Below are 72,089 nucleotides of genomic sequence, written 5' to 3'. Positions count from 1 at the left end.
AGGGAAAATGAGCAGGGAACAGGGTGTGTCAAGACCCCACGACCCGGAGAATTCGGGTCTTTACCGGGAGAAGCAGTGCTTCACCCGGCAATCTCTGGGCAAACCCAGAGAGTTCCCAGGTATGGCTATTGTGTTTAAAATATTCTAGAAGCCCAATTGAAATGGGAGAAAGGAGAACGCCGAAACAGATACTAGGCGCTTAGGATTTGTCTTTCCATTTGTATATATGAATACCTAATGAATGAATTCTTTAAGCAGGACAATTGGCAATAATGTAGATGACAAACGGGTTAATGCAAGTGGAATACCCAATTAATAAATTAAGCATGACAATCAGCAATAATGCAGATGACAAACAGGGCTAAATACTAAAAAGTGGAATACCTAAACCATTCATATATATATATATATATATATATATATATATATATATATATATAGCAAAAACAACTTAAAACAGAAATTTAAAGCTATCCAGGAACAGCCATCCATGTCCCACCCCAAGTTGGAAGTCTTGCATGATGACCATACCTGGGAACTCTCCTGGTTTAACCCAGAGATTGCCGGGTGAAGCACCGCTTCTCCGGGTCAAGACCCGAATCTCTTCAGGTCGCAGGGTCTTGACATGCCCCACTCCCCGCCCATTTTCCCTTTAGATGGGGGTGTTTCCTACTGCCATCAGCGGGACCGCCCCCAACATCAGCGGGACCGGCCACGACGTCAGCGGGAACGCCCACTGATGTCAGTGGGATGATGACTTCCTTTATGAATGGATGCCTCGCGTGCACAATGAAAGCACAAAAAAGCATAGTACACTAGGTGACTGTATTTTTAGTGCATTTTTAGTGTTCAGGGATGGTCAGGGATGCATTGTGTTTGTTGGGGAGCAGAGAGAACATTGAGTGAATATACAGTTACTGTATCATGTTTTGTTCAGTTATTTTGTGTGGAATTGTGAATTTTTGGAGGGTGAATGTTGCTTCTATGTCTCCTTAAATAGGTTTATTTGTTAGAACAAAGTAATATACATACAGCACTAATTGAAGACATGGTGGTTGTAGGTACTATAGGCTCTGTATTCTTGACAAGATAGAGGAGAAAGAGACCTTGCCCTTCTAAGCATGAGTTTAGATACCCCTTTGCATTAACAGTTAGGGTAAGTTTTTACTGTATATGGGCAAAATGTGAATTTTAGGAATCCTATTGTACCACTCATATAATACACTGGCATTCCACAGAAGACCCTCTAATAGCTACGTCACGTGATTGAGAACACATGTTCCTGGCACTCAGGTTGCATTCAGGACTAGTGTGTATATGTATAGGAAAGAATAAAAACATAAAAATAATTTCTTACAGTGAATTCTTAGTGAATTGGTGTTCTTACGACCAATTGAAGGGACTCTTGGACGGCTCCATGACTACCTCTCCAGAAGTCATAATAATAATTGCCACATATTGTCTAACCCTATATGCCGCTGATCCTTTTGCACCTGATTTTTAAAGCCCCTAACAATTTAATAGGAACATGGAACCAGCAAACGTTGCCTTGGCATTGAAAAACTGGGTAAAGCACCAGGTCCAGATTGTCTTCGAGCTGAGCTCTATATAATTCTTAAAGACACCGTTCTGTCCCTGTTGACAGTGACATACAACCTCTCCTCCCAATCCATGACCCCCTACACTCATATTTAGCTAGAATAATTGTTCTGCATAAAGAGGGTAGCTATCCAGCATCCCCTACCTCCTACAGACCATTTTATTAAATACAGACTTCAAATGCTAAAATAAATATTGTCAGAAAGACTCCTTGGTCTCAATATGTTAAAGCCATATATGTTAACCCTAAAGCCTTCATCACAACTAACCATCTAAACTCTCCATTGTTCACTTTAGAAAAAGGCGGAAGACATGGCTGCCCAGTTTACCCTCTACTTTTCAATGTGGCATTAGATCTTCTCCTGCGCTCAGGAGATGAGGTTGACCAAGTTTGCACAGTATATGCTATTATTTGTGAGCAAGCCTTTGCCCCCTTAATCCTGTCCCAATTAGAAAAAAAATCAAGAAATATTGAGTTTTCATATAAACCTAGATAAACCAGAAACCTTATGGCTGTCGGCAGGGAGTTAGAGAGCTTGGCCCTTCCACTGGGCACAGCGCCATATCGAATACCTGGAAATAATGTCCCCGTCCACAATTTCCAAACTATATAAACTCAGTATAGACCCTACCACTTAAAAGCCTGGCACACTCTTCCAATTAAATTTATAGGCAGAATCCACCTAATCAATATAATGCCTTCAGTTTAAATTGAGTATGCTACCTCCACGAGTCACACCTGCTGGAAATTAAATAGGGCTTTTTCACACTTTATTTGGAAGGGAGGCAAATTTAAAATTAGTCTTGAAAAACTGTTGCAACACAAATCCAATCCAATCCGGACATAAAATTATAAAGCAAAGTGTGCTTATTACGCTTCCTTAAAGATTGGATATCACACTCAAATATATTTACAGATTGACAAAGGGAACATAACTTTTGCCCCAATGGGATTTCCGCTCTGTACTGCACACTCCCACGCGTGATATCCCCCCTACTCGTTGAACCCGCTATTGATGTCTATGATCTTGGCCCGGTGTACAGCCCGCACACATTTATTCGGTGACTACAAAAAACAAATGTTCGCCTGTTTTACCACTAACAAACAATATGGGCTTTCAGGGCATCACACTGGATAGCAGATTCAAAATCTGGAGGGAAAACACATAGCAATGTTGTTAGACTTATTAAACCCCAATACAGAGGAGATACTTTCATTTCGTACTCTTTACCTCCTTCACATATCTGGCCTTATATCCAAGTTGAGCACTCCCTGGGTCAGGTCATCCATCTTACATCGTACGTCTAATGAAATGGTCGCTTTCTCTTCTGGATGATTTCCACTCCCCAAAAACCCTTTTGGCGGCCTTTACTTGGAAGCTCAAAAACCTGCCAGCCTCTTGGTTTAAATACACTAACTTTATACTCTTACACTGGACCTATGGCACCCCAAAACTCTTGTCTAAGACAAAAACTTCGGGCACAGTCGTATGCAATAAATGGTCAGTGGAGGCAGACCAGAAGCACTGCATTGGTATGTGCTCCTTCATTACAGCTTTCTGGGCCAAGATATGTCCTCATATTGGAGACTTACTCTCCTTTGTCCATGTGCATAGAGGCCATACTAACATATATGACCGTTCTCGAATACAAGGTAAGGCAACAATACGCCTCACAGACCACCTCATAACCAGAGGAGTCAAGGTCATACTAGACCAGTGGCTGGCTCCCTGGGCCCCAACCTTAACACAATGGGAAAAAAAGTTACCCAGGTCATGTTTCAGGAATGGACTCTGATTCTTCAGCATAAGGGGGAAAGGGAGAAAAATCCCTAGACATCTTTGATCCCTATTTCTCCGTGCTACTAAATGATACTAAAAAACATATCCATTTGGCATTTCAGAATATTGCTTCCTTTTGTGCCCACAGTTCATCTGCATGACAATAGTACCAACTTATGCCCCTGGAAACGGGGGGATTGGCAGAAATCACTGGCTGTCTCGGGTCTGTCATCTCAAATTTTAAGGCAATTGGACATGATTCTAGCTGAGACCTTTACACTTTAATCAATGTTCTATTGATGTTTCTTTCTTGTTTTTGTTTCTTGGTTTATCGATCACTCAATATTTCTTTTACATTTCCACATTGTTTCTGCAAAGTTGTGGTCTTGCAAACCCTTGTGTTGAAATTGTTGTAATAATGTTATTTCACATCCCATATACACAACTTAATGGTCACAAGGGAGAACTGGGAGGCCTTCAAAAAATATCTTCAGACACATACCATACCAACCAGCTTCAACATTCTCAATACCCCTCTGCTCCAGCTGTTTCACAGACTTTGCTTGTTTGGGACAGGTCTTGCTACACTCAAAACAACACTCAAGCTTGAAACCTCGCAGTCATACCACACACACTGCATTCAATTGTGTATGTTTATAACAAGACTCAATTTGATTATTATGTATACATATTCTAAGTGTCCAAATGCACCGAATGAAATACCCTGGCTTGTCTGCTCTCCAAAAATATACTTTTTTATACATTTGTACCAAATGAGACATAGGTCTTACAAAATACAATTAAAAAATGTAAAAAGTTTGGAAAAAGGCATGTTCTATTTTGTGGCACTTAACTTCCAAAAAACATAACAAAGCTATGCATATTGTTTTTTTTACACTAATAAGTTGTATGGTATTTTGTCAACTAGACTGGTTTTAGGGTCATTTTCATAGTAAAATATTAGAAAAAAGGTGTTATTTTCCAACATTTTTCATTATTTTAGTGTATTATTCATATTGAATGACAATACACAGCAGTGCAACTATCACTTGTTCATCTCTCTCTATACTGCTTACCCGGTGAGAGGCAGGCACGTGACTTGTGGTTAAATTGATGCTGCCCGCACAAAAAACATGCATGTCTATGTATAAGTGTACGTGAGTATGGATGTCTATGTATAAGTGTATATGATCATGCATGTCTATGTATAAGAGTATGTGAACATGGATGTGTATGTATAAGTGTGTGTGAGCATAGTTGTGGATGTAAGTGTGTGTGTGAGCATACATGTTTATGTGTAAGTGTGTGAGCATGGGCTTAGGAGCCACACAAAAAAAATTCCCCCCCATCAGATACCCCCCTCTTTCTCCCCATCAGATACCGCTTTCCTCACTATCCCCTACCCCACTTCCTCCCCTTTTTATCTATAACTTGAAACACCGTCCTAAAATGTAGAACCATAGAATTTAAAGGTGTGCTTTCTTTTTCACATGACTGTATATTTCTGAAAACCCCAAGTTATTTCAAATGCTGGTATTAACGCTTTCCATGCTGTAATTTGTGAAGCCCTCTCCCTCCCGGTCATTTCCAGGTCATGCCAGGGAGACGCGGATGAAGATAGTAGAGAGAACATCAACGCGCCATCATTTTGGAGATGTGTTCGTGTGGGGTTACAGGAAACTATGTAGTATTAGAGTAAAGTAGTAGCACAGCAGCTCTACATTTTTGTGTCTGGCTCCTCAAGATTCAGGTAATTTGTTGAGATTCATTTTACCCCCTATGATAATGTGCCCTATTCTAAAATGGTCCATTTTTGGAGATGGAATGTGTCCAAAATCTGTGGATGCAAAGATGTTAGTGACAGGGGACAATCATGACTAAAGTCCTACATCAATGGCAATGTGGTATTTATCTGTGCTACTGTGCATGATTAATCATACCTGGAACTCTCCAAACTCATCCAGGGATCTCCAGGTAAATCACTACTTCCCGGGGGTTCTTGGACACCCTTTTCTGTGGCAGAGGTGTGACATATAGCCATAGAAGAGTGAAAGTTCCTGGTAGCCTGCCCTGGAAGTCCCCATGTATCACAATAAGATCACATCAAAATGTGCTATGAACACTCTTTTGTGACTTTTGTGGGGACAAAGCAGTATACATCTCAGGTTTTTTTGTTTTATACTTATACAAGGTTATCACTACTTTTTATACTTAAAATAATTAGCCATTTACTACGCTTTAAAAAAAACCATTACATAGTGTCCAATTTCTCGCTGCCGTAGCAGGATATATGATTTTTTCTAATGTAGCTTGCTGAAAGAATGTTATTTTTCTTTCAGGCTACCTCCATGACCACTTTGCCATGGGTGGATTATTCCGGCATCATTCCCCATCAGATCGATCACAAAATACAGGACTTTTTATGACAAACACTTTTCCTCGTCTCACGGCAGAGTATTCCCTCAATAATTATATACAAAACTACAAATTCACAACAAATTTCCCCTTAATATGTAATTTAGGGGAGAATATCAAGTATTATAAAAGTAATTTGCCCAATGGTTCCTAGTCTGCATTTCCTTATGGTATTTTTCCCTTGGAATATTTCTATGTAAAACCCATTTTATGGGTAGAGATCAAATCACAGACACGCATCATTGAAAAAAGTTTTTAATCCATAAAAAAACAGGGAAGGTTTTGGTAAAAGAGCTGCAAACATAAAAAAGTAAATATTTAAAAAGTTGCTATGCACAAGTTATTCTGCTGACAACATCTTGAAATACCTGCAGGGAAAAAAAGTAAAGAAAACTTGTATTAATACACTGTTAAATTTGTACTTTATTCTCTTATTATAGAAAATATATACCTTTTATCATACACATTCATAATTGGTAAAGCAAAAGCCCACAAGGAACAAAAATAAATAAATAAAAAGTCTATAAAATGTCTTTTTTTAGCTGAAAATAAAATACTCTTTTAGGAGTTTTTATTCTTACTACTTCATAATGTGTTGCATGTCAAAATGAATAAAAGCAACTTACACAAAAATCTGTAAACAGAAACGACATAGCTATATAGAGGACCTTCTCTTTTTCATCAAATCTCCAGCAGTGAATCACATGACCTATTAAAACAGTAACAGCATTAGATATAATGAAACGTAGACTGGCAATTTGCATAATTATATTGGTCCATAAGGCTTTGGAATGCAATGGTCTCAACTATAGGAAAAATGCCATTGAGTCATAGTGTGTTTATATATACAGCATATATAATGTATACAATTACAAACACACATTATATAATCACATACAAATACACACTTACATATGTGTCTGGAAAGTAGAAATATTTGTTCGGTCAAATCAAGTCACAAGCCATGAAATTCTATAATGTGGCATGTTTGGGCTTAAGGTGCGGCCAATGCTGTTAACTTGCTTATTTAAACTATGGGATGGCTCTAAAACCAAGTTTACAAAAGAACAGTCTTTTTCCAATGTAATGCATATTTCAGTCCAGTTTGCATGTATTCTTTTGTTATTGCAGTAAGAAAATGAAAATTGTGTCTAATTTCCCTCAGACTACCTTCACTGAAACCGGAGAGTGTAATCATACTTAAGTACAGTGGGGCAAAAAAGTATTTAGTCAGCCGCCAATTGTGCAAGTTCTCCCACTTACAAAGATGAGAGAGACCTGTAATTTTCGCCATAGGTACACTTCAACTATGAGAGACAGAATGAGACAACAAAGTCCATAAATCACATTGGACTTTGCAAATTATGGTGGAAAATAAGTATTAGGTCAATAACAAAAGTTCATATCAATACTTTGTTATATACCCTTTGTTGGCAATGACAGAGGTCAAACGTTTTCTGTAAGTCTTCACAAGGTTTTCACACACTGTTGCTGGTATTTTGGACCATTCCTCTATGCAGATCTCCTCTAGAGCAGTGATGTTTTGGGGCTGTCGCTGGGCAACACGGACTTTCAACTCCCTCCAAAGGTTTTCACTCAAAATCTCACGATACATGGCCCCATTCATTCTTTCCTTTACACGGATCGGTCGTCCTGGTCCCTTTGCAGAAAAACAGCCCCAAAGTATGATGTTTCCACCCCCATGCTTCACCGTAGGTATGGTGTTCTTTGGATGCAACAACTCAGCATTCTTTCTTTCTCCTCCAAACACGACGAGTTGAGTTTCTACCAAGAAGTTCTACCTTGGTTTCATCTGACCATATGACATTCGCCCAATCCTCTTCTGGATCATTCAAATGCTCTCTAGCAAACTTCAGACGGACCCGGATATGTACTGGCTTAAGCAGGGGGACACGTCTGGCACTGCATGATTTGATTCCCTGGCAGCATAGTGTGTTACTGATGGTAGCCTTTGTTACTTTGGTCCCAGCTTGTGATAATTTTGACACCACGGGGTGAGATCTTGCGTGGAGCCCCAGATCGAGGAAGATTATCAGTGGTCCTGTATAGGGCTGCAACTAACGATTATTTTAATAATCGATTAGTTGGCCGATTATTTTTTCGATTAATCGATTAATCGGATAATAAAAAAACAATATGCAAATTTTTCGTTTATTTAAAATAATTTAATGAACTGGATGTTAAAAAACAACTTAAAATTTACATTAACATTCTTATTTTGTTATGATGTAATAAAAAACAATATTTTCAAAGTACAAGAACCCAAACACAATATTTATGAAACAAAATAACCCCAAACATTCTGAAAAGAGGTGGACTATTACTGTTCAAGAAACTTTGCCCCAGCCCTGGCACTTTGCACCCAGCACTTTGCACCCAGCACTTTGCACTTTCCACCCAGCACTTTGCCCCCAGCACTTTGCACCCAGCCCTGGCACTTTGCACCCAGCACTTTGCACCAGCCCTGGCACTTTGCATCCAGCACTTTGCACCCAGCACTTTGCACCAGCACTTTGCACCCAGCCCTGGCACTTTGCACCCAGCACTTTGTACTCAGCACTTTGCACCCAGCACTTTGCCCCAGCCCTGGCACTTTGCACCCAGCCCTGGCACTTTGCAGCCAGCCCTGGCACTTTGCACCCAGCACTGGCACTTTGCACTGTGCCCCTGCACCCAGTCTCCAACTCTGCCCTGCACCCAGCCCTGCCCCCACATTCTGCCCTGCCCCCACACTCTGCCCTGCACCCACTCTGCCCTGCACCCACACTCACACCCTGCCCTGCATCCCCACCCCCACTCTGCCCTGCACCCAGTCTCCCACTCTGCCCTGCACCCACACTCACACCCTGCCCTGCATCCCCACCCCCACTCTGCCCTGCACCCAGTCTCCCACTCTGCCCTGCACCCAGTCTCCTGCCCTGCACCCCCACTCACACCCTGCCCTGCACCCAGTCTCCTGCCCTGCACCCCCACTCACACCCTGCCCTGCATCCCCTGAAACCCCACCCCCACCCCGCCGTGGACCCCCACCCCCGCGAATCGCTCTGTGCGAATGGAGCCACTCGCACAGAGCGAACCGCTCTGTGCGAATGGAGCCACTCGCACAGAGCGAACCGCTCTGTGCGAATGGAGCCACTCGCACAGAGCGAACCGCTCTGTGCGAATGGAGCCACTCGCACAGAGCGAACCGCTCTGTGCGAATGGAGCCACTCGCACAGAGCGAACCGCTCTGTGCGAATGGAGCCACTCGCACAGAGCGAACCGCTCTGTGCGAATGGAGCCACTCGCACAGAGCGAACCGCTCTGTGCGATCTGTGCACATAGACATGAAGAATACTTACCTCCGGAACGCGTCACATCCGTCACGTAGTTAAAAGAAGGCGGAGACTGCAGAGCGTGTAGCAGAAGCGGGGAACGCTCGCGGAGGTAAGTAAAAGGAGCCGAGTGCTCCAACAACGAATCGATCACTCGATTAATCGATAACGGAAATCGTCGACAACGATTTCCGTTATCGATTATTATCGATTTTATCGATTCGTTGTTTCAGCCCTAGTCCTGTATGTCTTCCATTTTCGAATAATTGCTCCCACAGTTGATTTCTTCACACCAAGCTGCTTGCCTATTGCAGATTCAGTCTTCCCAGCCTGGTGCAAGTCTACAATTTTGTTTCTGGTGTCTTTCAACAGCTCTTTGGTCTTGGCCATAGTGGGGTTTGGAGTGTGACTGTTTGAGGTTGTGGACAGGTGTCTTTTATACTGATAACAAGTTCAAACAGGTGCCATTAATACAGGTAACAAGTGGAGGGCAGAGGAGACTCTTAAAGAAGATGTTACAGGTCTGTGAGAGCCAGATATCTTGCTTGTTTGTAGGTGACCAAATACGTATTTTACCGAGGAACTTACCAATGAATTCATTAGAAATCCTACAATATGATTTCCTGTATTCTTTCCCCCCATTCTGTCTCTCATAGTTGAAGTGTACCTATGGTGAAAATTACAGGCCTCTCTCGTCTTTGTAAGTGGGAGAACTTGCACAATTGGTGGCTGACTAAATACTTTTTTGCCCCACTGTATACACATGATCTGTAGGAACCCTGTGCAGTCACAACTGAAATTAATGAGAGAAGTGGCATGTGTGCTAGTTGATCGTCAATTCCCAGCAATTTTCAAGACAAATTAAGCAACAAAAAACAAAACAAATTACTAGTGCACACAACTCGTGCATTTTTCTTCACTGGACAAGGACTACAGGAAATGTTTATTTCTGTTTGTATGTGATGATTCACACGCAACATTTTAATACCTTGTTCTTTTTGCAAGCAGCCTCCAGATGAATCCCCAATGAAAAATAATCCTTCATCAAAACTGATCTGATCATATTTTTCAAAGTTTACTAGAAGGTGTGTGGATACTGGGTGATACAGTGTGCTTCCGTTGGGTTTCCACTTTTCAGATTGAAAGGTGCCTTTGTTAGGAACAATTTGCACAAAGCTGCTGGCTAAAAAAAAATAAATAAATAAAAAAAAAAAAAAAAAAAAAAAGTTTACAAAATAATGAATTCAACCAGAACATTTAGCAGACATTCATGAAAAGAATTGACATTTCTTATTTAATGTAATACAGTAAAATATTAAATGTATTATGTGTGCAAAGTAACACAAAAGCATTACATATGTTTTTATACATATACAAATGCAAACACGTGAGTTTTATAAATAAAATACAACCAGTCTTTCGTCTTTTGTACAAAGATTCTTGTTTGCCTCCTAAGCTCTTTTAAATCAGGTTTCCGCCGCCATATAGTATATGGTGGACGTTGACTCCACACAGAGCCCCTACTGCAGTTTTTGTTGTTGCTGAATACCTCAACAATGAAGCATTACAGCAACACTGTTTTAGGCTTAGATCTCCTTCTAAGCTTATTTAATTACATAAGTTATGGTGGGTAAACATGATGGAAAACCCTTCCACTAAAATTAAGGGGGTAGTAGAAGCATTATTAAACACTCATCTACAGACACCAGACAAAGCCAGAAGGCTTGTTTTTCCCTCAGAAATCTCATGGTGCTGACTCCGGGTAGGCGCATGCAAATAAGGTCAACAATAATCACCTATATATAGTGGATATAGAGGCAAAAGGTGAATCCCTTGTGGTTGTGGCAGCACCATGAGATTTCTGAGAGAAAAACAAGCCTTCTGGCTTGTCCGGTGTATGTAGATGAGTGTTAATTAATGCTTCTACTAAGCTTATTTAATGCCATAACGTGCCTGGCACATCATTGGTTGTTAAGGGGTTAATAAACCACTGGAAGAAGTGGTTCAGATACACATCTATTACATTTTAACTTACCAGGTGATCTAAGGCATACATCTCTGCCTCCGTTAGATTCAGCAAAACAGCTGCCATTATCATGACGTTTTCTTTTGTGTGTCGTGGAGTTAATCTGTAGATCACTGTGATAATCAGAGTGACTGAAGTTACTCACACCGTTGACATATACACTGTCACAATCCATCCCTTTTAGCACTAATCGCAAAATGTCTGCCTGTAACAAAAACAAGCGTCCCATCATTCCAAGTTCATAAATTACTTTATTTTGAAAACTATAATTATTCCATTGTTTGGGCAATTGGCTGAGACCCATTGAAGCAGCGTATGTTAACCACATGACATAGCTTAAAAATATATTGGAAATCCCAGAAATTTGTGAGGATGATATTAAAGCTACATGTGACGGGGACGCCATGTACCCCGACTGGGTACACCCATCGGTTCTGCGGTGCTTCCTGCCGGGACCGAAAAGGTTAACCGCTACCAGCGCTAGACGATACTAGGCAGTGTCCAGGAACTGGCACGGTGTCCTCCCGAACATAGCACTGCAGCTCGAAAAGGTGTAGCTGAAGTGCAGAGATTGTCCTGAAAAGGACAATAGGCGATGTCACGGAGCTGGCTAGTCCGACCGACTGCCTCCGCTGTCTTGTGCTCCCTTAGCCTGGGACAACACACTTTCCCCGGTTCCCCAGTCACTAGCCGAGACTCAGTGTAGGGTAAAACCAAACGAAGACTGATTTATTTCTCACACACAGCGCTGGATATATCCAGCAAAACACACATTTACATAAAACAAGATATTGGGACACAAACCGCCCCCTTAATCTGCCTCCCAGAGACAACAGAGGCAGTAACGGGATTAACAATACAATAGGTGGGGGAGACTGATTTATACATTAGACTAAAACAATGGTGGTCACTCCCTGGAGGCAGACCCTGGCTGTCTGCTGGAGATAATCCCCTCAGCTAGTGAGGAGATGATACTGCTGGGGTTAGCCACAGAAGTCTCTACAAACCCAGGGCCCATAGTCAATAGGGAGGAGGCTGGCAGTCAGGCCTCTCCAGTGGCCCCAGTGATGGAGGCTTCCGTCACAATTCTTCCCCCTTTGAATTGGACTGACATAGGAGGAGACCCCAAACGGGTTGACTCCGTAGTCAGTCAGTTTATTTGGCCCATTAATGCCCTCCCAAAATTGGTGCTCCTGCTGCTGTTGGGGAGATGGGCCGGCTGCGCCATCTCCCGTGTACCGCTGGGGAGGGATAACTCCTGCATCCCCTCCCGGGTGCTCCTGCTGCCGTTGAGGAGGGAGTTCAGGTTGATCCGGTCCCGGAATTAGGTTCTGCCACTGGGGAGATGGACCGGCTGTTCCACCTCCCTGCTTCAGCTGGGGATGCGGGTCGGCTGCTGGATCTCCCTGAATTCCTGCAGCTTTGGTAGGTGCTGGGCAGAGGCCAGCGATGCTCTGCCCGGTTGCCAGCACTTCAGCTGGGGTTAGGGAATCTTCTGGGTCGGCCTGCCGCTGGGGAGGGAGGACCGGTTCCTCCGCTCCCGGACATGTGATCTGCCGCTGGGGAGAAGGGCCGGCTGCCGCATCTCCCTGGTTCCCTGTAGCCATTGCAGGTGGGGGGCAGAAGCCAGCAGCGCTCTGCCCTGTTGCCAGCTCTTCAGCTGGAGCTAAGGGATCTGGGCAGATTGCCCAGCATTCTGAGGACCCAGGTGTGGAGACCGCAGTGTTATCCACCCCTCTTGGGTTAACATCCTCAGACAATAAATCAAATAAATCCCCAGTCTCTGGATCTGGTTGTGGAGCACAGTCGCACAGCTCCAGTATCGGATCTAGATTAGCTGCCCAGTATCCCTGTGACTCAGGGGTGGAGACCGCAGTCCCATCCACCCCGCCTGGGTCAACATCCTCAGCTGACCACTCAATCACATCCACAAAATCCACACAATCCCTGGACACTGGGGCATTCTGTTGAACGCGTTCGAACAGTTTTTTATATGCCTTCTCCAGTTCCCACTCCTGTGTAATTAAAAAGTCTAAATCACCTTTAAGTCCTAGTGCATATGGGAGGTCCCACTCCCTGAAATCCCGGATGTCCTCAATCCGCCACTCCGCTGTGCTGCCGAAGTCCGGATCCTCCTGAAGACTATCCCATAATAATCCGGGGCCACCAAAGTCATAGCCCTCTGGAGAACATTCTTTCGCAGTTCCCCAATACGCTTGTTCTGTATACCACTGCAGAGCCCTATAGTGATCTTCCAGCTCTACCTCCTGTTGGACCAGCTTGTCCAATTCGGATACCAATTGCTCCTGGGGTTTCTGTCCCAGGAATGACATCCGTAGTTCCCGCTGGTCTCTAATCTTTTGTTCGGAGCTTGGAAGACACTGACCCCGGCGTATAACAGCCCTCTGCCATACTGACCGTCGAACCACTTGCCTCAGATTCTGGTATTGTTCTGTAGGCAGAGCAGTGGTGTAGCAGGAGAGGATGACCCGCAGCAGCCCCTGGAATTCCGATACCACATCCATGTCCTCGTCAAGGCGACCGAAGTCTGCCGTCCTGTCGGTCAATCCCGGTAGAAAGTAAGTGTCCCTCAGACTAAGAAGCAATCCCACCGCTGCCACCAATGTCACGGAGCTGGCTAGTCCGACCGACTGCCTCCGCTGTCTTGTGCTCCCTTAGCCTGGGACAACACACTTTCCCCGGTTCCCCAGTCACTAGCCGAGACTCAGTGTAGGGTAAAACCAAACGAAGACTGATTTATTTCTCACACACAGCGCTGGATATATCCAGCAAAACACACATTTACATAAAACAAGATATTGGGACACAAACCGCCCCCTTAATCTGCCTCCCAGAGACAACAGAGGCAGTAACGGGATTAACAATACAATAGGTGGGGGAGACTGATTTATACATTAGACTAAAACAATGGTGGTCACTCCCTGGAGGCAGACCCTGGCTGTCTGCTGGAGATAATCCCCTCAGCTAGTGAGGAGATGATACTGCTGGGGGTAGCCACAGAAGTCTCTACAAACCCAGGGCCCATAGTCAATAGGGAGGAGGCTGGCAGTCAGGCCTCTCCAGTGGCCCCAGTGATGGAGGCTTCCGTCACAGGCGATATAGCGGGTCCCTGAAGTATTAGACGAGACTAATGTCCAACGCTTTAAAGAACGCTTTATTGGGGAAATACACAGGCTTATATACAGGTTAGGTGTGAGGAAGACCATAAATCATGTCCACATCTTCCCGCCCTGCGCCACTCACCGGTGGTTTCGGGGTGATCTCGAAGGAGCGGCAGCGATCCCAGGGTACCAATAGATAGCTTGGGGTCCTGAGGATATCCTGTCCAAAATGCGACACGATTGGTCAAAGGGACCCCGAGCGGCAGCAGTTCAAAGTTTCCTCGGGACGGATCACGAGATAGCCGGCGTGCGTGTGATAACCGTGCCGGACGATCTCCGCTCTCCTGGCAGCCCCAGCGGCCAGGAATCTATAGGAGGCTTCTTCCCCGAACCACCCCTGGTCCTTACCCCACCACCCCTGGTCCATCTCCGTGCAACCGTGCTGTGGTCGGGCCGATGTGGCACATGGATAGAGTAGGACATGAGGGAGAACAAAGTACACACACTTAAACACCACATATATGGGGAAAAAATACATAAATCAGTACATTTTTAACCCCGGATGGTCATGACAACTACTACAGACGTCACCCAGGGCTGTCACACTACATTTTTCATTAAGCTTAGCAAGCTAAGCTAAGTAAGCTTAAGCGGATGATACTTGATTGCCCGATTGCTGGAAGACAACATCGAAAGGCGTTGGGAGAAAGGACCGCAACTAGATTGAATCATTGCCTTTAGGTAATTTTAGTTTACCTTATTTACACTGCTGAACAGTCTCTGACCAATTAGCAGCACTCACTCCTTGTAAATGGAGTATCGTGTTCATTGTAAATGCGAATGGAAATCTCGGGTGATTATGCCATCGCACAAGACTTCCAGCCTGGGGAAGGTGAATGATGGTTGCCAAGGAAGTCCCTGGCACCAAGAATCAGCGCGTAGTGGCACGTAGTGGCTCTCTCTCCCGTAATAGATACCAAAAATTTTAAAATACATGGATTCCTGTATATTAGGTAAAATACTGTTTTACCATTCCACTTGTGTATTTTTTCTTCAAAAATAATGTTTTCTTTAAAATAGCACCAAACCTTTAGGGTGTGGCTTATTTTCAAGGCAATGCGGTATATATCCTCTAGAAACTAGTAAATAACAATTTGGTAATGTGTTATCCTGTCTTAGGGTTTGTGGATACCAATACTAGAGCCCATAGACACATTTGGTTGATTTTTTTAATAACAAAAAGACAGATGTTACACAGTGCCACAATTACAAAAAAACAAGACATACAAAAGAAAAAAACAAAACGGGCAAACCGTTTTAAAAACAATAAGACTTAACCACAGGACCCTCGCTCATCATTCATCCATTAGCAGGCCTGTGGAAACTCCTTAAATCCAGATGGTTCCTTTCGATGTTATTCCAAGGAGAGTAAAACGTGGACTTCTTTGAGGTAGCTGCATTGCCACTAAATCTGACTCTTTTGCAAAGAAAACACCCCTCTGGCCAAATGACCAATTATGACACCTTTTCCAAGAATTAATTCCCATCTCTAGTTTTAGAGAAAACTCATGGAATGGACTCTTATTTTGGCTGCTGAGTAACACAGGAAGTCTACAGAAATATTTAAAACATTAAATACCGTATTGGCTCAAATATAGGCCGCACTTTTTCCCCCCGCTTTAAGTCTTTAAAGTGGAGGTGCGGCCTATATTCGGGGTCTAGCGCCCGACGCCCGGGACAGGCAGGCAGCAGGTTTTGGATACAGATCCCCCGCAGCGGTGCAGGGGATCTGCATCCTACTCTGTGATACGCTCAGACAGCCTCCCCTGCCAGCACTTTCCACAGGGGGGGGGTGGTTGCCGGCGCGGGAGGTTGTCTAAGCGCATTGTGCGGACGGTCACCGGCTGCGGCGATGCGGGTAAACAGCCTCCGGCAGTGGAGGTAGTTTACCCGCATCGCCCAAGACTTACCAGAGCAGACTCCCGGGTGTCTTGCGGGGGACATCAACGCAATACGCGTATACAACTTCCTGTGCCGACACATCCGCTGAGTGCCGGCACCGGAATTTGTATACGCGTATTGCGTAGATGTCCCCCGCCGGCCCCGCAAGACACCCGGGAGTCTGCTCTGGTAAGTCGGGAGGGGGGGGCAGAGTGGCAGCATATCTCGGGGGGGGAGGAGGAGGACAGTGGCAGCATATCTCGGGGGGGACAGTGGCAGCATATCTCGGGGGGGGAGACAGAGTGGCAGCATGTTTTTTTGGTGCTTTTTTAAAGAAAAAAACTTTCTCTTTAAAAAAGCACCAAGCTTTTAGGGTGCGGCCTATATACAGGGGCGGCCTATATCCGAGCCAATACGGTATTTAAACAGAACGATCCAATGACCTTTTGCGTAATAAAGCTCCCATCACCCTCAGCCAAAATGATAAGAAGGGTGATTGTAGTTGTAGCCTGCTAAAATGGGCTTGTGCTCAAATTATTTATTTATTTTTATCTCTATATTGTGTGATCCGATGCATACTATGCCTTAGACTCGGTACCTATGAATAGCTGAACATGTCCCGAGTAAAAGAAAAAAAGCGTATAGGACTTCCTAGGTAAAATGTTTGTCACCTGGCTGTCACCTAAACCTAACTATAACACAACTTGGCTTGGTCTCGCAAGAGGAAAACTGCATTACTTATGTAGTTATGCAGGTTAAAAAGTTATATAGCTATAAAATAAATAAATCGTGCATTCTAAACGGTCTTTTATTAAGCAATTGTAGACAGTTCTGAAAACGTTAGAATATCCCACTGCACTCTTTATATTTAAACAGGTCATAATCACCCACTTCCCCTGGCAGCCCACAATCCTCATGCGCCTTGCATTCTGTTACTATGCGAGGAGGACTATCATATGTCTCAAGTGTCCCTGTTTTCACAGAACAGTCCTGGTTCCCAGGTGCTGTCCAGTGTAGCTGCTCCACGGGCCCTTGTCATGAATCTCCTGCATAGCTAGGTTAGACATCACTGGTATAAGGGGAGTTATGCAATTCATTGTCGCCCCATCTCCCCTGGTAACCCTCAAATTTGATGAAAACGTATTCAAACCTTGACTGACGTGTCCAGCCGCTGTTATACATACATAGTATACTTTGATGTGTCATAATGAATGAGCTTACCAATGTGATACTACACTATTGTTTCATTGAACATGTAGTGGGGAGGAGGTTGCCGGTAGTAACAAAAACAAAGGACATAACTCCCACAGGTATAGGGATACCCACACCTAGTGCAAAAATGCAATACACACTAATAAATGTTAAGCTTTAGAAGCCGTTTTTTTATAGTTATTGACTTGAGGTTGCCACTAGGCCCATAAAAGGTTCCCCACATATGATAAATCAAATTAAGAAGCGCACAAGGAAGGTAACATTTTCAGCAAAAATAAGCAGTTTAGGGTTTCTCAATCACATACTTTTTTTATTTATTTATTTTTTCTACAGGAAACGCGTTTCTAGAAAACCTCAATAATAACCACAGTTGCGCACAAAAAAAAAAACAAAAAAAAAAAACTACAGCCATTCCTTCCGTGTATATCCCAAATAGCCAAAGAAATTATTTCTGGTTTTATATAGCGCCATCAAATTCCATGGCGCTGTACAATGGGTAGACAGGACATAAGTAGTATGTAACATAACAAATTGACTTACAGACAACAGGTGAGAAGGGGCCTGCTCAAAGGAGCTTACAATCTAGAGAAATGCGATTTATTGAGACCCTTTACGTGATTTTGTTGCCTAGATAACCGTTTATGTAACCAAATAAGGCGTTCAGAATAATTGTGTGCCGTATTAACACGTCAATCATTATCTGCTGTTCCAATACATATTATTGTAACACCAAGCGCTGTAATCCATTCATAGAAAGAGATTGACTACCTCTTGTAAACAGGGACACTTGGGAGCTATGCATCTGCATCAATATTATAATCGGGTTGCAAGTGCTTAAAAAGAGCCTTTAGCATGATTCACGTGCAGCAACCTTATCTTTCCCAGCCAGAAATGTGCACACAATCAAGTCACCAGACCCACTTGGTCTCATTGTTTTCATTTGAACACATCTTACCTTTTTACTATAAACTCGTTTTCCCGCCTTTCGTTTCTTACACACCCCCTTCCAAATCGGAACTTGAAGGACAGATCATGCAGCCAGATATTAGTTGAAAATAAGCTCAAATTACCATGCAGCCGGAGCTTTGTGACCACTATAAAGAAACTAGGACTGTCACTCAAAATAAGAGGAAGGGGGCATGCTGCTGGGCGGTGCTGATCATGTGGGTGAAAGGCTCTCTACGGATTGTGCAGCTAAACCCTAGTCTGTAAACCATAATAAAGATGACTCAATATAACTTAACGAGTGGGTTTTATGTTATACTGTATAACAGACGCAATGTCACAGAAAGTGCCACAAATTCAACCTCTTGCGATGTAATTCGCGATCTAGCGAAGTTTGTCCCCTCCGCGGCTCTGTAGGCAGGTCATGTAACCAGGAAGTGTATCTGACGCTGCTGTGTCTTGTTGATTTCTGGGGTTTAGGCTGCACCCGGGCCGGGTCAGTTTAAAACTGGCACAATGAAAGTGGGCTCGTCGGTCCTAGCCTGCTGCTGTCTGCTGATCCAAGTCCTCGGACTGGCTCTGTTTCTTCGCGGCTTTTTCCCAGTCCCGGTCAGGTCGCAGTCCAGGAAAAGCAGCAGCTCAGAGATCCCAGCGGAGCCCGCAGCAGGTACCGGTGCGACCTGTCACCCTCACAGCCCAGCGGCGTATGTCGCGTGGCTGTGCTCAGAAAATAGAAATGAAAAGCAGACACCAAAAAATAAACCCACACGACTCCACATTCCCTATCGCCATTCAAACTCCATTAATTGTAGCTCTCAATGGGTTTCTTCTAGGACGTTTAGCTACGCTTGGCAGCGGCAAAGGATCCCAAACCTTGGGTTTTTACCCGTAAACTCCCTTTATAGGCAAAGAGGGGCACGTGATTTAAGCATGCCGTAGAAGGCGTGGTTAGAGCGAAGACAATCCATTTTTTATTCATCATACCCATCAAACATTCTGAAATACTAAAAGCCAGAGATTTTTGCCCTGGAGATCACCCTGGTCAGTCTCGGATCTCTGTTTCCCCTGTAGTATAGTTTTTTGATATTTTAATATTAGCATGAATAATTATGTTGTTGTATGTGTTTTTATGATTTCAAAAGAAGGCCCTGCTTGCCCTGAAAAATAATTATGCCTAAATTGTGTGGGCACTTCAAGTATTAAAAAGAGGAATCATGGTTTAAGAAAGGGGCACAATGACAAAAAAAAAAAACTCCTGTCTTTAGGGTAAGAAGGAAAGGGTTAACTGAACATATTTCATTGCAAATGCATGAAGAAATTCATTAGGACATCCTTCTTTGCGTTGTCCTTTTCCACCCCATGATTGCAGAACATCTGCAGAATACTCACCGCCGGCCAACGCTATCTTGCTTGAGATTTTCAAGGAGTCTCGTGAGAGCCTCAAGTGCATATATAGAAAGCAGTGCTATCGATGTGTTTTACTAGAAGACATCATGCTGCGTTTTAGGATCGAACCTGAAGAATTAAGGACTTCTACAATGAAACTATTTGTTTTGGCTTCTTTAGGAACAAAGTCTAACTGGACCGATCTACCACCACCTCTTTTCAAAAAGACAGTCATCCTCCTCATAGATGCGTTGAGAGAAGACTTTGTGTTTGGACCAAAAGGCAAAGAGCATATGCCTTATATGAGACAACTTCTAGAAAGGGGAACAACGCACAGCTTTATAGCAAAAGCAACAGCTCCAACTGTTACTATGCCTCGAATCAAGGTGATTGTAGTATCAGCACTTATACTTAGCTTTTGTTTTCCTTTGGAAGATGGCTGGAGATGAAAACCAAAGGTGATAATGAAACCTTGTGTATCTGATGAGTGGTTGAACTTGTAGTCCAAGGGCTCCTAAACATATATGGCCCTCGGAGATCTATCGGATTCCCAGACAGCCTCTTAACTCCATAGATCAGGGGTGTCCAACCTGCGGCCCTCCAGCTGCTGCAGGATTTCATCTCCCATAATGCTTTTTCCGCTAAAGGGCTGGCTGAGGAGTATGGGAGATGAAGTCCTGCAGCCGCTCGAGGGCCACAGGTTGGACACCCCTGCCACAGATCTTATTGTGTCAGCTCCCCCAAAATACTTATAAATTCAAAATATCTAAGTATCCATGAAGTGCTAGACATGAGCGTAAGTGTATCAATGTTGCTATAGTCAGAGGCACAGAATGTACATTTTAAATAAAGGGGTGAACATTTTCCATTAATTAATAGAGAAACAGCCATGTTTTTAACTGTTCAATTTCATCTGTGTAATTCAATGGAGAAGTCCAATTAACACTAGGCTATAAGATGAACCTGGCCATGAACGGGTTCCATGACTTTCACTGTTAAGATGAACACCTCTTCAGGCATACTGAAATTTGTATGGAAACTGAAGATATAGCATTTATTCTTATGTGCTCCAGTAGAATTAAATTGTTCTCTTTTTCTGTTTATTCCTCCCCCTTTATACGCTTTGCTTAAATTTCAATATGAGCTGATATAGGTTTGGATTAACTCTTTATTAACACATTCCTATTCTTTCTTTGCAGGCTCTGATGACAGGCAGTATACCAGGATTCATCGATGTTGTCTTGAATCTAAACTCACAGGAATTATTGGAGGACAACTTGATATGGCAAGCTAAAAAAGCAGGCAAAAGAATAATATTCTATGGTGATGACACATGGGTCAGACTTTTTCCAAAGCATTTTGTGGAATACGATGGAACCACTTCTTTTTTTGTCTCAGATTTTACAGAGGTATGCCAAAAATATTTCTATACTACCACTAGAAAGTTAATTGGTTCAAACACATTTCTCATTTGAAAAAAGGTTTTACTAACAGAATGGTGGCGTTTGGCTCTCCTTCCAGGCAGTGAGTCTGATATATGAGAAATTGGGCTCTCTGATGACTAGTCTTCTCCCTGTCAGTTAGAGCCAATGTTGCTGAGTTGGCTGAGAAAGCTGGTTTGTAGAAAATCTAGTCTTATGGGTCATTCTAACACAAGTGAACCATTTTGCATCTCTAATGCCATAATGTATAGAATTCTTCCTCAACTGTATATTTTACTGAAGCAATGGCAAACCTATGGCACAAGTACCACAACAGGCACACCAAGGCTTCTGTTGTGGCCCAAAATAATAGGGAGATCTGTTTCACCGCTCCCTCCTATGTGAAGCAAGCTGGCTATTGATACTTAGCACTAAAGCTAAGGAACAGACCTTGTGTTCCCACCTCAGGAATTGAGAAAGGTAAAAGATAGGCAGTGAGAAAGAAAAACACTAGTGAGGAAATGGAGAGATGAAGAGAAAAATGTAAGCGAGTGAGAAAGCGGAGAGCTAGAGAGAAGGGGAAGATAATGAGGGAGGGGAGACACAGTGGCGGCGGCGGCACATTGTTTCATCCAAGAAGCCACCAAAACACCTTGCAACCATCATGTTTAATCTAAATTTATTTATGTACTAAGTTATACACAGGATGGGTGTACGGTGTTCTTTCTATCCCAGAGCAGTTGGCAAACCGGCATATCCACTTCACACTCTCCATTGGTACGTAGTATTTAAGTAATGCCTAAATTAACAAGTCATATATGTATGTGTATTAAGCAGGAAGGGTGCAAGGTGTTTTGGGACACTGCCCTTTTTCTTCCTTAAGAAATGAGAAATGGTTATTATTATTATTAATTCCTTTTATTTATTAACTGGCAACAAATTACACTATATAATTCAATTGGGGCTGTTAACACACATAACAAATATACATTAATACATACAAACTCATCAGTAGTTGAGAACCCCCGCCTGTCAAGTTGCCATCTAGCCATATGGTACTTTTATACAATGTTCCTGACAAGGATGGTGGGCTTATGAGTGCCCCGCTTGTGAGCTTACCATCTATGGGTAATTGAAACAAAAGAAGGGGTGAAAAGTGTAGTAGATCTGTTGTAGCAGTAATTAGGGCTGAGTGGTTTTAGGATGCGAAATAGTATAAATAAAATGGACAGAGGGGTGGGGTGTGGGTTAGTGCTTGGTTTCAGATGGTGGTTTGCAGAGGGCTTAGGATGTTTAAGGAAAGCTACAAGAGGGCAAATGGTTAAACATAATGCAGAATATTTTCCTGCATTCATCCCCCAATACAAATATAGAATCTTGCCCAAATAAACTGTATCTGCCAAGCTGTGTGATGTATGTGTGAGCGTGTGTGTGTGTGTTGGAAGTTGAAAACAACACTGCAGTACATCAAGGATACTCAAGCCCAAAAACATGTGCCATCACTTACTGGTGTGGATTGACAATAGATGTGCTTCTTATAAAAGAAATTCTTAAGAATTGAATGCAGAAGATAATAGAAAGTTGACCCCTAGACCCTTATTCTAGGTGTGACTAGAATGCGTATTTGAAAGTGTGGACATAAAATGTCTACTTAATATTTTCCTGCCCAATTGTGCCAACAGGAGGATCGCAAAATAGCTGTGACGATCTTTGTTTAGTTGTACTGAAGACTGTTACCCTAAATAAATGAAGCATTTGATCTCCCTCTTCATTTTAAAGTAGTGAATACAATTAAACCATTTTATTCTACATTTATGTTAATGTGCATGTTATTTTTCAGGTTGACAACAATGTTACTAGGCACTTGGATGTAATTCTAAAGAGAAATGATTGGGATATACTTGTTCTTCACTATCTTGGTTTAGACCATATTGGACATTTAACTGGGCCACACAGTCACTTGGTGGGACCGAAACTTTATGAGATGGACGTTGTTTTGAAAAAAATTCATAGTTCATTAGTTTCAAAGGTAAGTCAGTTTAAAAAAGAAAATGTACAAATTATGACTAAGATAAGAAACTGAAATGTAATTTTGTGTCAGTAAAATATTAATTGCCTGATTAGCTACATACACAAATTAGTAGAAGGGCGGTATTATTGTAGCCCTGGTTGTCAGTGGCTATAAACATATTAAAAGCAAAAGTTTATTAAGGAAATTATAGCCACGTCACTGGTGTCTTTGTACAGACCTTTTTGTATTTCTGGTTTTGACAGCACCACTGGGGATCAGGAGGTGATGGTAATGGCGAAGCAAGCTAACAATGCCATTCACTTGCCATTATATCTCCAACCTTCACATGCCTAGTCCCTATATTTTCGTGTGATCCATTTTGAAATGGATCACACAAGGGCAAGGAGGGCAAGTGTGTGACTACTCCATGACCTGATGACTATTCCGTGTATGTGATCGCCATTAAGGCAAATCATATGGACAGATTTGTAAAATAACAGGGACAATGTTTACAAGCATTGTATCTTGTTTCTGTTCTCCGAGACGTTATGCTATTATGCTTCCAGTGTTTTTCTAAAAATAATATATTTTAAAAAAAAAAAACATTGCTTTAGTTTCTGATTATGCAAAGCGCTGTATTGCCCCAAGTAGCCATCCTGACCTTCTACGGAGTGGAAGCTGGCTCTTTTCCGGATTCGCTTTCACTGCCAACCCCAGCATTCATTCTGAGATTGGTGATAAGATGGTTGCCTGAAAAGTGTCAAAATGGTCCTTGTGAAAAACCCTGTATTGTCTTCTTTTCCGGAACGCATAGTTTTATGGAGTGGTTTTGAGATCTGTGATCACTATTGCAACAGCGTTGCACAAATTGTAATATTTGCCCTATAACTGCAAAAAATAGATGAAAGTCCTAGGCACATAGGATGGTTTCCAAATCTGGACAAGCTTATGAATAGTTTTTGGGTACATCACCCAGTGGTTCTAGTTCTGTACCATTTATACACATGTGCTTTTTTAAAATGTATTTTCTTTTCATTTTTTCCCACTTTTTTTTTAAACTTCTTTATTAATCGGGAAGGCGTCATTTGAAATAGCAGTAGTAATGTGCATTATGACATCAAACAATATTACAACTCTTTTTCCCACTTTTTAAAATGCTATTGATACAGAAAAATGGTTACATATACGGTTTCAAAAGAATGCCCTACTTGTGTTAATATAACAATATATCATTTATGTGGGGCCACTAATTGAGGAATTAGTATTGCAGAAAAAACATAACAAAAACACGAGAATTGCCCTTGTCCTGAAGATGTTTAAGTACAGAGTACTTTTATGTGCATTCTTCTATGGCAAGGGTGTCAGGGACATTATAATGTCACTTAAAGGTCTTTAATTCACCATAAAGTATATCAAACAATTGAATACTTAATAAAATGCTCACTTCATTGTAGCCATTGGAAGAGGAGATGAATTGTGCCCCTAATTTATAGCTGGCATCCTGGGTTTACAGCTCATAAAAACATAATTATTTAACTGATTTACTGCGTTATTTTTTCTAAACAAAGGAAGAAGATACATCCCTTCCCAGTTTAATAGTCGTCTGCGGTGACCATGGCATGTCAGAAACGGGCAGTCATGGGGGCTCATCTGATGAGGAAGTCCAGACGCCACTTGTGTTAATAAGCTCTGCTTTTGAAAGGAACAGTGGTAAGCAGATGAAACCTTCTGATTGTCTACTTCTTTATGGTTATCACCTATTTCTATGTGAGATACTCAAGCGCATTTTTTTATACATCTTTGTTTATAGGTAAATGGAAACATAAAAACAAGCAGAATAAGTTGGGGTATTTCCAACTGAAGTACTAAATATTCTATATATATGATGAGTGGGTCAAAAAAAACCTCTACTAACTAGAGTAACATAAAAAGTATAGTAGTAATCATGTGTGTTTCAGGATTCATTTTTTGCTATATTTGTCAATAATACGAATGATCCATATCAAGTATTGAATTTAATTGTGTTTTTTTCCAACAACTGGACTGCCCCCAGTAATGATATTACATATAGGCAGTTTTATATACATGCATGACCTTTACTGGGTCCCAGAGATTCCATGCATGAGGTTTCAAACAAATTCATAAAGAGCGTTACTATCTATATTTTCTTATATGTAATCCGCAAATTTCCTGAAAGAAGACAACCATCTGACATGTTGTGGTATAGCAAATAAACTAGCATATGTTCGGGCTAATCAAAAGATGTAATATATATTTCAAATACATTTTTTGTGTTGAACCCCTGCTACTCAACAAGGAATGGACAGCCCCTGTTAATCATCAGAGGCTGATAAACAGTATTTTTTTTGTTCCAGATTTAAAAAGCAAGTACCTGATCAGCCAGTAGTTACCCTTATTCACTTACTTTTAGATATTATCAATTTAGGAGGGCAAGGAAAACTGGATTATACAACCACACAAGTTTTTTTTTTTTTTTACTATATTAACCCAATAACCCAGAAGTCCTATAAATGTTATTCAGTGAACATTTAGAGGACTTCTGGGTTATTGGGTTAATATAGTAAAAAAAAAATCACTACTGAGTGAGCAGGCTACCAGTGCGTCACTTCTCCTGAGGTCGGTTATCCAGATTTCCCTTGTAACTGGCCCTGGGTCAAAACAGCACAGTCCCCATAGTGACCTTACTCCCCACCAGAGCCGGCCCGACTATGGAGCCGAGTGGGGCAACTGCTCCAGGCGGCACGTTTGAAGGGGCGGCACTTTGCCGCCCCAAGCCCTTTTTTTCATTTTTAAAGCGAAAGAGAGAGGGGCGCCAAGTGGTTTGCCCCTCTCGCTCTCTCCTCTGCGGCGAGTCTCCCAGTTCGGTCTCGGTGCTGGCTTGTAATGCTGAGCGCCGGAAGATGACGTAATTTCCGGCACTCAGCATTACAAGCCGGCACTGAGACCGAACAGGGAGACTCGCCGCAGGACTGCTGAAAGGTAAGTACAAGGGGGGGGTAGATAATGGGGAGACGGCAGGGACGGAAGGAGAGGAAGGGTAGATAATGGGGGGGGGGCGGCATTTTAAACTTCGCCCCAGGCGGCATTTTGTCTTGGGCCGGCCCTGCTCCCCACCACGCATGCAGCACACAGGGATATGATGTATTGTGCACGGTTCTAGAGACCCCATCTTAATTAGGCATGGGACAGTTCCCAGCCAAGATAGACATCTAACTGCACCTATAAGTAGTACGAGTCCTCTCTTTGACTAAATAACAATGAACTGCACGTTCACACGAGAAGGGCTAAAATAAGAAATGTTTCCAGAATTGATCTATCTAGCTTGTAAATTAACTGAAATACATGTAATGTATCTAAATATTTGTGTCCAGCGCTGCTCCCATAGAACTATTGTTTCATGTATGCTGTTTGTGCCTTATGACCCTTTATGATATTATACATTGTCAAAATGTTATACTAATTCAACGTTTGTAACATTCATTTATTTTATTTGCTACGTTTAGGTACCTTTAAAGTCCCGGAGGTTGTGCAACAAACTGACCTAGCCCCCACTTTAGCGATAGGTCTCAGCTTTCCTATCCCCAGAAGCAGCCTGGGAATGCTGATACATCCAATTGTTCAACAAAAGCCAATGAGAGAACAACTCCGATTCTTACATTTAAATGGACATCAGCTCTGCCGACTTTTGAGTGAAAACATAGATGCTTCCGATAGAGGTCAGTCCATAAATGTAAAGCAAACAAATGTGAGAAGTCAAGTTTTTATGTTAAACATATTGGAATTCATTTGACTGCAATGCATATCCCCAGTAGCACTCTCACTGATGTTGATTGGAGCGGTGTTCCTTTTTTTGAATATGGAAGTAGCAATATTAGTTGAGCACTGGTGTTCAACAAGCACACATGCCTAGTGGCTGCTGCTACCATTGCCATCAATGGGAGTGCCACAGAGCACAGGCAGAAAGTGTACCCAAGTATGCTTTCTGGTTTCAGGAGAGGCCTCTGGGGCAGGGCGGATATGTTAAAGACAGAAGTCTCATTCTCGAACTACAATAACTAATAATACACACGCAGATTTGCAAGGCGTAAAATTAAATTTGATGACTAGATGGTTCTTTTAATCATGTCTGATGTCAAGTATCTACCAATGTAATTTGTCTACCGATGTAATTTCCATATTAAACTAATTTTATTACATTTTCTTCAGATGCTGGAGTTGAGCAGTTTAAGAAGGCAGAAAAAGCCCATGGGAATTGGATTAAACTTTACCTGGAAGGAAATACCTCTGAAGTGCTCACAAATTTAGGCAGAAAAGTTATTAAGCAATATTTAGAAGCACTGATGAAATTAAGCACTTCCTTGAGCAAGCAAGTTGCAGAATATGACATGTACTCAATGACCATTGGCGCAATCATTACTCTTGAGGTATAAACTCACCCGTTTATTTTGTTTTTTGTTTAAATGTATATACTAAGTTTGGTTAAAGGCTTGGCTGCTGTTATTAGTCTCTATGATCAGGTAAAAAGAGCCAAAGCATTAACAGGATTTAGAAATAGAGCAATCATGTTAATTTTTTTTAAGAACCTTGGTCAAGGTCTGCTAAAATACATACTTTGATCTAGGTCTCTATGTAAGGGAAGCAATATATGGCATGGTGTGTTAAGATTATGTTGGTAATTCTTCATGTAGAGAGTGTGGTTGTGGAAAACTAGAGGTTTGAGATTAATGTAGTATACCAGGGGTGTAACTAGAAACCACAGGTCCCTTGTGCAAAAATTTCCCTGTGGCCCCCCAACTTCACCAAGCAACATGTCGAAAAGTGCCACCTTTGCCCCAAACAGCTTGCCTGCGCCATCATTGTCCCCAAACAACCTGTCTGTGCCTTTTTTGCTCCTTGTCCTCCCCTCTTCCGACATACACTCTGGCACACACATGTAAACACAGTTACACAAATAACACACTTTTATTCATACCAACACGCACAATTAACCATCCATATACCTCACGTATTTATACCTACACATCCATGCTTACACATGTATACATAGATATACATGCTTACATACATACATACATACATACATACATACCCAGTGCTGTCCAGGATGAAACAATTTTGAATCGGTACAAGGAGACAGGAACAAGTGGTCTCAGGGGCTGCCTTGGGCCCTGTAGTTACGCCAGTGTAGCCTACTCTGAGTGCTGTGTGTAGGAACCCATCTCCTTTATGTAGGGTCACTGAAGTCTTTCACAGGAAGCACTGTCATTGCACAAATGAAGGAAAATGTGTTTCTAGTTGGTAATCACCTTAAGGTCTCAAGTTTAGTCCAACAAAAGCTACAATTTGATACTTGATTATACTAAATGTGTAATTGACAATGTTCTTTTTTTTTTCTCCAACAGATTTTCTTCCTACTCCTTCTCGGTGTCCCGAATGCTTTGTGCAGCCGTGCTGAATTTAATGTCCCCCTCTTTTCCCCATTGTACTCTCTGATGTTTTACATGCTGTGCCTTGCACTCTCAGCAGTTCACGTCGTAGTGTGTACATCCACTGAAAATGTGTGCTTTTTCTGTAGCTTATCGTGGGTTACAGCAATAGGGATTATGATACTCATTTCTGCCCTTTGCTGTATTATTCTATCTACATTTGGAATGATGCTGGCAAAAGCAACATCACCCACAAATGTGAGTAAAACAAATATATAAATAAACTGATGTTTAATAGAATGTCATATTGGTATTTGCATGGTAAGCATAGAAGATCCTAGCTATGTGCAACTGAGTATCATGGGAACTGTATGTCATCGATATCTGGAGAGCTACCTGTTGACTAACAGTGTAACAATCTTTTACAGAGACCTGGCACACAAGTATGCAGGCTGTATGTTTTAGGTGTCCTAAGTAAAACAGATTAAACTCGTCATATGCACTTTAATTAATATGATAGCCAAGTGTCATTTGCATGTAAGCCCATAAAGAGATTCATTAGATTACCCTCTACATACCTTCTTCCTTTCTCTACCCCCAGTTATTTGCATGGCAGGAGAAGCAGATGGATTCTATTGTGCAGTAGTATACTATTATTATTTTTATTATTATCCTTTATTTATATAGCGCCAACAGTTTACGCAGCGCTTAATATAATACATAAATTAAAGGGATGTGACAAGACAAGAATTGACAGACTAAGACAAACCGATACAGACTAAGACAAGCCCTGCTTGCAAGCTTACAATCTTGAGGGAATGGGGTGACAAACATCAGGCACAGAGAAAGGGTGAGAGGTAGTGTGGTGGTTGACAAGGAAGTTCTAGCAGCTAAGATGGTGTGGCTTCTCTGAAGAAGTGGGTTTTTAGATGTTTCTTGAATGTCAGGAGGGAGGGTGAAAGCTGAAGGTTCGGTGGGGGGGATTCCAGAGATATAGGGCAGCTCGAGTGAAATCTAGAAGATTGAAAAGGAAGAGGTGATGAGTGAGGAGGAGAGCCTTAGCCCATGTAAACATACACAAGCTCTGGCTCTTCATTTTGAAAGAGTTCCAATGGTCTAAAAAGACCTTCCATGCACATGTGGAGAAAGTATTCCTATTGATTTAAATGTCAGTAAATAATAATGTGTTAATTAAATCTTTGAAGTGACAAGTAAGTTGGTGCTGCATTGCTGTCAGTTCAGTGGGTCAGACAAAGGTTTATTCTATTCAAAACAAAACTCTACAAAATAATTACCATTAGCTGGCACCCATTTGCTTGTTCAGTTGTGGCTATTTATGGCTAATTTCTTATTTTTCGGTTTCTTTCCAGAGGCAAGACTCTGTATCCTTGTGGTCTGAGCTAGACATCCTTCTTTTAATGGGAACCGTGGGTCACGTGTTAAGTATGGGAGCGAGTAGCTTCATTGAAGAGGAACATCAGACTTGGTATTTCCTAGTCAACACGCTTTGCCTAGCTTTGGCTCAAGAAATGTGTAGGAAATATTTCCTTGTAAAAAAGGGTCATATGGACTTCTCGGAGCACACAAGTACTAAAAATGACAGCACATACACAGATGAAATCTATGATATTCACAAGAAGGAGTTAAGGGGAAAACAGCAAACAATACTAGCAAGTTTTATAAGAAAAAATGAAAAATGGATTGCACTGTCCAGCCCATGGGCTATTCTAGTATGCTGCAGATTACTACGTTCATTAAATCAGACTGGAGTACAGTGGATCCATAGACCAGATTTTGGACACTGGTTAACAAGGTAATTTCTTATTTAATAGTAGTGCGTCTTGCGAGAAATGGCCTCTTGGTTTGTTATCATTGGTAGCTTCTAATTTTAAAGTACCCATACATGGGGAAAAAGGTACAAGGCTAACATGTTCAAGCAATGTGGAATGCGACTCCCATTTTTAGTATGGTAACCAGAAAGGATAGTTGGTTCTCTTCTGTTGTTTTTTGACAAATTGGGGAAAATATTATTACATTTCGAATACTGGATATGTATGTTCCAAAATATCTTTTTAATTCTTGTTTTTTTGTTTTTTTTTACAGCACTGAACACAAAGCTGAATTGTCATTTTTGGTTGCAGTCTCCTTGATCATGATATTTATTTTAATTCAAGGACGATGCTCTTTTGTATCAAAAGCTGCCTTGGCATTTGGACTCTTAGGAGTCTATAGTTACAGAGCAGCCATTGGACATGTTTTATATCCTTGGCAACAAAGCTCAATAGAGATTTCAAAGTAAGTGTTTTCCAGCACCTTTTATGACATTATATTGAGTGATGCATTAAATGTAAAAGGTCATGTAAGGCCAGCCTAACTGGAACTGCAGGAGACCTTCTACTATGTTGGCGCTCCACAATGCATGGTTAGTGCACTAAGATGAATCTCACATCAACTTCCTCACTGTGTCTGAAATAGAAGACACAATATATTTTTAGAGCAGTCTTCTGGTATTCTGGAACAAAACAGCAATCAGCGCGTCCTTAACTAATGACAAGCAGCTCTTTTGATAATGTAACCTGCAAGAGCTTAGTGTCTAACATCCACTGCAATTTGAAAGTCGTATTATCATAAGGGTTTTTAAAAAAATAAAATAAAAATAAAACTATTTATTGTATTTTGATCCTGTATTATTCTGACAATTTAACTGACCTGCATAATAGAGCAGAGAAAAGGGGAAGAACACAAGTTGGCATGCCACAGCAGAGCGGCTTGAGTTTAGAACTCTATAACTTAGATCTGGAAACTTGTCAGGTATTCCCAGTTTTTCTTTGTATAAGGATTGGGAGGGGTGATTACAGGTGCTGGACCCAGTTGGTGACAGGGCCATCTAAAACAGGTCAGGAAAAAGACAGGGCCGAGAACGTAGTGGAAAGAACTGGACATAGCTAAATGCCCCATATGATTGATAAATGTATTTTTATTTATATTTTTTCTCTTTTTTTTCAGGGGAATCACAGAAGCTCGTTTTGTTTATATATTTGTTCTTGGTATGCTCATTACGGGAATCAAAGACTTAATTAAATCCCATCTCATATATACAGACTCCAACACAAAGAATGTGGGTTTGTGGGAGGTTTATTGTGGGTTAGTTCTCTTGGCAGCACTTTTATTTCGGCCACACAACCTGGCAGTGCTGGTGTTCTGCCTCTTGATTCAGACTACTCTTACTATGTTCATCTGGAAGATACTGAAATATGATGCAGCTCAAATCACCATCATGCACTACTGGTTTGGACAAGCCTTCTTCTTTTTCCAGGTATGTTTGTCTTCATGGTGTGTTTATATAACTCCTAAATCTTAGGAGACTTTTGTTAACATTTGGTAAGCGCTGCCTTGGTCAGGACTGAGGAAATGGTCCTTTCACTGTCTAGTGAGCAAAAGGCAGTTTTGGTATATTTTTCTGATACGATAAATATATCTAGTGTGGGCACGTGTTCTAAAAAAAAAAAATAATTAAGAAATGGAAAAACAGGGTTATAAGAATAATATCGGATACAAACCACTTTAATAATTGTATTAACCCTGGCTGATCTTAATTTTTTGTACCCTTTGTGACCGAGGCTGTGGTGCTGGTGTTTAGCTGTAATTTTCTTCTTTCTCATTTACTGTACCCACACGCGTTATATATATCGTTTTTTTCACGACATGAAAGCTTTCTTATGATCAAAATAATATGATAATAATTTCCTATAAAAATTTTTTTTACTTCAAAATCAATTCAATTTACCCTTATCAAACCATAAATATTTAAAAACTAAGACACCCAAGGGTATTTCAAATACTGGTATTTTAACCCTTTCCAGGCACTAATTCTAGTACTAGCCATAGTCAATGTTTGTGGTAGTAATTTTTGGTGTTTTTCTTTCATACACATCTTACTTCAGATATGAGATAACTTCTCCTGTTACATGTCACTTATTTGAGAGGTAAAAGGCCACCTTTACAAGGTTTGCATTTTGACATCTGGTCAGTCTGTGCCCTTGTCCTATATTTCGGACATCTTTGAGCCCACCCAATTCAATTTACCCCATCAAATCTAGACACCCCATGGGCATTTGAAATGCCAGTAATTTAACTCTTTCCATGCAAGAATTTTTGTGACGATATAGCACTAATTTTAGTCATTGCTCATAAAAATAAACTTTTTTACATATATATTTTTTGAATTTTTTTTTAATGTTGTGTTGCAACTGGATGGTTCCCCTGATGGTGACATCAGTGGGGAATTATTTTACATGATACAACATTGAGGCATTACAGCAACACCGTTTGGGAGAAGAAAGCAATCGTAGATCTCTTCCTACACACTTTTCAAAGTCATGATGTGGCATGTCAATTGTTGGCAATGGGATGTTTTTCCATGACGAGCCCAGCACGTCCAATTGTGATCAAGGGGCTAAAATACATAAATATCAAAATATACACAAATGCTTTAAAACCATAACCCTTCATCAATATTTATGTGCATGCTCCGTATAGAGAAGCAGTAACAAGTTAAAAAAAGTTAATTATAAAATTTAAAAACAGATATTATATAAAGATCCAAAGAATATGGAGAAATATGGTAGAAATGGCACTCTTCTAGTACAGGAAATACTGAGCCAAATTCCTCAAAAATGTCCATTTTCTATATTTAAGTGCTAAAAAAATATTGCATATACATGCATGAATGTGTGTTAAAACAAAATTCCTTTGTGTCCTGAAAAAGCATTATACAATTTGTGTGGATAGGCTAATTATGGCGAAACTAACATAACTTTTAAATTGCATTAGTAATGCTAGAGAAAAATCATAACTAAATGCTAAAAGGAAGAAATAGATTTTTATGTTCAACAGTCTTTTGAAAGACTATTTTATAATGTTTTTTCCACTCTCTTTAGGGAAACTCAAACACCATTACTACTGTGGATATTTCAGCTGGTTTTGTTGGTCTGGATAACTATGTTGAGTTACCAGCAATCATCCTTACAGCATTTGTCACATACAGTGGGCCTTTGCTTTGGTCTGTACATTTACTGTGCTACCTAAGCTCTGAGACAAACAGGTAATGTAATATTTTTTTTTTTTTATCATTCTCCGTTTATTAAACAATGTAATATTAAACAAAGTATGTTTTTATTTAAAAATACTTATTACTCTTTGCAGATGTCTTGTACTTCTAGCTAAAGTTCAAATGAGTTTATGGACGAATCTGAATTCAGATTTGCACAAATTGCAAATTTATAGAATTTGAGGATTCTTATATAGCCCCACAAACAAATCCAGACCTCCATGAATCGGACAAAAACTAAGCGAAAGCTCGAAATTTCCATCTGAATTTCATGGTTTCACATTCACTCACTCTGTCACACTCTGATTCTCTTTCTCTCTAAATATTTCACTACTTTCTCTGCCAACTAGTTCCGCTTCTGCCGACCACTTCCTCTTCTGCATCTTCTATGTTCTCTCTTGTCTTCTCTATTCTATCTTTAATCTTTAGTCCTTAATCTGAGTGTGAGAGAGTGAATGTGGGCACCTGGCAATGAATTTCGTTCCCAAATCAAAAATACCCCCAAATTTTAGGCCAAAATGAATTGACGGGGAACAAAGAGGTAAAAAATGATCCGTGGTGGAGACGCCTTTTAAAATATATTTACCTGAAGATGGAATGCAAGTTACCTTGATACACCACTGATATTATGTTATATGAAATTCCATATTGTAAACTATGCATGCATGTTTTATATTATCGTTTTCTGTCTATTTGCAGGGTCTCTACTTCTATAGCTCACGGCTGTTACTGCTACGCAATAATTCGCTCCCTCCCAGTCACAGTCTACATTATTCTAGTCACAGCTCTTCGTTATCACTTGTTCATATGGAGTGTTTTTTCCCCAAAGCTGCTTTATGAAGTAATACACTTATTTATATCAGTTGGTGTATGTCTTACATTCACTGCCGTGGACAAGAACCAGACGGTAAAGCCATAAGAAGAGAGACTTTGAAAGAAACCGGCTTTGATCTTTTTTTTTTTTTTTTACCTCTCCAGGTTTTCTGAACTACACATAACTTGTAAATAAATTATTATTTTTAAACAAATCTATTACAGTTTTGTATAGTTTAGATATGTTAAGTTTACACATTTGCCTCAGAGGGGAAAAACAACTTTTTTGGTATAAGTAAATATCTAGAACAGGAGGGACATATACGCCTATTGTAAAGCAAAACAAGTACATACAACTGCTTTCTATCTTTGTTTCCCTTCCTTTCTTATGTATGTCTACCCTGGTAGTTTAGTGGTGAAAAATTGAGATTTGTGCTTCTACTGCACTCTTTTAGTAGCCCATACTAGGAAGGGACTGGTGCATTTATCAAAAGGCTACTGTAAATATAAGCGGCACAGGATATTCTCTTATAACCATCAGGCAAGGGCTGATCACAGGAGGAACAAATCAAATGTTTTAGATTAGGAAGGTTCATTACAGGTTGACCTCCTGAAATAATTTCTAGATTTTTTTTTTTTTAAAGCACACACTTAATGAAATACACTAGACCTAGTGTATAAATAGCCCAGAACATAATAATAGTAAACAGGATACCTGTTAGCTTGAGGAGCTGTAGCAAATTGCAGGGAATACCAAATTCACCCAAACACAGCACTATACTGCTTCAGGGATCACCATTTCGCTTTAAGATTTAAAGTTCACGCCAAAGCTTGTCTGCTGATTTAAGCGAAGTGCACCGTGAGACTCTTCAGTTCTGGTACTCATGCACGACCTCATGTAATTTATGCCGGTAGGAAGGGAATTAACTTTTATTTCCCCAGTTTCCTGTCCTACCCAAAGGAGCAAGGAGAAAAACTATACGGTATGCTTCTGCTTGGTGGCAGTGAAAAGAATGTGTGTCACACACACACACACACACACACACATCTACAAGCCAGTGACAGCTTTCTGCTGCCTCATAGTCCTCACACACTGCCAAAGTGTGGGAGTAATGGGTGCTGGCCCAGGGGGGGTATGCCTTGCCTGGGGATATAGATAACCCCGCCTCGGACTGTAGCAGTTGTACATCCTCAAACAGGCATAAATGATTACGCATTTAATTTAGCCCGTTAATTAAAAAACACTACCACATGGTGGTAGCCTTGTTTAAGGCACATTGGGCCCACAGATACAGTAACCTCTAAGGTCTGAATTTGACCAGCACCCAGATTACCCACACAAATTACAGCCCAGCCATCTTTGTCCCATAAACACCCTGCCTGTGCCATCTTGGTCCCCAAAGCTCAAGCACCCTGCCCGTGCCATCGTCGTCCCCAAATCACTTATACATCTATCATACACACAAAACACTTACAGTCACTCCTTCAATCTCTCATTTACACAATTCCTTCACACAATTATTCATTCACACATTCATCAATGCATAGTCACCATTCATCCACAGATTAATTCATTATCTTTCTTATTCACACAATTCATACATTCATTATCTCACACTTTCACAAAATTCATCCACATCCCAATTCATTCATCCTCATGCATTCACGCAATTCATCCACATGAATTAATTCTCTTACTCATTCTCACTCTTTCAAGATTCATACAACCTTCTTTTCTCAAATCTCCTCCCCCTTCTTACAATCAACCCCTTTCTTACCATCTACCCCCCCCCCTTGGGGAAGTCCTGTGGTGGGAACGCAAGGCCTGTGTCTCTGTCCTGCCGCGGCTTCACTGCTGAGCGCCAGAATATGACATCATATTCCGCCGCTCATCAAGAAGCACCATCCGCACCAGAGGCCTCGAGCTCCCACCGCTGCAGTCAGGGCATCGGTAAGGAGCTGAGACAAAGAGGGCCAAGCGGTTGCTAAAAACTTTTTCACGTGCGGCCACTCGGCGTCCCTTTCTCTCCTCCTCTGGCCCTGACTATATATAAAAATTATTCTTGTGTAAAGTTTCAAAAGTGGTATTACCACCATGGCAACCAATGAAGTATTACTGCTGATTGCAGTATTCCATTTGTTTGCTATGATCACGCCACATGTAAAAATTTTGCACTAGAATAATTATATATTATATATAATGTATGTAAGGCAATCAATTCATGTTAAGCCAATCTACAAGAAAACAAAGTAGCAGTCTGGGTCTTTACATATAAGTGCACTTTATTTACATTTGAAAAATGTTAAGTAATGTTTGTTGCCTGTTGGTGAAGCAACTGTTTCTTTATTTGCTCATTGTGCTTATTCATTTTTACCCTCATCAGTTTGTGCAGGAGTAAGAAATTGAGACTCTGCCTCCTGTGTGGCTTCCACATCTTTATTCAGTGCCTCCAGATTAAGCATCTCCACACCAGAGAACTGAGGCTGATGTCTGTTCACAGTTGCCCTTGCTAAAAACCAGGGAATAAAAGACAACATGCACATCAAGGTTATAATAGCCCCGCTCATTATCAATACTACTGCTACAGTTCGAGAGACTTGGATGGATGAGGAAGTACTAATATCTGCCCTTGGGAAGTGAGGTTGTGAGCAAGAGTTTTCTTTTTCATCGTAAGTAGAGAATGGTGAGCAGGCAGTGCAGTTTGTGGCAGAACTTCCACTGCAGGTGTAGCAAGACGGATGACAAGCAGCGCAAACATTGACAATGCTCTCAGTTTCTGACAACTCCACCTTGTTTGTAGCCTTGAAGTATTTGGGAGGGCAATAAGACAAGCAGATGTTTCCAAAGACATAATATGGTGACTCACATTCTAGGGCAAAAAAAAGCACAATAATTTTGCTTATTTTTAAACTGTTTACAAATAGACATTTACATATTTGACACTTTTATATAAGTGTCCAAAATCCTACATTTTACAGTTCTATTAATTTAATAAGCAGCTATAATGGTGCTACATATCAAATATTCTAACCCATTTCATTTCCTCATTAAATACAAAGCTGTATACAATAAAATAGTTTAGCACTGGAAAAAAAATAGGTTTAATTAATCTTTTCTGGTAAACTCCTTTTATCTACAGATTTGAAGCAGCCATTATGGGCAGTATATTTTAGGCAAGTTTCCCTTGTAAGACTAAGCTAATTCTTCAGGGCTATATTACAGTATATTTTTTCCCTGGGTTTATGAAATTGCTCTTTACTTTTTTACAGTTGAACCAGGAAGGTGCATCTAAACCTTTTGGGGGTAACACTATACCTAAACGCCAAAAGACTCCAGAAACTATATATTCCCTGAAGGCACATCACCTAAGCATTTCAAAGACACCCCACTTACCTTTTTATGTGGCACACCACAATAGAGCCCTGCAAGGGACGGTTTTCTTAATCCCGCTCCTGCCCATTCCCAGTGAATTTCTGACTATTATCGCCCGCTCCTGCAACATATGTGTTCGCTCCCGCAAACATTCTGTCACAGTTTTAGAGATGGTTAACTGCAGATTTCCTGCACACTCCTGCAAGGCTGCCTTCGCGTTGCTCGTACAGTCTCTTCTCCCGCCCAGGGGAAGCAGGAAAGGAGCAGAGTCATGTGACGTGATGTAAATTCACGTGACTCCACTGGGTTCCTGGGCGGAACAAGAGAAGAGATGCTGTGTGCGAGCGACGGAAGTGCGTGGGATTATTTGGACCCACAGGTACATTGTCTGACTGCTTGCTCTCGCCCGCAACACCCGAAAAACCAAGTTTATTTTTTGACAGGTTCTGCCGGACCCGCATCCTGATGCCGTCCTCTACACAACAACCAAAAATCTAATTGGAAAAAAGATTTTGGTATTTTTTCCCTTAACTTTTTCTCATGTTGGGACAGATCCTGCAATATCTATAACATGAAAAAAAAAAAAAAAACACAATACAAATCTCCCTCTTCTGAGTGTTACATGGTCACAAGACACCCGCAAATCATGAGCGAGCAAAGAGGTTTCAACAGCTGACCCAGGCACACCTCATGTCTTAAGTAATACTACAACTAAACAAAATATCCCCCATAACCTGTATATTCCATGAAAACACAAAGCCCAAGGACCTCAGTCACCCCATTACCATTGTTTAGTGAAAATTCCTAGGGGTAAGGTTAGGGCTTAGCCGATAGCCCTTATGCTAACACCAGGATCCTGTTGGTGTATAGTTATAGGTACGGTTAGATGTTAGGTTACAGTTCTATATAGAGATTGGGTCACTGGCTATTTAAGCGAGACTGATAAGTGACCAAAAAAGTCATTAATCAGTGTTCATAGCATTTTATTAGGTTAAATATATATTGTATTTCTTTTGAATGTATAGCAAGACAAGTGACAAGTTTAGGTTATTGACATTGATCAGTGAGACCGAGGAATAATCTGTGACCTAAAATGTCATTGACAAGTGATCAGGTAATGTATTAATGCTGTGCTCCTGTTAATTTGGAGTTAAAAAGGAGTGTTCTGTCACACTTACAATTCACGTTGTCACCTGAGGTGCATGGTAAATGTATGAATGTAATATATAAACACCTATTATATATTTCTACCAATAGATACCACCAATGACCCTCACCTCTTCTATTCTGCTTACATTGTTTTAATGAGTCCATGTTGGGCAGCAACGCCATTTATCATCCCCATGGGCGATAAAGATCTCAAGAAATAGGGATTTAGTAAACAAACTATGTATAATTTGTGTAATCCCTTTTCAAATCTTCCAAGTTGTCTGTATCATCACTGGTCTTCTATATTCGCTGTGTCTATGTCACTGCCAACCTCATACAAATCTTACTTCGTATACAGAACTGTTATTCCTCCTCCACGAGCAATACCTATGTTACTCATGGTGACATGGACCACTGGAACTTCTAGTGTAATTAGATTTCATGCTTATTGTGAGAAATAACTTGCATTACGGAAACACTATTGAAAGTCTAGTGAAATTTTTTGCCATGTATTATCAATTACCACTGCATACTCCACTGTTGCTCCAGGTCAAACAATCTCTCATTACAGATGCGTGGATCTTCCTGGCCATCATATCTTCATCCGTCCCATACAGAATTAGCGTGAAACCATTTAGGAATCCTAAAACAGACAAGTAATGCTAGAAGAGGGAGCACCAACAACTTTATTAAAATGCTATTACATTCTACCAGAGACTGGCAGTGAAAGCATGACAATTTGAGAGATGCAGCCTTTCGTCCTGCATGTTATTCAGGCTAAAAAAAAATAAAAAAAAATAAATAATCCACGTCTGTAACCATTCCTCACCATTGTTCTTGTTGCTTCCCTTATTCACAAGTTCCAAGGTCCAAAAGCCTCGTGGATTCTCATCCCAGCTGTGTGTGCTCATAAAGGACCACTCCTTGTAGCCATCAGTGCTAGTATCATGTGGTCTGGAAAAAGGGTGAAATGTTAGGATTACCAAACTTTGTGTCTACTCTTCTTCCTTCTCTGTCTTTACCTCAAAGCTACCAGCACAGAACGAGTCCCCATAGGACTGGTGAGATAGATTTCCAGGTCACCTCTGCGACTATAGCTGAGGGAGATTTGGGCTTGGACATGCTCCAGAGACACAATGTGGTTGGGGGAACTGGCACAGGCGATAATGTTCTCAGTCACCAAGAGGCTAGAATGCAGTTTTCTGTAAGGAGAAGAGAACAGGGCATTGGTAAACAACATACATAAGCTAACAGAGAGATAGACAATGGCAGGGGTTATATAAGTGTGTGCAGAGGGAGATCATATATGAATATTTAAAATTGTAATATTTAACATTTATACTATGCATTCTTGAAGCAATACAGTAGAACAATTTAATCTGAGGGAACGGAATTCTGCAGGAGAGGTGCGGGTGAAATCCTGAATACCGGAGTGGGAAGAGGTAACTAACAGTAGAAGATAGCCTCAGGTCGTGAGAGGAGTGAAGAGGGCGGGAAGGGTGTGTATTCGGATAGGAGGATAGAGATGTAAGGTGGTGCAGAGTTGTTGAGGGCTCTCTAGGTCAGGGTCAGAAGTTTAAATTTAATTCTGAAGGGTATAGGGAGCCAATGAAGTGATTGGCATAGTGGGGCAGCGGATGAGGAACGGTGGCAGAGAAAAATGAATCTAGCTGCATTGCTGCGGATGGATTGAATCGGTGAAAGGTGGGAGAGGGGGAGACCGGTTAGTAGGGAGTTGCAATAATCCTGGCGGGATATCACAAGGGAGTGGATTAGTAACTTGGTTGTTTCTTGTGTGAGGACTGGGCAGATTCTGGAGATGTTTTTCAGGTGAAGGCGGCAGGATTTGGTTGTGAGGGATGAAGGAGCGAACCTGGTCTGTTGATTGCATAGTGGAGTTGTCAACAGTATTAGAGATGTCAGGAAAAGTGGACAGAGCAGATGGCGGGATTACCATGAGTTCGGTCGTAGATATGTTGAGCTTTAGGTAACGCCATCCATGGTGCAATTCATGATAGACAGTCTGTGAGGCGAGTTTGAAGAGAGGGGGAAAGGTCAGGAGCAGAGATATAGATTAGGGTGTCATCTGCATATAGGTGGTACTGGAAGCCAAAGGAAGATATAAGTTGTCCAAGGGAAGAAGTGTAGATGGAGAATAGCAAAGGCCCCAGAACTGAGCCTAGAGGAACACCAATAGATAGCGTAGGGGGGAGGAGCAAGTTCCAGTGAATGAGACACTAAAAGTACGGTCAGAAAGGTAGGATTTAAGCCATGAAAGAGCCTTTGAGCATGGAGGGTTTGTAGGAGGAGGGGTTGGTCGACTGTGTCAAAGGCTGCTGAGAGGTCCAAGAGAATAACCAGTGAGAATTGGCCTTTTGTTTTAGCTGCGAGAAGGTCATTAGTACTTTTAGTGAGTGCAGCCTCTGTTGAATGCTGTGGACGGAAACCGGATTGTAGAGGGTCAAGTAGAGAGCTTGAAGAGTTTGCTGGAACGATTAACCTACAATCAACTAACAGTTTGAAAGCTAGAGGGAGAAGTGAAACTGGACGGTAGTTTGATGGGGATGTGGGATCAAGGGAAGGTTTTTTTTTTTTTTTTTTTTTTTTTTTTTTTTAGGATGGGGGAGATGATGTCCTGTTTAAATGAGGATGGGAATACACCAGAAGAAAAGGAGAAATTGTGGGTTAGGATTGGGGTAAGGACACTAGAGAGGGGTGGTAGGGGATGTGAAGGTGCAGGGCCGAGGGGACAGGTGGTGAGGACAACAGGACCTTGGAAACCTCAACAGGTATAACTGGGCTGAAGCAGGTAAGGAGGGCGGTTGAGGTACCATATGATTGACACCATGGGGAGGATGTTATCCCTGATGGTGTCAATTTTGTTTTTGAAGTAGGAGCATGAGTTTGTAGTAAGTCTTCAGGTGAACAAGACTTCCTCCACAGGCGCTCAGCAGTTCCGTGAACACCTTTGGAGGAGACGTGTGCGTGGAATGCCACAGCTGTGGTGGATGGCGTACAGTTAGAGGTTCAACCATATCTAGGGCTGTGGCTAGTGTACGGTTATAACGAGCTGTAGCTGTGTCAGGACAGGAGGGGGAGGATATACTTGAGAGGAGTGGCCGTAGTGTATCTGTAAGCTGTGGAGTGTTGAGGAGGTTACAGGAAGTCTGTGGTAGTTTCTTGGGTAGAGAAGGTGTGTGTGGTATGTCAAGATTAAATGTAAGCAGGCTGTGATCAGACAGACAGATGGGAGAGTTGGAGAAACGAGATGTGTAAAAAAGGTTGGAGAATACTAGATTGATTTGATGACCGCCACGGTGCGTCAGGGAGGTAGTCCATTGTGAGAGTCCGAGAGAGGAGGAGAGTGAAAGTAGTTTGGAAGCAGCAGGTGAGGATGTGTCATCAATAGGTATATTGAAGTCCCCTAGGATTAGTGTAGGGATGGTGGAGGAAAGAACGTTGGAAAGCCAAGCAGCAAAGTGATCAAAGAAATGTGAGGTGGGGCCAGGAGGCTGGTAGACAACTGCAACGCGAAGAGCAATCAGGGAGAAGAGATGGATAGAGTGTACTTCGAAAGACGAGAAAGAGAGAGAGGGAACTGGTGGTAGACATTGAAAGGTGCAACGAGGAGAGAGGAGAATACCAACACCACCTCCCTGTTTGTCTCCAGGTCTGGGAGTGTGGCTGAAGTGAAGGCCACTGTAAGAGAGAGCAGCAGGAGAGGTAGTGTCTGAGGATGTCCACCATATTTCAGTGAGTGCAAGAAAACTAAGGTGGTTAGAGATGAAAAGGTCATGGACAGCAGTTAGTTTATTGCACACAGAGCATGCATTCCAGAGGGCACAGGAGAAAGTGGTGCCGGGGTTACAGTGGACTGATTTAAGATTGGAGGGATTGCGGTAGTTTGTGTTAGTTCAGAAGGTGCGGAGGAACGTGGGGATGGTGGGGCCAGGGTTACAACTTTGTGTCTTTGTGACTAACTTTGGTATGATTTAATGAGTTTAGAGAATCAGAAGTTAGATGGTAAAGATTAAATCAGGCACTTACCGAGGAACACTCACAACTTCGACCAGGCATTTTCTTTGAGGACGTGTTGTTTCCCACTTTTGAGCAAGATCTATTATTCGTCCAGCATGCAGGAGCCCATAACCAAAATGGTGACTCACTGAGCAAAATGGAAACATTGTCACGGTGTGCTACAAAACAAAAACTAACCATAAAAAAAAAACCCACAATAATACTCTAATTTGTTAAAACTTAACTTCTAAGCTAAACTAAAATGTGAAAGAAAATCTCACTATAGGTCATGTAATAGTATTGTAGTGATACAAACCTACTGAACATAGAAGCTGATGAAGCTGACCTAACTATCCTGACACATTTTGCCAACACTAAGGAAAAACCTCACCTAATTTGCAGAACTATATCTGATGGACAAGAATGCTTTTCACATGACACAAGACTCATTATCTTTTTAATTGTGAACCAGCATCTCTCTTTATGGGGAGCCGTGTAAATGACTGTCTACTCCCTTCATATCATGAGTCTTGCTGTTAGGCTGAGTAGGTTTTAGTTAGCCACTATATACTTTGTATCACTACAATACTGTTAAGTGACCTGGAATTAATGATTGTGGTTCATCTATACGTTTAGTCACATTAAATGTTGAGTTTAAACAAACAATGGGTTTGTTTTCCTGGTCAGTTTTTGTCTTGAATATTTGAGAGTCAATTCTCATTTTCCTGTGTATCAATACATGATGGCACAGTGGTTGTTTTGAAAAGATGTGCTACAGCATCAATACTGCCCAACCAAGAGCACATGCACATTCATATCCTTTTCTTACTTCTACACATATCAAAGCTGTAAGATATTTGCCCACTTGCAGTATCACATCATGTACTCGCATCAAACCCTGCCCTGCAATTAGTGAGCTGGCAGTCTTTACCTTTTCTTCCTACGCCATTCACTACCCAGTCTTCAGTAATGAGGTTGGCAGGGCTAGATGCTCTCACAACAATATGTTGTAAATCCCTCCAAGTAAGAGCTGGGCTGTGAGGGGGTCAAAATAAGTGTCAAGCATTACTTCTCCAGCTTTCCTTTTTGTTGTAAACAAACATTGTCTTTATTCTTACTTTGCCTCTAGTGCAAGAGCAATGATTCCAGCAGCGAGTGGCGCAGAAGCCGATGTGCCACTATGCTGATCTGTGCATCTATGACGTATATCAGTGGTGACCTGCACAAGATGGGCAAAACTCAGTTAAGTATGAATAACAGGTGATCATTTTAAACTACAGATACTTCGTTCACATCCACAGGTATCAAGATAGATGTTAAAGTATTGTCTGGGAGATGTACCATGTCGATTTTCCAGACTTATTGTTTTAGACCTTCCTTCTGTAAGGGCTCTAAGCACCAATCCTCTTCATATATACATTATGATTGCATTCAGTCCAAATTTACTGACTGGCAGCAATCAAAGCGTCAGTGCTCAAATCCAAACCTACAAATATATAGTGTACATTTAATAAAGACTAATTTTGACATATATACAAACCTCCCAGAGCAAGGGTAATGTTTAAAGTATATATGTGCAGGTTTGGATTTGAGCACTGGTAATTTATTAAATAAGGCAAAATTCCATGTCATTGGTGCATTAAGCGTAAATCTACATATCAGGCGCCACCAACCTGTTTCAATACTGACATTTTAAAGGTGTACTGACATTAAGGTTGAATGATATTGTTTATCTTTCCTTAACTTTGTTGTAATAGATCAAGCATCTAAACTGGATGTTGTGTTGAACTGGTCCTTACAATCTGCCCTGCTTTATTGATGCCACTGCTGTAGGTGGTTGTGAGTGTGGATGCGCACGCCTCACTGTACCAAGGGACCTTTCCATGTTTTGTGGTACTCCCCACAGAAAGAGTGTAGATACTATTGGAGTACCCATCACAGTTGCAGTTGTCATAATGGATGCCACCATTTCCAGATGCCCAAACAAAGACAGATCCAAGGCCACCACGGCCCTAAGAAAGAGATTCAATATCAATTTAGGTAGGTATGTTAAATGAAAGGCATGACTACATTGATTACAAAAGCGAGCAAAACAGGGGTAATATAGGCATACGAGAAAACAAAAGTGTATGACAGAAGGTCAGAATAAAAATAAAAAAAAACAGACTAATACACATGAGATGCATTAGTTTACTTGAACTCTTTATACGTATTTGGGAGGAAAAACCCATACATGTGGAGATACATGTGGATTTTAATGTCAGACCTGAAAAATGCAGTTAGGTTACTGGCAATTAAAACCTGGAAACAATTGCATAGCAGCCTCATACTTCACGGTGCCAATTCATACAATTTAACACAGGGGCGTATCTGGAAACCCCCAATCTCACAAGCAACACATCCCACAGTGCCACCTTTGCCCACAAAACCGTGGCAGTGACTAAGGCCGACAATACAACTGCACTTTAATTCTTGCTCCTGCAGCTTCATTGGCGACCTTAAGTATAATGAGATGGCTGGCCTCAAGACCAGCCCTAGGGGAAGCTGCCAACCGGGAAATCTTGTGGTAATCCAGTCAATACCTCATTGTTATAACTCACATTTACTATTCCCTTATAAAAAGCCTCTGTTGCTAGCACTCCTGGTCCATCTACAGTCTTTCCATCATCATCAGGGCCCCAGCTGGCACTATAAATGTGAATATACTGTGGATTTAGACTAAGCGACTGGGCTTCAATGATATCTGTGATCAATCCATCCAGCATCCGCACACCTGTGGGTTAAAAAACACAAATGAAACAGTTCCATAAGTGACACACCAATACTTAGAAATAGAGCAGCTTCAATATATCATTTTTAAAACTGGGCTATATTAGAAAATGGTGTGGCCTACTGAGCAAAACACTACATTGGTTGCCAAGGTGATCAGGCCAATACTTTATGTCTTGACTATTTCTGAGAAATATCCTTAAGGGGACACTCCAGCCATCATATGGACTTTAATGCACGATGGCTGTGTGGCCCTTTTAAATTGTCATGTTGTCTTTTTTGCAAATGCATGGTTTACCCATATGCATTTGCCCCACCTCCCCAGCTAATGCAGCTGCCATCCAGGTGTGTTCAACCAAACTGTTGGACCAAGGTGGAAAAGGGGCAAACACAGCAGGGATGCAGCTTCTGTGCCAGTTAAGGCTTTAACAAAGTACTTAAACATGCATTCTTCTTAGGTGTCAGGGATCATTAAAGTGTCCCTTTAACCAGCAACATGCGTAGGTTAAACACCTACTTAACGTGGCAAATTATTCTGTATTAAAGTCAGAACTTTTTTTCACATACAACTATGTGGGCTTAGGGCCAGTTGGTTTTCTATGAAATCTTTGTTATGCTAGCTCCTTTGTTTGAATAGGACCAGTACAAAAGTTTGACCAGTCCACTCATTGACACGGTCATGTAACACCATGCTAAAAGTGTGTGCAAGCAGCTATATAAAAAATAATAAAGCCAGGGCCCCCAGGGGCCAGAAGGTACCGCCTATTTCCTTCTGATTTACATTATAATTTAATTATTTCTTGGACACCTGAATACTTGTGCAATGTATCTTACACATTCATTTTTGTCATTTGAAGAGCTCTCCACAACCCCGAGACCCAACAGTTTATCAATTCAATGCCAACAGTAAACCCACCCAACACCTGGCTTTTGATCTAATTTAGAACCCTTCTAAATACAGAACATAATATGTTAATGTGCATTTACCTCCTAGTCGAGCGTTATATGCAATTCCTGCACCACAGATATCATTATTCGCAAGTGCAGCTACCTCACCAGCACATCGGGTACCATGGCTAAAAATAAGATGAGGGATCCATTAGCATATACAATTTTACTTTTGCATATAAACCCATCACTAAAACATAGAACCCCTTGTTGAAGACTATCCAACTGATTATACAAAAGCCACATACCACCGTCAATGACTTTGCACTTGTGTCTAAAATTCTGGGTTCTATATATACACAGGGCAGCGTTACTTACACGGTATACGAATTTCACACATACAAACAAAAGAAAACTGAAAGAACACTGCCCAAGATCAGTATACAAAGTATGAGAAATACGTTTTTCCCCACACACAAAAAAATACTACCGCAAGCTTTGACAAAGGCTGGTGCTAAAATGTGTGCATAGAAAAAGAGTTAAAATACCAGCATTTGAAATATCCTGGGGTGTCTAGATGTAAAAAATATATGGGTTTGTTAGGCTCATTGAATTTGTCAGATGTACCAAATAGAGCAAATGATCACCAAATGTCAAGGTTCAACATAAAAAAACATGCATGCACCAAATGTGGCACTTTTGCCCCCAAACAGCCAGGCAAACCCATGAATGGGTGGTATCACTGTACTCAGAAGAGGTTGCTGAACGCATACTGGGGTGGTTGACAGTGACATATACCAGGTGCTGTAAATTCACACCTTAAGCAAAGTGTACGTGAAGAGAAAAAAACAGCAAACATTTTTTTTTAGGGCTGCACTGACATATCGGTGGCCAAAATATATCGACCGAAAAGGGCATTCGGTGAAGACGCCGACCGGGTAGCGGTGGTACTCGCTGCCCCAGAAGCCGCCTTAGGAAGCATCGCAAGAGTGGCCACTGAGAGGGACCGGAGAGGCAGGTAAGTCTTTACAATTTCTTCAAATATAATTACCAGGGTCCAAAAAGCCTTCCTATAACTTTCTACAATAGCAGCTGAAGGTTGTCCAAGGTCTCATTTTTGAACAGCCTTCTACCCTGCACTTCTGGAGCCTGGAGATATTGCCAGACTCTGTGGCAAACATTTTCCAGGGCAGATTCCACCAACAGACGTTGTAGGGTCTGCTGGAAAAAAAGTAGTACATCCCTGGGAACTTCTTCACTCCGGGTGCCCACAGCCTTCCCTTGCGGGACACGGCCAGGACTGCCAACTGATGTTAGTGGGCAGCCTGGCCGACGTTGGCAAGGAAACGCCCCCATTTAATTCCAGGTATGATAATGTAGGACAGTAACATTTACTGCCTCTCTCGCCCATCTCTGCTGGCAGTTAGTTTAGTCTTTGGTTTTAGTTGGGGTGTCCTTTACTGGTGGGTCGGTGAGAATAAAGTTTTACAAAATTAAAAAATAAATTTCAAAATTAAGTTTTTAGTTAGTCTACTTTTCTTAAATCGAATACAAAAAAACAAACCTACAAATGCTACACATGTTGGGTATTTTCAAAATCAAGACACATTGATGTCACTAAACTAATTATATTTTATTGTATTATTCATTCAAATGTACTATACATCTTAATATGGTATGAAAAGGAAAGCTCTCTGTCCTTAAATAATCAATATATAATTTGTGTGAGTGCACAAAAAAAGGAGAATCATGGTTAAAGAAACAATGTAAAAATGCTGCTTGTACCCATGGTTTGGGTGCAATATACACTCAGTAAAAAAAGGGGTTAATACATAAGGATCATATTTGTTTTAAAAGATGTATGCTGATTGCAGTGAGACATACAAATAAAATAACCCTAAACAAACTTGGGCTATGTTCACACACAAACTTACTTTGTTATACAAACATTAAGAAACACGCAAAAAGGATTTGACTAACTGGCCAATAATGAAAGTTACAATTCCCACACATTAACTAATACAATATGCCAATAAAAATAAAGCCAGGCATGGGTCATATACATCAGGGGTTGATAAACTTGGTTTGGCTCTAGGAGCTGGTATGTATTATGCAGCATAATCAGCATACATTATATACAAACAGAAATTTGGAAAACCAATAGCCATTTTAAGGTCTCTCCCTCTTAATTCATAATGCACCTTACTTATAGATATGCCACTCTGCCCCCCTGATATGCTTTATGTCTCCCATATATGCCACTCTGCTCCCCTGATATGCCTTATACCCCCCCTCTAGAAATACCACTCTGGCCCCTCAATATGCTTTATGCCCCCTAGAAATGCCACTCTGCCCTTCTCCCTGACTAACCAAACCATCCCCAGACTTCCTGGTGTCTTGCGGGGGCAGCATCTAAAGTGATGCTCTACCATCATACACATAATAGAAAAAAACATTTTCACCCTTTCATGACAATTGACGTACAGGCATGTCATGTACAAACATCCAGTTATTGACAATTGACGTGCCAGGACCGATCTCAGTTCGCTTTCTGCACCCAAACAGTGTTGCTGTAATGCCTCGATGTCGAGTTTAGGAGGAGACCTGCCCCCAGGCTTGCCCCAGAAATTCCTTATACCCTTATGCCGCTCTGCCCACTGATATGCCTTTTAACCCCCTATATGGCACTCTGCATCCAGAAATGCCTTATACCCCTATATGCCACCCTGGTCAATGCCTCCTCTGTCATGCAAAACCCTAGGCACCAGGAAGTGATTTCTTGTCACCATGGCGACCTAGTGCCTGGGGTTTGTCGACCCCCCAGATACATAACTTACCGGTTCTCATTGGTTGGATCATATCGAGGTTGGGGGTCAGGATCGTTATTGTTGAAATCGTAACTTGCCCTTGGGTCCTGATAAGTGACAAACAGATGACAATTAAAATTACTTAAGTGTAAAATATCTTAGGTGATAAACCTGCTTCAACTTAGATACACACTGCTGCTTGGCTTGCAAGTAATCCACCATCCAGTATTTGTGGAAACGAGCCCATGATAAAAGTGTGATACCAGCACTGAAATAAACTTTAGGTTATACCAATTTCAATGCATGGATCCCTTAACAGGATCCATGCAAACCAACAGGAATGAAAGAAATACATCTGAGATACTGTATGTTGTGATCAGCAATATACTAGCAGACATGAGGGCGACAACCCATCAATCTCTGGTACTTCATTTTCCTTAAATGGCCGTTCAATGTTTTTACTTACATAGTTCTTTGCAAGATCAGGGTGGTCCTTTTCAAGCCCATCATCCAGGATGGTCACAACCACACCCTCTCCTGTGTACCCATGGCTCCAAGCAGTCAGCACTCCTAAGTCAGGATTCACATCGTTATTCTGCTACAAGGATGCAAGCATTACAAGCATGCTGCATAATTAACGTTACAATAACATGAAATAGTAAAATGGACACACGTTTCATTGGTGCATCCAATTCTAAAGAGGTAGAAAATGTCTTCCTTTTTCATCATTGACTATTGATGATTTCATATATTCATTATATATATATATATATATATATCTATAGAGTGAAGTGTTTTTGTTTTTTGCTATATCGTTTTCAATCATAATTTAGTTTAACCACATAATAGAAATTAAGAAAACTTATGGAAAAAGAATGCCACATTTAAACTAGCTAGTGCAAATGAAATAAATAAAACAAAAATAGGTATTTATCTTGATTTTGGAAACATCTGTTATGGGTTGAATTTATTTTGTACTTACAAGTTTAAAAGTATGAAAGATGTGCATCACTGCTTCCAAAGTAATAAAAAAAAAAACAAAAAAAAAAAACGGGAGTTGAGCCTAACGAAGGACCAATCAAGGTGCTTTTTGAAAAGTTAACAGAGGGGTCCGTAGTTTTCAAATGCCACCTAACTTGTAGAGGAGCCTCACAGGGAACCAAAGGAATCATACCTTTTTCCCACAAAGGGGAAATAGATTCAATTGTCTTAGAACTCTGTCAATGGGTACTTTTCCATTAGCACCTGGTCAATATTTAAAGAGGTATCATTCGGGCCCCAAAACCCAATAAGGGCCTTATTTGGACAATAGACAATGGGGACCCCGGGCTATCACACGACACCCTAGTTGTGGGCAAGCTCACTTGGAGGGACCCTCAGTGGCATTATGTTCCCCATACTATATCTCCAAAGGGGGTCTGTATTGTTTGTGTATTCCCCTTGCTGGGCCTGAAGGAGGACTTTGCATTTGCTGCATATAAATATATGTGTGTGTCTAATAAAGTCAGTTATTCTTTCATCCTGTACTTGTGTTGTCTACAGACTGGGTGACTTGAGCTGTACTTCTTGTTCCTGCTTTTATTCCAACATTGGTTCCGTCTGATGTTTAGGGTAACACGCTGTAACCAGAATACCTGATTAGAGGTAGCATCCAGTCATGATAGAGACATTAACCTCTTTGCTCTGTCCACATGCCTCATGTTTTGCCATTTGGATATGTGAAAGAACAGGAAAAAAAAGTTCTTGATTTGTATTCAGCAGCACCCTCAGAGTACAGCAATATTCCCAAATGCATGGGTACGTCAGGTTTTCCAGACACTGCTAGGTGATATTTGGAACATGAGCTTTTCGTTTTCTTAAAACTCAGAATTTCGTCAGATCACTTTACTGGGTCCTGTCTCATTTGACGCACAGCAAAGGTTTCAACTTTCAATTTAAACCTAAAATAAAAGGGGTCTCTTTTTTTGTGGTTGAGCTACAGAAGCACAACTCCTGCTTACAAGGATAAAATAAGCTCAACACCAAAAAAACCCCTACAAAATATACTGTACTGTTTATTCCCTGAATCACATCCCCTGAGGACTACAAACACACTATACCTACCTTTCTATGTGGCTAGCCACAAACACAAATGTCAACACAGAATGTTGATATTTTTTCCTACCTTCTTCACATTTCTCCCTTCTATCAGGATGATTGTTACTCGTTCAAAAGTTTCCTTTTTCTTTGCTTGCGCATATGTCATTTTGCTTTGTTAGGGGTTTTTCCCTCCCTGGGATTGGGGGCATTTTTTGTGTGCATCAGGTTAATCACTATGTATAGCAGTTAGCAGTACTGATAATTAACCTTGTGACCCCTCTTCCTTCTCTCAACAGCTGTCTATCATAGTGATCAGATATCTCATATAGTTCAAGAATCAGCTGATCATAATGAGCCCACTCCTGGTTTGCTCTGCAGTAGATCGAACTGCTGCACAGTGTAACAGAGCATTAACCTGGAAGCACCTTTCACTTCCAATTCAATGCTATTAAAGATTTTTTTTAATATTCTGGACAGACAGCTGCAGGGGTTCCACCTCCAGTCTCCAGAATTCTCCACATAGTGGAGTAACTGTGCTCAGCGTGGGTGCTTGTACAACATTATATAAGGAATGTCCGATTGCACAGTCAGGCAAAATCCTATTGCGTTGACACTAAGTAAAAAAAATAACCCGCTTCACTCCAAATCTCTTCATATTAAAATACACTATAGTTATAAAACCACGTATATGGAGTATTACTGTAATCAGGGGATGCTGTCAAACAATTGGGTCATTGTTCAGCAGTGTAAAAGAAATCCTAATGAAATTGCAAAAAGTGTGTTTTTGTATTTTTATTTTACATAGCAACACTTATAATTAATTTGTGTGTGTTTCTATGGCTTCAAAAGAAAGCCCGATTTGCCCTGGGAAAAAAAGATGTCTAATTTGCGTGGGCACATTAAACAAAAAAGGGGAATCTTGACTAAACCAACATGGCATATTAAACTGAAGGCATAATAAACTGAAGGGGTTAAAGTGTTGTGGACGATGATTCATTTTCCAGTAGGACAATGATCATAAACAGACATGCACGGCTTCAATATGTGAAGTCCAAAGAGCAAGGAGATCTAATTTGCATGGCTTTCCCATTGCAATATTTGGACTTCAACCCCAATGAACATCTTTATAAGGATCCGAAAAGGGTAAGACTTTTTAATATTCTGTTCTAAAACATGTTTTACTTTGATTTTGCATAAAAAAAACGTGTACTTTGTTTGAGAAACACTGTATATTGTTAGTGCAAATTGGTTTTTCAGAAATAAAAGCAGATCATGGAAGGGGACGTTTGGACACCACTGTATATACACACACAAATAGATAAGTAGGGACTGGACTTTTCCTTTGATTCGGCACACAGATTTCCTGAGTACATTAAACTATGCAATGTAGAATTTTGGAGAAGGTAGAGAATACCAAAATATGGGAAGAGCTGTGAAATGCCACTGATGCCTTCACAGGGACCCTTAAAAGTACAGCAATATTCCCAAATGCATGGGTACGTCAGGTTTTCCAGACATTGCGAGGTAAAAATTGGAACATGAGCTTTTCGTTTTCTTAAAACTCAGAATTTCGTTAGATCACTTTACTGGGTCCTGTCTCATTTGACGCACAGCAAAGTTTTCAACTTTCAATTTAAACCTCAAATAAACAAGGGGTCTTTTTTTTTTGCGGTTGAGCTACAGAAGCACAACTCCTGCTTACAAGGATAAAATAAGCTCAACACCAAAAAAAAAACCCTACAAAATATACTGTACTGTTTATTCCCTGAATCACATCACCTGAGGACTACAAACGCACTTGATTACATATGATAGAGAGGTTGCTTTAAATTTACATGGTACAAATGCATGGGGGATTCCCATATGTATTTGCCTGCCATCCAACTATTGTCCTTGCAGGAGATGTGTTTGGACGACCACATCCCCAGGCACGCAATATAGCTACCTTAAATCAGCTCAAGCTCTGGGTAGGCCAACGCTGCCGCCGACTGACAAGTGGAGAGCTCCTGCCACTGAATGGCTGCTTCAAGCATCCAATTGATGGAGTTAATCCAAGGATGGGTGGGGAAACTGCAGTTTCCCCCCCTAAAGTACATGCTTGATATTTTTTCTGTAATTTTTATTTGTTTTAATTTGAACAATGCATATGAAAGTACTTACAAAGCTTGTATAGGAGATTCCAAGTTACTTGGATGCTTCTTTCGGCACACAAGGGTAAACAGGGATATAAAACTTGCCAAAGGCATGACTAATTATAGATGGTTGATCAAACAAGAAATCTGTTTGAGTCAAGGGGGATTTGTTTTCCCTTTCAGAGGCACAATTAGAAATTGTGGTATTTTTGCTTCTTCTGGTTTTACAGCAGAGGTGAACTTTTTTCAAACTAAGTTGCTATGTTACTATATACGTACACACAATCAATACCATAGACATACTACTGTAGAGGTTTGAATATGTTACACACCAGAATGCCTGGAGAACGTAAGGTACTGTTACCATTTCAGCATAATGTAGTCTTAGCATTTTCATGTAATAGCTATAGTGTGGTGTTTTTAATGCCACCTCACTCATTACCAGGGACTCATGAGTCTTAGGCCAATGTATCTCACCATGTACCACTGCTCGCTGAACATAGGGTCCTTTGGCACCACATTAGCCTGCCGTTTCTTTCTTCTCTTCAAGGTCTGTTGCTCAAACCACTGAACCTTAAACAGGATACATTATTGGAGTAGTGTATTAATTGAACTTTTTGTAATAACAAAAACAATTCTATTTACCATCTGGGTTCTATATCTGAAAAGGGATCAGTAAAGCATTACATGTTTGCAATTAGTGTATTAGTGTATAACAGTATTGTGCGCTCCTACCAGCATACCCTTTGTATAGTATACTGTCTAAAACATTGACACAAAAATGACACAAATTATGAGGTCAACTTTGAGTTATAAGCTACTATAGTACAGTCAGTTTAGGGTTTCAACAAGATAAGCTAGCACAATAAACCAAGGACAATGTCGAAAGGGTTGACAAAGAGGCGCTGCTACCTATGTGTTACAATCAAGAAGAGTTATCCCTGATCCCATGTAACTACATCCAAAGTGTACCAACAAAATATTATAGTTGTCATAATAAAGCGACCAAAACAAATTTAAAAAAATAACATATGGACAGTGAAAACGGGACATAAAATTGCAGCTAAACCAGTTTTACTTAACGTGGGTAAAGTAATAATTCAATAGAAGCCAGGCCCTGTCTGGTCATTTGTCAAACTGGGCAAGTAGCAGGTGGGCCAGTGCTTAGTAGCTCCGCTTATTTAAATATACCGCAGTTTGTGCAGAGACCTTTAGTGTCCAGCAGCAGACTGGGTCTACATGGTCGCATGCTACAAGAGCGTAGGACACAGGAACGTGTATCCACCCTACAGCCACACATACATTTATTGGCCCCTAGCCTAATGCCCAACACTGAACCCATCAGACAATAATTTTGACAGCATTGTATCTGTAGAAACAGACAATGCTAACTGAAAGTTAAACTAGATGACGCGATGTAAATGTAAGGCAATGCTCCACAGTGACACATAATCCCTGAATGCACACAAGTAACGAAGCAGGTATTTTGTTTTTCAAAAGTTACCTTCAGTTCTTTTTTCAGCTGGACATGCCTGCCCCAGTGAGGGCTGAAAGATTTTGTCTGTATTCCACGATGACGCAGATGGTAGAAATTACTGCCAAGCACAACCTAAATGGATATGAAATTAAATGTTATATAATTACACCGAGATCTCTGTCAGTAACATATTTTTGTCTGCATATTACGATTCAGCTACATTTGGACCTTCTATTACAAAATCTTTATAACTAATGATCATCAAAACAGGTGCTTGATTTGATCGTATGCTTGGGGGAAAACTAGCTTAACCACGCAAGAATTTGGCTAGGTAGAGTGATAACATAACCTTTTATATTCTCTCCTCCTGAATTAAGCTGCTACTAAATGAATTATTAATAACAAGGTTTAAGGTGCATGTCGTAAAGCTGGGCAATAAAGACTCTTCCGGGACTGTGAAAATATGCATTTCTTATCCTACTGAATTTTGTTATCTTTTACAAACACAGCAAACATTGACATATTTGCCACTTTTTTAGGAGTTTTAGGAGGTGCGGGTGAACAGAAGAAAGGCTTTATGTAGCCTTTTTAATGTGACCCATTATGTATGTAACTGAGAAGGGTATTAAAAAAAAAATGACAATGTGCTGCTTATGTAAGAGGTATTAATAAAACAATAAGACACCCGAGAAGAAAAATGGGACACTTGGGAGGTACGCATTGTGGGGTAACCGCCTTAGGATACTCGTACCTGTCCCAGATTGATAAAACCAAACTTCCGCGCTATTCTTTCCACCTCCACAGTGCCATCAGGTACGTGCACCCCCCAGCTATTCGTATAGATATCTAAAGCAAAATGCAAACGGATCCCGGCAAATACAACTAGAGCCAAGGCAACTCTCCACATACTGCACCGCTAGCCCCCGACACGCCTCCGCGAGCCACACTCCAAGTAATTATATAGTAACTGCGAGTGCAGGCTGCGTCACACCGGCAGGTTGCGGCACGCGGGGCTTATTTAGCGGCTAACACGCGGCACGAAAAGACATGAGGTAGTACTCAGTGACATCTTAAGCGTGTTATAGAGGCGCGGGAAGCAGTATGAATAATACCCAATACTAATGAACCACAATAACGCTAATACAAGTATACTGCACACCTTTTAACCTCTCCCACCTGCAGTTAAAAGACACGCCCCTTTCTGTGATTGGCAGTCGGACACGTGACCCGCCCTCGCCTGAGGAGAAGCATCTAAGACGCACGGGCAGGTGATTAGAACTCCTGCTGTCTTTGCCTGGTCCCGCTCCGGTGTCAGCCATGCCTTCTCTCCGGGAGCGCTTCAATAGTTACATCAACGGAGACAACTTGGTCTCCCGCCTCCTAGGAAAGCTAGAGGCGAAATCGGGGATCAAGAAGAACTATATAGCGACCGGTAAGATGCGGAATGTTTACCGGTAGAGAAGAGAGATCAGTAGTAACCTGTGGTGAGGTGGTAATAGTTTCCTCTTCAGAATATGTATGAAAGGCTTAAGAAGAATCTTATTTTTATTAGTACTTTAACAAGGTAAATACGGTCGGTAACCCTTCCATGTGCTCAGGAGTTATGGTGTGGGGTCACTTAATCATCAGTGGGCAAACTGTAAAGGAAGTTCAAGTTGGGGGAGGCGGGTGCTGATCAATATTTATGGGAGGGGCTTGGCCATATTAAAGGTCGTTGGACCTTTGTTCTAGCAGAGGTAAGAAGCCAATAGTCTGATAGATTTATTATATTATAGTGTCTGGTGAAGCTATTGTAACCTGTTAATGCAGTTTCAAGCTATATACATTAAAATACTACACAAAGGGAAGTGTTATCATATCTCATGGTGTCATTGCTTCCCTAAGCATTGCTCAGATGTCCATGAACCCAAGCACACATCGCATTGCTGAGAGTATTTACTGAGTAAATCACTAGCTGCTGTGACCCCAAGCTAGGATTTAATATATAATCTTCAGTAGAAGCCAATAATAGAGGGATTTCTTCTTGTTGGAGTAAATGGGTGCATTATTGAATGAGTATCCCCTTACCCTCCCACGATGGCAGACAAGTGTGTCTGGCGCTTGGCTGTCAGACCGGATAAGCGTTATAGAGAAACCCTCTATGTGTTAGGAGGAGGGAGTAAGGGATTTTCTGACATTAAGCTGCTAATGTGAACCTGTGCTTGGAGTGCCAGACGCAGCATTAGAATTGCTGAGCATTAACTGCAGCTCTCTACCTTTACTAAGAGACTTCGCCTTCTTGCAAACGTTGGTGAATGTTAAACTTTAGCATGATAAATAAAAGTACAGGATGTATAGATAACACTCGCCCTCTACAAATGTTTTCCTTTTTTTTTTTTTATATATATATATATATATATATATATATATATATATATATATATATTATAATATAGTTTTATATAAAGGCAATGTAGAACTGAAGGAAACTTTGATTTATCTGCAGATCTGGAAGTTGACATTGCAAAGCAGTCATGGGATATTTTGGTCTATATTCTCAAACACCACACTAGGTTGGATCTTTATGGCGATGCTAATGAAGTTCTTTTCTTCATTTCAAAAAACGTGTTGGACTACACAGACAAGATTAACATGTACTAAAAACCCAATATTGGCAGACTAGATGGGCCGAATGGTTCTTATCTGCCATCGCTTTCTGTGTTTCTATACAGCTGCTTTGTTGAAACAGAAAATGACGCTGTTTGTAAATCTGTTTGCAAGGATACTAGTATTAAAAGAAAAAAAACAGCGAAGAGTTCCCTTTTCAATGATGCTGTCTTTCTTCAGGTTCCGTCTGCTCTTTGGGGTTGTACCTTATCTTCGGTTACGGAGCTTCTTTGGTATGCAATCTGATCGGCTTTGTATATCCAGCCTACACGTCGTAAGTATTAGCACTGATCCCCCCACGGATTTTCAAAACAAGAAAACAAAACACTAAACTCTCGCAGATTACAAGTTCCCTGTGTCTTGAAAGATTTATGTAAGAAAACAAAAAGTGTCAGTGTTTTTGGTGTTTGCTAATCTTTCTTTACTCTGTTTTTTTTTTTTTTTTACTAGGATTAAAGCGATAGAAAGTTCGGATAAAAAAGACGACACGATATGGCTGACGTATTGGGTGGTGTATGGGGTGTTCAGCGTGGTAGAATTCTTTTCTGATATATTTCTCTTCTGGTTTCCATTTTATTACCTAGGAAAGGTAAGCATATATGATATCGCTACAGTGAGGCGCTGTCATACATTCAAATTGTTAATCGGGTTTTACTGTTCACGTTGCCTATACTCCTTCCTTCTACCTACTCTCTAATTTTCATTCTCGGCTCAAAGTTCTTTCGGTGCTCCTCTCTCTGTATATAAACTACCGTTCAAAAGTTTGGTGTTATTTAGGAATGTCCTCTTTCTATGACGGAGCACCGGTGTCACATGACCTTCCGGTGTTCAGTCATAGAAGCACCGCAGGAACTAACGCCGGCCTCAACCCGCTGCCCCCACTAGACGCCAGGGAGTCAGAAGCACTGGTAAGTCGGGGGTTGTTATATGGGGGGCAAAAGGCTTTTCTGGAGGCAGTGTGCCCCATGATATGCCTTTTAACCCCCGTTTATGCCACTCTGCCTCCAGAAACGTCTTATACCCCCCATATAGGGGTATAAGGTATTTCTGGAGGCAGAGTGGCATATAGGGGGTTAAAAGGCATATCATGGGGCACACTGGCATATAGGAGGGTATAAGGCATTTCTGGCGGACGGCATATAGGGGGTTAAAAGGCATATCATGGGGCAGAGTGGCATATAGGAGGGTATAAGGCATTTCTGGGGGGAGAGTGGCAAGCCAGGGGGCAGATGTGCATAACTGGGAGGCAGGTTGGCAAATAAAAGGAAATAAAAACAAAAAAAAAGTTTCTCAAGCATAGCTTTTATTAAATATGAAAACATTGTTTACATGAATTTAATATTTATTAGTAAAACTTTTTTCCTATAGGGTAGTCTTATATTCAGGCTTTTTCTTTTTTTCCCTAAATTAATATTCAGATTTTGGGATGTCTTCTTATAATCTAGCAAATGCGGTATAACCATTTGTGGGTACAGTAAATGAGAAATAAGAAAATTACAGCTCAACATGAGCACAGCAGAAGTGCTTAACCAGCTATTGTCACAAAGGGTACAACCAAAAAACAGCTCTGGCCTTATAGGGTTAATGGGATATCTTCATGGGCAAACAGAGGTCCTTTTATCAGCAACCATCACTCCTGTGTTCCAGTGGGAAGTTGTGTTTGCTAATCCAACTTTAAAAGCCAAATTAATCATTAGAAAACCTTTTGCAACTATGTTAGCCCAGCTAGAAATGTCCTTGTTTTCCTTGACCCCAAACATTTGAATGGTAGTTGTAATGTAATAGTTTGCTAATTTCTGATTTCTAATCTTTATTTCATTAACCTTTTGTTAGTGCTCCCTGCTGCATTTTTTTTTCTAACGGTGTCTCTTACTTGTTCCGTTCAGTGTGCCTTCCTGCTGTGGTGTATGGCTCCCTTTTCGTGGAATGGCTCTCAGATTCTTTATAGCCGCTTCATTCGGCCATTTTTCCTGAAGCACCACCAGACTGTGGACAGTGTAGTAAGTGACCTTGGAGGTCAAGCACTGAGCACTGCTGAATCACTGACAAGGGAAGGTATGTTTTTGGCTATATGTTGCTGGCAATTTGCCTCTGTCTTTTTCTTCTGGCTGTCCTCATTCTTATGTTCTGTTTTTTCTCCTTTGCATCCGGCAATGCAGTACTTCAGACTCTGACCAGCAGCAAATCTCTTCTGACACGCGAGGGTGGGCAACAAGCCCTTCCCAGCACCTCAGTATGTACCTGAATTTAGAGGTGGAGAGCTCAGCACAGGCTTGTCTATTTTACTATATATTAAGTTTTTAGAGCAATCTAGTAACCTACGTCGATAGTTTATTGCTACGTATTTTACACTGTTTTCAAGATAAACTTTACATTGGTAAAGTCAAAATTGGCTGAGCATCCTCCCTATATATGCTTACCTACTAAATTATATTGAGGGCTATCATGTTACATAGAATAATATAAGGAACCACACACAAAAAAGCAATAGGTATTTCCTTAGGCAACACTTTCCCTATATAATGAAACTAGCCAGATAGCCATCTTGATGGGCTGAGACGCAGATATGTTATTTTCCAAAGTGCCATGTCATCACAAAATATTAACATGCCTAATGACTTCATGACATGTTATGCCAATTTAACATCAGCAGGTCTAAGGTAGAGGAGCGGTTTCTGCTATCTTGCAATAGATCTTTTTCTCCACTACGACACATTAAGGTCTTTGATCTGATTCAGTATGATAAAAGCTGAGAGATGGCAAAGAGGAATGTGTTTTCTGCTATTATCTGATTGGCTCTTATAGATCACTCTAAATTGAAGGAATCCCTTGGTGATGTAATATGTTATGCCACTAAGGGTTCCTCTGCTGCAGAAGAGATCCATTGGTCTGAGAAGAGTGGGTAGTGCAAGGTGCATGCATTCTCTTTGTGATTGGCAGGATTATGCTGCTTTCTTTTGTATGAAATATGCCTGTCCCATGCTGAGCTCCCTTCTCTAGTACTGTCACTGATGTTGCGCACTAATTTTGCATACTCACTCTTTTAGTAGAAGTCCATTCCTGTACAGTTTAACCTTTTTGCAGTAGATGAGCTGCAGAGAGTGGTACTGATTGATCATTCTAAAAATGTGTTCACATTTCTGTGGTGAGACTGGGTGGCATTATAAAAACAATATGTGAATTGATCGCTGTAGACCAGGGGTCTCCAACCTTTTGATATATAGTAGTTTCCATTGTATTTCTTTCTGAGGTTTAGATATGCTGGGATAGATACATACTACCTAATCCAATTCTCCCCATAATCCAAAGTGTGCCATTCCTTTTGAAAGCTACTTAGCAGTAGCCAGAGAGATGTCATTTCCTTCCAAATTTCAGTTGGAGACTCCTGTGTAGACCTATATCTCACACTGTCAAGCACTTACCTGGCAATGCTGATGGGATCATGTTTTTATTGCAATAAAAGGGTTACCAAAGTGCATCTCTCCATTTTGAAACTGCAATTCCCATGATCAGTCTGCTAGAACTTGGGGCATTGGTAGCTTAGTAGCTTGTTTCCCTTTCACTAATATTGTGCTACAAATATAGAACTTGCTGTCAACCCTGTGGAAATCTTCTTCATGGTATACCCAGAGCTTTGTATATTGTCAACTGAAACTTCACTTCTCCTTATTTTCTTTCCTAGCATGCAAAGGAGCAGTGATCCACTCCTTGGAATCAGAAAAAAAGAAATAACCAACCTTTTCAATGGACCCACTCTGGGGGGAAAATATATATATATATATATATATATATATATATATATATATTGATGCAAGACCAATTTCTTCTCCATTCTGTTTTCCCATTTGATGTTTGTGGTTGGTGTTTTAAAGCTATTGAGGGATATGTTAAGACGTTAGTTTTCCGCAGATAATACGCTCCAGACTGTACTCCTTTCTTCTGCACATGACAACATTCATCCACTGTCTCGTCGTTTGACCTTATGCCAGTCATAACTCCAGTTTTAATTAATTGAAAACACAGGTGTTAGATTGGACAAATAATAAATATAAGAAACTGGCAAGTATTACATATAACCGGAGAGGAGATGTTTTCTACTGCTTGTGACTTTTTGAAACTGTGATTGTGGTAACCACCACTGCAATAAATGTGAATTTTCAGTTCGGTTTCGGCCAAGTGAATTCTAAATTTTCCGTTTCGGTCCAGAATTTTCATTTCGGTGCATCCCTAGTTTTTTCCAGAGCAAATAATCAGAAAAATATAATAACACTATAAAATATATTTTATAATAACACTAAGATCCAGTTCCCCGCAGTGCGGCAGGGGACCCGGATCCTCCTCTCTGACAGCCGACGGGTGTCTGTGCCATGCGTGCAGACATCCTCCTCTACTGTCCTCCACTTTCACCGGAACTTCTATGATGGAGCGGAGGTTGTCTGCGCACATTGCGCAACATCCTCTGGCTGCCATAGAGGAGGATCCCCTGCAGCGCTACAGGGGACCTGGATCTTCCTCTCTGGCAACTGGTGGGCATCTGTGCGATGTGCGCAGTCGTCCTCCGCTACTGCTGGCACTTCCGCGGGGGCTTCTATGATGGAGCACTGCCGTCACGTGACCTTCCGGTGCTCAGTCATAGAAGCTCCAGCGCACGCGCCGGCCAGCAGCAGTGGTTGTCTACGTGCATCCCGTAGAAGTCCACCGCAGAAGTGCCCCTATTAGACACCAAGGAGTCAGGAGCACGGGGGTAAGTCTGGCGAGGGGTATAAGGTATATCGGGGGCCAGAATGGCATATAGGGGGTATAAGGTATTTCTGGGGGGGCAAAGGGGTATATCTGGGGGTATAAGGCATATCAGAGGGCACTGGCATATGGGGGGTATAAGGCATATCAGAGGGTGCTGGCATATGGGGGATATAAGGTACATCTGGGGGATATAGGCATATCTGGGGGGGGCAGAGGGATATATCTGGGGGTATAAGGCATATCAGGGAGTGCTGGCATATGGGGGATATAAGGCATATCTGAGGTATAAGGCATATCAGAGGGCACTGGCGTATGGGGGATGTAAGGTGTATCTGGGGGGGGGCAGAGGGGTATATCTGGGGGCTATAAGGCATATCAGGGCACTGGCGTATGGGGGATATAAGGCATATCTGGGGGTATAAGGCAAATCAGAGGGTATGGGCCTATGGGGGATATAAGGCATATCTGGGGCGCGGGCGGATATATCGGGTATAAGGAATATCTGGGGGGACAGAGTGGAATATCTGGGGGTATAAGGCATATCTGGGAGGCAGTGTGGCAAGCCTGGGGTCAAATGTGCATAACTGGGGAGGGGGCAGATGCATTTTTCTCAAAGAATTTTCTTATTCTGTTTGTTTTTAACATCCTGTTTGATCCGATTAACCAGAAAAATAATAGTTAGTTGCAGCCCTAATATATATATATATATATATATATATATATATATATATATATATATATATATATATATACACACACACACACACTAGTGTAAAAAAGAAAGCATATACCTCTTTGAATTCTACGGTTTTACATTATATTACAGAAAATAACAATCATCTAAAAATTGGGTAAATACAACCTCATAGATACACATGATATATTATGCAGAGCCATACACAGCTCCTGCCACAGCAATTGGATTGGGTTGAGGTAAGAACTTTCACTGGGCCATTGCTACACCTTATTTTCTCTTTCAGCCATTCTGTTGTGCTTGAGATAATTGACCTGTTGCATTACCTAATTGTGGCCAAGCTTTAGCTGTCAGATAAATGGCCTCACATTTTGGTATGCAAAGGAGTTTCCAGGTCCTGTGGCTGCAAAACACCCCCCCCCACACACACACACATACCACCGTGCTTGACAGTTGGTATGAGGTGCTTGTGCTGAAATACCAAAAGTGTCACTGTGCATTATGGCCAAACATCTCCACTTTGGTCCAAAGGACATTGTTCCAGAATTCTTTTGGCTTGTTCTGATGCTGCTTTGCAAACCTAAGCCTTGCTGCCATGTTCTTTTTAGAGAGATGTTTTCCCTGGCAACCCTAACAAAAAAAACATACTTTTGTCTTTTTCTGATTCTACTGTCATGAATTTTAACATGCTAAGGCCTGTAGAGTCTGAGGTGCAACTTTTGGGGTTTTTTTTTGCACTTCTTCTGACCTTGGGGTGATTTTCCTTGGACGTTCACTCCTGGGAAGATTCGCAATTGAGTTGAATGTTTTCCACTTTTGAATTATCTCTCACTGTAGAATGACTGACTTGATGGTAATTGTTTGGACATGGCTTTATAACTCTTCCCAAATTTATGGGCAGCAACAATTACTTCTCTATGATCATTGCTGATGTCTTTCATCCTTAGCATTGTGTTCACACACACCTGAATGCTCCAGACCAGCAAATTGCTGAAACTTCAGTGGTGGTCACACTTGCTAAAGATTAATCAAGGGCATTTAATTAGCAGCACATGTCTCCTACTTAGCATATTAATTCCTATGGAAGGAATAAGGGTGTACATAGTTTTTTCACACATGGCTTCTCCATTTTGTCTTTATTTTTGTAGACTAAATCATGGCAGGGTGTAATAGTTCATGTTGTTCTTCATCTGAGGTTGTATTTACCTAATTTTTAGACTTGCTAGCTTATCTGCATAAGGAAGGTAGTCCTACCCACCCACTGCCTACCTGTAGACTCCCAACACAGCTGTCCCAGGGTTTAGAGACCTGATGTGTTGGGTGGTATGTATCAAGCCATCTGGAGATCAGTCACAAGCGCCATGGTGAGAGATTTTGCCTGTCACAAGATGGAGACTCCCCTACAGGTTGAATACAGGTACTGCATTCAATCATGCAAGTCAATGGAGCCCCGCTTTCTAATCACAAGGTGATTAAAAAATAAAAAATAAAAAAATGGGAAAAAAAAGTCTAATCAATGAAACAGGATAGGAGATGTGTTTCAGAGCTACTTTAAATTAAACACTTAAACATTGAGTTTGCTATTCTCCCGAAGAATCTGCCCATGTGAACCATGCCTCATCTAAGACCTGGTTTGCATAGAGCAGGGAAGGGTTACAATGCAATTTCATAGAGTTAACGTATTCTACATCAGTCTGCAGTTAGACAAATTGTTCATAAATAGAGAGACTTTAGTACTGTGGCTACTCTCCCTAGAGGTGGGCACCCAGCAAAAGATGACTCAGAGGGCACAATGCAGAATGCTAAATGAGGTAAAAAAAACACTAAGTAACCACTTAAGTCTTGAAGGAATTATTGGAACTGGTTAACCTCTCTGTTCATGAGTCTACTGTACCCAAACCATTGAACAGGCTTAGAGACCATAGAGAGCCTCTGCTCATTGCTGTTCGCCAAAGACGACCTTGACTCTTTACAGCCCTACTGGAGAAATGTGTGGACTGATAAAAATAAGGTTGATTTGTTTGGGAAGAACATGCAGCACTACATATGATATAAAAGGGCACTGCATACCCACATGAAAACATCATCCCAACGGTGAACTATGGCAAAGGAAGCATTGTTATTTGGGGCTGCCTCAGGGCCTGGACAGCTTACCATCATCAAGGGGACAATGAATTCACACATTTATCAAGGTATACAGCATAATATGTGGGTGACTTCAGTCTGCTGAAGCTCAGAAGAAGTTGTGTAATGCTGCAGGACAATGACTCTTAACTCGACTATTAAACTCTTAACGACCATTTACGTGCCAGGCCGTCACGGAAAAACAGTTGCTTAACGACCAATAACATGTCTGGCATGTCATGGCATTAAACAAGCTTAGAAAGCAATCTAGGATTGCATTGGCCGGCTTCAAAGATGTCCGAAATAGTACATGGGGCAGAATGACCAGATTTGGGAAAAAATTGTTTTGACATAGCAAAATGCTACTTAAGGGGTTAATGTAAGATTGGATATTTTTTAGTATTAAAGTTATTTACCTTATTTGGCTGATTATAAGCCGCATTCCCCCCCACACACACACACACGTTAAGTCTTTAAAGTGGGGGTGTGGTCTATAATCGGGGTTTAGCACAGGGATGCGCAATTCATATCGCCCGGGACATAGGGTGACCACATGTCCCGGATTGCCCGGGACAGTCCCGCATTGGGGCTTTAAGTCCAGGTGAGAGAGGGGCGCTGAGCGGTTGCTCATGAAGTTTTCAGCAACTGCTCGGCGCCCCTCAGTGTCCTCTGAGCTTCTAGCTCAGTCGCGGTGCTGGCTTTTCATGCTGAGCGCCGGAATATAACATCATATTGGAAACCTCTCTCACCCACTTACAACCCTTATCTCGCCCTACATTAACATAATTCACTACCACACCTCCTGTTTCTCACCCCTTATCCACCTAGAATGTAAGTTCCTGTGGGAACAGGGCCCTTCATTTCTCTTGTATCTGTACGTCAATTACTGTATTGTACTTGTCGTGATCTGTAAAATTTTAATCTTGTACAGTGCTGCGGAATCAGATGGCGCTTTATAATACCTTTATTGATTCCAATTGATCTATACCTGCAAAGCTGGTTTTGTGTGTTTTTCTGTTGATACATATCTACTATGCTATGTTTCCGTACATTATTTATGTATACCTTCAAATACAGGGTTTGTATGTCTTATGCAGTCGATCAATACTTGCAATGCTGTTTCCATGTGTTTATTTGATCTATGCCCTCAGTGGTAAGTTTACATGTGATTTACAGTTGATCTATACCTGCAATGCTGGGTTTCTGTGTTCTATTGCTCTATACCTGCAATGCTATGTTTTCATGCATTATTATTGTATACCTGCAAATACAGGATTTGTATGTCTGATTCTGATTCAGTGTGGCAAATATTTCTTTTGGTGCGGGAGTGAAGGGAGTGATTGCATGCTAGGGAGCGTGGAGCAGGGCCCAATTTTTTCAATATAAAATTAATTGGAAACAGGGTCTAATATTCATATACCGTATTTGCTCGATTATAAGACAAGGTTTTTTCCAGATCAAATGCTCTGAAAAATACCCCTCGTCTTATAATCGGGGTCGTCTTATAATCAGACCTCAACTAGGTCTGACTATGAGACTAAGATCCAGATCCCCCACAGCGATGCAGGGGACCTGGATCCTCCTGTCTCCCCCCCACTTCCCTGTACTTCTGAGTCCCTGGTGCTAAGTCTGGGCAGCGTGTAGAGCTCTACGCGATTCGCGTACACAACTTCCGCTGCAGCCGGGAGGAGGTGCGGTTGGCAGCGGGGGTTGTCTGCGTCCATCGTGCAGACCTTCCCCGGCTGTCAGAGATCACAGGGAACTCTGATCTCTGACAGCCGGGGAAGGTCTGCCCGGACTATGCACCGGGGACTTAGAAGCTCCGGTAAGTTTGGAGGAGGGAGGGGGAGGGAGTGTTAAATGGGGGGCATAAGGCATTTCTGGAGGCAGAGTGCTCTGTGAAACGCCTTATACCTCCCTATATGCCACTCTGTCCCATAATATGCCTTTTAACCCCCTAAATGCCAGAGTGGCATATAGGGTTATAAGGCAATTCTGGAGGCAGAGTGGCACATAGGGGGTCAAAAGGCATATCATGGGGCACAGTGGCATTTAGAGGGTAAAAAGGCATATCATGGGGCACAGTGGCATATAGGGGGTATAAGGCATTTCTGGGGCAGAGTGGCAAGCCAGGGGGCAGATGTGCATAAATGGGGGGGCAGGTTGAAAAAAAAAGGAAATAAAAACAAAATATTTTTCTCAATCATAGCTTTTATTAAAAAAAAAAATTGTTCACATAGTTTACATGAATTAACATTTACTGGTAAAACTTTTTTCCTATAGGGTCGTCTTATATTCAGTTTTTTTTTTCCCATAAATTAATATTCAGATTTTGGGATGTCTTCTTATAATCTAGCAAATGCGGTATAACCTTTGTGGGTACAGTAAATGAGATTTTGGGGGGGTCGTTTTATGATCAGTGTGATCTCATGCACTTCATAGTGTGTCCCTGAATGGCATAAATAAAATGTGGGCACCCTACCAGGACATGCAGTTCCGGGCGCCAGACAGGTCTTTCTTTTTTTCATTTTCACATGACAACTCTGCATATAATGTGGAGCATGACTTCACAGCTCAACCCACGTATTGCAGTAGGAGACGCATGACATCACGTGCGCTCCAATTTCTGGAAATTGAACCTTTAAACTTGGTAAGTATACCATCTTTTTTTTTTTTTTCTTTTTACGGTGTCTTAATATATGATCTGCCCACCCACTCTACTGAACTGCGTAAGATGGGTTTGCTGGCTTTTTAGTACCTACCCAATTTCTTCTATTTTTGCATATTTGTCACACTTAAGAGTTAGATCATCAAACTAACTTTAATATACAACAAAGATAAACACAAAATTCAGTTGATGATTTCACGCATAGAAGAAAAACCCTACATGTGAAGGAGTAATCCCCATTAGTTACTAAATTAATCAATTAACCTTATTTAATTTATAATTGGTTCAATTTCACTAGACTCACGCAGGCATAATTACTGCCAGCCCTGTTGGATCTAAACATCAATTAAATAGAACCTGTCTTGCAGCATGAAGTAACATAAAAGGTCTCAAAAAGCAGCACATGATGCAGCGACTTAAAGAAATGATGAGAAACAGTCCTTGACGGTACGAGTAGATGAGGAAGAAAGGGTCGCAGGGGTCACACCGGTTGTGTGTGAGTGTCACTGGTGGTGTGTGCAAGCCCGTCTTTAACGTGGGGAAAAAAGGGGCAGCACGGGACCATTCAATCCTGGGGGACTCATAGCAGCTGCCACTTGAGCCTGCAGGGGTCGCAACTGCGACCAAGCCTGCCACTCTAGGGGGCCCGGACAACTCCCACAATAACTTCCGTAAGTGCCTGTTGCTTACCGCTGTGTAAGGGAAGTTGTTCGTGGGAGGAATACAGAGGTAAGCTGCCAACCCCTACGGAAGTCTGCGAGTGCCAGAGAAACCTGCAGTTGATGTAATGGGTATGCAATGTGTATGAATCAGTATGTGTGAATCAGTGAATGAATGAGTATTTGGGAATGAATAAATATATGAGTATCTGTGAATGAGTAAACGAATGTGTGTGTGATAGCATGGGTCTGTAAGTGGGGGCAGAGATGGCACTGGGAGGCTGATTAGGGCAAAGATTTCACATGCATGTTTGGGGGGAAAAAGATGGCAAGTCATATTCCCTGCGGGGATATCCTGCCCTCCGTTGAGGCACAGAGACGCTGCGATCACAGTGTGATCGGTGCAGGGGGATTGCGGGGAGGGGAGTGAGAAACCATCTCTCTCACTCCCCCTCCCGTCCTGTAACAGAAAAGCTGAAAAAAAAACAGTTAGTGATTTAAAAATAATATTAAATAAATCATTAAAATAATAATATAAATAATACTAAAAAAAATTATAATGTGAGCTGTGATGTCACTGTGACATCACTGGCATGTTCAGGAGATCCCTAGGAGGACCTCTTACCATTACTGTGTAAAAAAGAATATATAAAAAACACAAAAAAATGTAAAAAAATTAAAAAATATATATATAAAAAAAGATAATAAAAAAATTCATAAAAAAACCTTACATCCCATAGCCCTAGCATAACATCTAGCCAGTATAACCCTCCTGCCCCCGTTCACAACCCCCAAACCCGTTAAGCCATAGGCATAAAAATTATACAAAATTGTACACCTAATAGTATGCTCCCTGGTGCTGGGAAAGTCTGGAAAATCTATATAAATTAGGTATTTCTGAAATCAGGACACCTGAATTGATAAACTTGGAGGGGATTTTCCATCACTTTACCTAATTTTGTGAGGATTCAGAGGGAAAATGTAAAAAAAAATAGTTTATTTTTCTAATCTTCGCTAGTTTTTACTCATTCTAAATTTTCAGCTAATCATCCAACTATGGTATCAAACGAAAGCTCTATCTCTCCTTGAAAAAACAATATATAGTTTATATGGGTACACTATTCACAGGAACAGAGAATAATCGCTAAAGCGACATACCCCAAAAATGGCAAAATTGCTCTGAGCTTTGAGGTACCAAAAACCCCTGGGATTGAAGGGGTTAATCACAATTCAACAGAATTACTTTTAGCGTAGTCGTATGGCACATTGCGAGTTCAAAACACTGGATAAATAATACGGTTTTACAATAAGATAAATTACACATGTTATATTTGTCAGTAACCGTAATTGCAGAAGCACTGTCATACATTTTGCATTGTTGTAATAAATGTGCCTTTGGAAACCGGAGGAGCCTAACATTTGGAAAGGTCGTGGTCGGCAGTGGTTCCTCTAGTGCTTCAACCTCTGACATAGCGCATACCACGAGCCAGCTGTCTACTCGGCTTCCGTAGCTCCGCGATGACGTCCTCAAGCTGCACAGAAGCCGTGGAATTGCGAGAGGTACGAGTAGTTGATTATATTATGTGTTTGGCTACTATACGCTAAGGACAGCGAGACGAATGTAAGTCCCTCGGCTACAGTGCAAACGTGCGGCAAGGGAAGGGCTTGTAACTAGTTGAGTTTATTGTGGAGCGCTTTACTGCCAGTTAAAATTAACCATAACTAGACCTTAGAACGGCTACCTGCATTACGTTGACGTCGGACACGTAAACAGGATTTTAATCTATGCCATGTATCGAAGCAGTGCTGCGTTCACGTCTGGTGACTTGACAGACCCTATATTGACTTTTGGGCTCCTAGTACGGCGTTTAGAATATAACCGGAACAGTGGTCTTGACTCATTTTTTACTATAAAGGATGCATTCGTTAAATATTGTCTGCCTTTACATATCTTGCTTACATTTAGACCCCCAAATCCCACTCTTTCCTCCTCTGCTTTCTATTTTATGAGCTTAGTATGTTCCATGTGTATGATTGTAGCCTGTTAGCTGCAGCCATAGATGCCACAATAACATGTATAAAAACGGAATAAATGTGACTTCTAAAATCCGTTGTAAAAATAAAATATGCTGTTTTCAATTATGTATTCACTTGCAATAGTAGTTATTGTTATAAATAAAGCAAAACCCCCTAAAACATGTTTCCATCTGGTTATTAGAAATGTTGGATGGTATTGATTTGGTTAGGCTTTTCCATCAACGAGTTCCAAGTGAATATAATCTTTGGGGTTATGTTTTCTTCTCATTGGAAAGTGTGTACGCTCAGATTTTAACATCTACGTAACCCCTTTGAGCTTTTTAGTATATATTTTTCAGTGTTGATGCCTAAATTACTTTTTCCAATGTGTGGCGTTTCTTAACTAGTACCACTTGATCTATATACTTAATTTAGTCCATGCGTGGCATATCAAAATGACATCCAGAGCCAAGAAGCGAATTGTCCTTCCCTCTCGTCCGGAGCCACCAAGCATTGAGCAGATTTTGGAGGATGTCCGTGGGGCTGTAGCTTCTGATCCAGTGTTTGTCAGTGACCTCAGTGATGGTAAGACATATTAGCCTCTTAAAAGTATCTTGCATCCTACTGAAAATGCCTTCTTCAATAACATTTTGTTTAACATCTATCTTCCTTACAGAGTCTTTAATTCCTATACACGACATGAACAGTGAAAGGGAAAAGAAGTATATGCACAGTTGCTCCTATGTTGAAATGAACAACAAACTGAAGGAATCTCAGGCCCTACTAAAGGCAAAATGTGATGCTTTAAGGTGTGCTGGTAAGACATTGGAGGGAGTTATCGTGAAGCTCAGAGAGGCTGCCATGTAAGCTGAGAGGAAAGCCAACATTGTAATTTGCCTGATTCACTTACGATCTTATCTGTTCACCAAACTTCATGCCGCTATTCTAGATCTTCTGGATCAAAATAACTAAACCATGTTGTTGGAATAATACTTCTGGACTTTTTGAATGACATTCTGAAACATGCTTGCTGTTGGGAACTGGTATTACCTTTTCCCTGCATTAAACGGGTGCTGTGTGCACACAGTATTTTTATATTGGATATGTGTGCAGCATCTCACAAGTATGACTTCTGTTTATGGTATTGTACAGAAGATACAGATGTGGCCTCTGACATTGCCAACATGCTGGAGCAGAAAGGTTACCATGGCTATATTGAGCACCGTGATAAGGCAGCTGGGTTACAGGCCGTTGCTGCTACCGTTGAGGTAATCCAGTCCAGCA

The 72,089-nt window shown here is 41.2% G+C and overlaps 4 protein-coding genes across 5 annotated transcripts in view; 3 read left to right on the top strand and 1 right to left on the bottom strand.

Annotated features, from left to right (window-relative positions):
- Positions 1 to 18,754: 18,754 nt before the first annotated feature.
- PIGG (phosphatidylinositol glycan anchor biosynthesis class G) lies at positions 18,755 to 34,802 on the top strand. Its single transcript, XM_053465086.1, has 13 exons — positions 18,755 to 19,043; positions 19,943 to 20,148; positions 20,962 to 21,171; positions 23,024 to 23,212; positions 24,763 to 24,904; positions 26,719 to 26,931; positions 27,422 to 27,639; positions 28,618 to 28,899; positions 30,012 to 30,454; positions 30,745 to 30,936; positions 31,648 to 31,957; positions 33,582 to 33,745; positions 34,451 to 34,802. Exons 1-13 carry the CDS (start codon positions 18,893 to 18,895, stop codon positions 34,668 to 34,670), a joined length of 2,940 nt encoding a protein of 979 aa, XP_053321061.1. The 5' UTR covers positions 18,755 to 18,892; the 3' UTR covers positions 34,671 to 34,802.
- Positions 34,803 to 36,865: 2,063 nt separating this feature from the next.
- On the bottom strand, positions 36,866 to 56,560 carry PCSK4 (proprotein convertase subtilisin/kexin type 4). Its single transcript, XM_053465077.1, has 15 exons — positions 56,007 to 56,560; positions 55,283 to 55,387; positions 54,256 to 54,351; positions 50,034 to 50,162; positions 49,598 to 49,674; positions 46,860 to 46,948; positions 45,704 to 45,876; positions 44,903 to 45,115; positions 44,222 to 44,322; positions 44,035 to 44,138; positions 43,134 to 43,251; positions 40,109 to 40,288; positions 39,916 to 40,040; positions 39,610 to 39,729; positions 36,866 to 37,434 (listed from the first exon to the last, which is right to left on the bottom strand). The coding sequence occupies exons 1-15, from the start codon at positions 56,160 to 56,162 to the stop codon at positions 36,926 to 36,928; spliced, it is 2,295 nt and encodes a 764-aa protein (XP_053321052.1). The 5' UTR covers positions 56,163 to 56,560; the 3' UTR covers positions 36,866 to 36,925.
- On the top strand, positions 56,490 to 61,681 carry REEP6 (receptor accessory protein 6). 2 transcript variants are annotated; one of them, XM_053464951.1, is made up of 6 exons: positions 56,490 to 56,687; positions 58,082 to 58,175; positions 58,352 to 58,490; positions 59,788 to 59,956; positions 60,061 to 60,134; positions 61,584 to 61,633. In XM_053464951.1, exons 1-6 carry the CDS (start codon positions 56,573 to 56,575, stop codon positions 61,599 to 61,601), a joined length of 609 nt encoding a protein of 202 aa, XP_053320926.1. In that variant the 5' UTR covers positions 56,490 to 56,572; the 3' UTR covers positions 61,602 to 61,633. The 2 variants fall into 2 exon arrangements, with proteins under 2 accessions (XP_053320926.1, XP_053320932.1); XM_053464957.1 differs by lacking the exon at positions 60,061 to 60,134 and having other exon boundaries at positions 56,491 to 56,687; positions 61,584 to 61,681.
- Positions 61,682 to 70,311: 8,630 nt separating this feature from the next.
- The window catches only part of C1H19orf25 (chromosome 1 C19orf25 homolog), a 2,111-nt gene continuing 333 nt past the window's right edge, over positions 70,312 to 72,089 (top strand). Inside the window, exons 1-3 of the mRNA XM_053465066.1 lie at positions 70,312 to 70,349; positions 71,241 to 71,390; positions 71,482 to 72,089. The exon at positions 71,482 to 72,089 is cut by the window's right edge and continues 333 nt beyond it. Of these exons, the coding sequence (XP_053321041.1) occupies positions 71,261 to 71,390; positions 71,482 to 71,672 (321 nt within the window). The 5' untranslated portion in view covers positions 70,312 to 70,349; positions 71,241 to 71,260 and the 3' untranslated portion in view covers positions 71,673 to 72,089. The remainder of the gene's footprint in view (positions 70,350 to 71,240; positions 71,391 to 71,481) is intronic.

Source organism: Spea bombifrons, chromosome 1, assembly GCF_027358695.1.
Source record: "Spea bombifrons isolate aSpeBom1 chromosome 1, aSpeBom1.2.pri, whole genome shotgun sequence".
In the NCBI taxonomy this organism is placed as follows: domain Eukaryota; kingdom Metazoa; phylum Chordata; class Amphibia; order Anura; family Pelobatidae; genus Spea; species Spea bombifrons.
The sequence above is the reverse complement of the archived record's forward strand: the minus strand, read 5'-3'. Positions and strand labels throughout refer to the sequence as shown.

Coding starts and splice junctions, on each gene's coding strand:
- PCSK4 (XM_053465077.1), bottom strand. CDS start 56,162: ATGTGGAGAGTTGCCTTGGCTCTAGTTGTATTTGCCGGGATCCGTTTG. Junction 40,289..43,133: donor GAAGTTGTGAGTGTTCCTCG/GTAAGTGCCTGA, acceptor TTCTCCTTACAG/AAAACTGCATTCTAGCCTCT. Junction 37,435..39,609: donor CAACAGTGGAGTATGCAGTG/GTAATTGATAAT, acceptor TTTTTGCCCTAG/AATGTGAGTCACCATATTAT.
- PIGG (XM_053465086.1), top strand. CDS start 18,893: ATGAAAGTGGGCTCGTCGGTCCTAGCCTGCTGCTGTCTGCTGATCCAA. Junction 19,044..19,942: donor CCCAGCGGAGCCCGCAGCAG/GTACCGGTGCGA, acceptor TGGCTTCTTTAG/GAACAAAGTCTAACTGGACC. Junction 20,149..20,961: donor TTACTATGCCTCGAATCAAG/GTGATTGTAGTA, acceptor CTTTCTTTGCAG/GCTCTGATGACAGGCAGTAT.
- REEP6 (XM_053464951.1), top strand. CDS start 56,573: ATGCCTTCTCTCCGGGAGCGCTTCAATAGTTACATCAACGGAGACAAC. Junction 56,688..58,081: donor GAAGAACTATATAGCGACCG/GTAAGATGCGGA, acceptor GTCTTTCTTCAG/GTTCCGTCTGCTCTTTGGGG. Junction 58,176..58,351: donor GTATATCCAGCCTACACGTC/GTAAGTATTAGC, acceptor TTTTTTTACTAG/GATTAAAGCGATAGAAAGTT.